The 72,089-nt window shown below is 41.1% G+C and overlaps 1 protein-coding gene across 2 annotated transcripts; it reads left to right on the forward strand.

Moving 5' to 3' along the window:
* Positions 1 to 5,757: 5,757 nt before the first annotated feature.
* Positions 5,758 to 59,682, forward strand: BASP1 (brain abundant membrane attached signal protein 1). Of its 2 annotated transcripts, none has more exons than XM_079918895.1 (2): positions 5,758 to 5,955; positions 58,078 to 59,682. In XM_079918895.1, exon 2 carries the CDS (start codon positions 58,087 to 58,089, stop codon positions 58,771 to 58,773), a length of 687 nt encoding a protein of 228 aa, XP_079775021.1. In that variant the 5' UTR covers positions 5,758 to 5,955; positions 58,078 to 58,086; the 3' UTR covers positions 58,774 to 59,682. The 2 variants fall into 2 exon arrangements, with proteins under 2 accessions (XP_079775021.1, XP_079775022.1); XM_079918896.1 differs by lacking the exon at positions 5,758 to 5,955 and adding an exon at positions 57,429 to 57,535.
* Positions 59,683 to 72,089: the final 12,407 nt, after the last annotated feature.

The raw sequence follows: 72,089 nt of genomic DNA on the forward strand, positions 1-72,089 counted from the left end.
TTCTCACTATTTCATTTTTTTTTTTTTTGTTTGGGGAGAAATCATTCTTTCTGACATTGAGTTGAACTTAGCTGAGTAGGAGATTCCTGGGCTTGAGAAGCAAGAGGGTTAGGGCATCTGTTCAGGAGTCTTAGGGAGTGTATCCAAAGAGCAGAGTTAGGGAGATGTTGGAATTTGACAATATTTGCACTTGGAGAAGTAGGCAAAGCAGCATCGTTTTATTAATTTACAGCAAAAAGTGCATCCTCTGCATTCTGTTTGGCAATGTGCTTTTGCAATTACCAATTGATTTTGGGTACCATTTCTTGCATTGGAGTTAAAGTAAAAATATTTTCATTACCAGTAGGGGCTGATCTGAGAGAGAAGCAGGTGGTAACAAGAAATGGGGCTAGACCTAAGGTTCACATATTTAACGTTGGAACCCCTGCAGTCTCATTTACTCAAAAAGGAAGCCATGTGAAAAAGTGTTCTACAACATTCTACATGCCATTGGAAAGTCACTTGTTACTTGAAGGGTTTAACTGGTGATTATGGGGGAAGGGAAGCCAAAGAATTAAGGACTATTCTCCCAAGACGAAGGTCTCCCTGTTCTAACCCTCTGCCCTGTGTCTGTAGAAACAGGTAAGCACTGCCTGAAAAAAAAGCCCTCCCTGGTTAGTGAGGCAAACACCCTTTGATCCCTGGTTTTTTGTATTTTCTTTTATTTATTTATTTATTTATACTGAAGTATAGTTGATATACAATACTGTGTTAGTTTCAAGTATACAGCACAGTGATTCAGTCACACACACACACACATGCACACACATACGTATATATACATATATATATATATTCTTTTTCAGTCTTTTCCTGTATAGGTTATTACAAAATATTGAGTATAATTCCCTGTGCTCTACAGTAGGTCCTTGTTGTTTATCTGTTTTATATATAGTAGTGTGTATCTGTTAACCCCAACCTCCTAATTTATCCCTTCCCCCTTTTCCCCTTTGGTAACCATACGTTTGTTTTCCATGTCTAGTTGTATGTATTTCCTTAACAGAAAATGCTGGTGAGTAGAAACAGTGCTTTGGAATTGAAAGGATAGGTGGGGAAATTCTGGTCTATGAAAGGGAGGAGTTGGGAATGAGAACTATTCAGGTGGAGGATAAGATTATTTTTTATCCACCTTTTATCTTGGGCAAAAATGTTCCCAATGTGGTACCAAGGCCAGGTTGCTCCTTGCATTTCAAGTCCAATGCTTCGTGGTAAGCACACGTTGGCTCCGGTTTCCAACTATCCTCTTACAGGACATAAAGAGGAGTGTGAAAAAGGGGACCAGGTAAGCTGTTTTCTTCCAGTTACTCAGCGTATAGTAACAGAGTGGAATTCATAATCCCGGATGGTAACCTTTGTCATTGCTCTGGAAGCCACCGCCTAGATCTACGTTCTAGCCAAAGAAGGTGGCAATGAAGGGCTCGGGGCACAATGCAGCCCCTGCTAGAAGGAAAATCTGTTACATCTTTGCATCTCCAGACCTGCTGCCTGCTACTGATACCCTGAAACCACAGCAAGAGGTGGTTCCCCAGGCAGCATGTGCTCTTCAGAAAAATCAAGTTTTAAACCAAGGTTTCTCAACTCACCGTTATTGACATTTTGGGATGGATAATTGCCTGTTATGGGGCTGCTCTGTGTACATTGTAGGATGTTTAGAAGCAACACTGATCTTTATTCATTAGATGCCAGTAGCATGTCTCCCCTTACAGTCTTTTCCCCCAAAGCCTGGAGATATTGTCACATGTCCTCTGGGACGCAGAAGAGCCCCTGCTTGAGAACCACTGATGGAAACAAAGTCCTTTCACTTGGCTATGGGAAGGGTGAGGTTGTAACACCAGGGGGAGGGTAGAAAAGGAGAAAGATGAGGTAAATATACAGATTTAATCATTTTCCTTTGATTAAAAATTATTAACATATTTAAGAAAGAAAACCTATCTGCTTCCATATGTCATATTGGCTGTCTGGCCTTTAGCTTGCAATCTGTAGAAGAGATCTTGTGAACGAATGATAGCAGTTCAGTCCTTCACCCAATACTTAGCTGTCGAGGTGAATTGATCAAATTCTCTACATGGGTCTCTGCAGGTCTGAGTTAATGCAGTGGCCTTGAAAGGTGCTAGTCAAAAAGATGTCAAGCAAAGGTAGCTAGGGCAATACTGGGGTGACACTACTGTCACCATGCCTTTGCTTCACCCATGTTGGTCTACATGTTTTATTTGGGATCGTAATTCTCTTTTTACTGTTTAGGAGGAAAGGATGGGGAACTGGGAAGATGCTTAGCCTTGGTGGGTGATATGAGAGGTACCGAGAGTGGAGATGTGGGTGAGGTTTGGAGGTGAGATGAGGTCTATATAATAATCTATTATATATGTCTCAACTGACAATAGATACAATTTGAAAAGCTGAACACATATTGATGTTTTTGTAAACCTACTAATTTAGGTGGCAATGAGTCCATTACATTGCAAGCAATTCTACAGCAAATCATTTAGCAAAAATCAGTAGTCACTGAATCATTTATCTTTTTTTTTATTTATCTTTTTGATTAATATTTCCATAATGCAGGTTATGCCTCACTGAAGCAAAATATGTAGGCAATTGAAAATGACAGTGGAATTCATTTTACAACCCAGGAGGTCTAGCTTTATTTATTAAAAAATTATTCATTCCTTTAGGAGTATAAAGCAATCTTTATTTTCAGGAGTATAATGTTGAAAGGTAATTACATTTGTCATAAATTGCACCTTTAACATCTACCCCCAAGTTCATTCGTCTATAATCTAAACAGCTAGTGACATCCACAGTAGTTAATGTTAAAAATTTTCTCAACTCCAGAGCTTTAAATGCTTATTCATTAATTTCCTAAGTGTGTGTTAAAAAAAAAAAATTTTTCAAAAGAATGCATCTTAAAAATGTAAGACGTTAGATGAACAACTAAAAAGGAGACTAAAAACATAATCAAATTGGATTTTATGTAGTAATGTATTTGGATATAACATTTTGGGTACCATTTGATGTATGTCTATAAATTCTGGAAAAGCTTCCATTCTTAAGGTTAATAGCACTATCAGCCAGTTACATTATTTTATTAAAGAAGAATTCCTTTAAAAATCTTTTAAGTAAACAAATAAATCTGATGGAAGACAAAATTGATGGGACCCACAGTCTCACTGGTGTAAGCTTTTGCCTCCTGTTTCTATGATAACCTATGATCTATATTCTAATCACACCTTTGAAAGGCTTGTTTTCTCCATCATGAAAATTTAGCCAGTAGCACCGAAGACATTAAATTTTATGTCTCTTTTTGAAAAACTGAAAAAAGAGAAGATAGAAAGAAGATAACATCCAGAGGTTTATCATGCAAACACAATAGGAACATATATTTACTAATTTTGAGGTGAGTTTACATGCCTGGAAGATCACAGGGATAAAAACTGAATGCTAAACGAAATAACTACACAGATACACTAACAAGTACACTCAGTACAGGTTTTGAGCATAAAATTGTAAGTGCTCATTTAATTTAATAGGGAAAAACTTAGAGACTTACTCACGACAGTTAAAAAAAATTATAGCCCAGTAGTTTTCAACCTGGAGTGATTTTTACCTCCCAGGGGACATTTGACAATGTCTGGAGACATTTTTGTCATCACAACTGGTGTTATTGTTGGTGGTGGTGATATGTGTGTGTGTTACTGGTAACTAGTGGATGGATAGAGGCCAACAGTGATGCTGAACAGCCTATAGTACACTGGACAGGTTCACCCCCATCCCCATTGGAAAATTATCTGCCCAAAACAGGAGGTTGAGAAACCCTACATCTAGCTTCATAGATAATGTGCTGGAAAGAGGGACGTATATGTAACATATTAAATTATTGAACATTTACGTTCAAATAAATAAAATGCTTTGGAGGAAACCCTAGTTGTAATTTGCTTCCCTGTTTTTGTACCATATTTACTTCTTTGTTATTTCATTTAAATGGCAAACAGAAAAAAGAAAAAATGAAAAAGACAGCAAAATTCCCCTGCCACTTTGGCTTTAATGTGTGAACTTCCAGCTTGCATGTCTTTGTCTAATTTGGTGTGGCCTGTATAAACTGTAAATACCTGCACAGCCGGGGAGCCTTGTTCCACTGCAAAACTTCCAGCCTAGTATGAGATTGACACTGCCACCCTGCTGAATTTAAATATAGTAATTAGATTCCAGTAAGTTTTCTCCCTGTTCATCGAAAATGGACTTACCCCAGTTGAAAGCGGATGCACTTGCCTTTGGCGTCTGCCTCCCTAAATACGGTTACATTTTGTCACCCCGATTTTGGAAAACATTTCTATCCTCGAATCCAGGCCCAGGTCTAGAGGGCAGAACCATCCTGGAGAGGAAACAGCAGCTCAATCATTTTTTTCTTTTCTTAGATGCGACGTAGGCGAGCATGAAAGCAATTCAGACACGGCCAGAGGGCGCCCAAATGCCGCAAATGAAAGTTCCAACGTTCAGATGGGTTTTGCAGGAAGGAAAAATTCGCTTTTGTCTAGTGAAAGAGCTACCATTCTAAACGATGTCGTATTTGCTTCTTGCCAACAGATAAGCAAGGTGAGCATATCTCCCCACCCTGGTGGTTACTCTGTATTCCTGTGTTAAACAAAGTGGCAGCCCCCCGGGCCACGCCGACACACGGCAGTTGGCTACGGTTTTGACCTGTGCGTTTCTGAGCGGCACTGTGCAGGTTGCCTCGGCTATATCTCACTCTTCCTGAGAACCGGTGCCTCCATTAAAGCACAGGCATCAAAAAAAAAACCCGACGGCTCCTTGCCTAGGGCTCTTGTCTTCCCTCCTTCCTCTCCCAAGTCCTGAGAGCATCCTCGCAGGGGCTACGCCGCCCGCCCGGCCAGCTGAACCTTAGCGCCGCGCTTGCCCAAAGCCGCAGCCTTCCCGGCTCAGCCCAGCGTGTACGCCCGCCGCCCGCCGAGCGCAGTCAGTCGGCCGGGGCGCCGCCCAGACGCGCCTGCAGTTGGAGGTCACTGTCAACCGCGCGGGCATCTGTCCTGATGGGCTGGGGGCAGCCACCAGGTCACCCCCGACCTCACTGCCTGCCCGGGGATCAGAATCTCAGCCGGACGTCGCGAGCGGCCGGGTTGGGATGCTGAGAAGGGTAGCAGGTGGCAGGGGGCGTCATTCACCACCTCGAGGCAGCCCCTGGAGTCTGAACGAGAGCCCGAGCACTTCTTATCCAACCGTTCCAAATAGAGGGAGAGAAAGAAAGTGAGAGAGAGAGAGAGAGATTGAGAAAAACAGAGAGTAGTGCCCACGGACATCTCCGGCGCCGCGGGGAAGGGGAGGCGACAGAGGTGGGGAGCAGGGGACGGGAGAAGAGGGGAGGGGAGGTGAGGAGGGAGTGGGAAACCGGCGTTCAGATATGATGTAGAGAGGCAGGAGGGGCACAGGGATGGAGGGAAGGGGAGGAAAGGAGGGGATCAGCCGTTTAGAGGAGAAGGGAGGTGGGGGTAACCGGGATGGAGGGGATTTGAAGGGAGACGGGCGGGGCCCCAGCGCGGCGGGGAACTCAGGGGAGGCGGGAGGGGCACCGGGATGGAGGCGAAGGGAGGGGAGCGAGGTGGGCGGGGTGAGCGGGAGGAGGGAGGCTGGGCGGGCGGACGCGCCGGGGGAGGGCGCTGGGCAGGAAGGGGAGGGGGAGCGCGAGCGCGAGAAATGCAGAGGCTGCAGCGGCGGCGGCGGCAGCAGTAGCGGCAGCGGCGACGGCGGCGGCGGCAGCGCTCCAACTCGCTCCTCGCTCCGGGCTCCGCCGTCGAGCCGGGGAGAGAGCCACCGCCAGCGGCCAGGCACCCGGCCGGACGACGCCAGCGACCCGGGCCCCTCCGCGGCACCGCGCTCACCCAGGGGCGGCACAGGCACCCAGATCCGGTAAGGAGGCGCGCCCCGGTGGCCCAGCTGCCGCCGCGGACCCGGGTTGCAGGCCACCGGGGGCCTCCGTTCCCGACTCTGCCCCCGCCCCACCCCCGAGGCCCTTTGTTCTCTCTCGGCGCCGCAGCCCGGGGCGGGGAGGGAGTGGTGCGGTCCCCACTAGACGGCGCGGGTCGTGCGGTCCCCCTCCGTGAGGCCTCCGTCGCGCTTCGGGCATCTGGGGTGATGGGGGGCCCCGAGGTGGGTGGTTTCGACCGCTCGCAGGGCGGGGAGGATGGGGGGTTGGTGAGCCTGATAAACGGAGTTGGGGGTGGGCGGTGGGAGGGAAGCTGCTAGTTAAGGAGGAAATTGCCAAATGTGAAACCCTTTAAATGAATTGCGTCCCGAAGAGACGGTTTTGGGAGGCCGAGGGGAGAGTATCTGCCACTGGCCCTGTCCAGAGCCGGGAAGAAAGCGCTTGGTGCGAGGGGCGCAGCAGCAGAAGATGGAGGGTGGGGTGCGGTGGGGCGGGGGGGAGGGAGGGGAGAAGGAATACGGGGAATCTGGTGTGATCCGAAGGGAGGAGGCGGCTTTTTGGTTCAGCAGATGGGTTTCCTTGACCTGTGGGACTCCTGAATCTTGGCTTCGGGTGGCCAAGGAAACGCGAGGTTCACACGACAACGTGCCTCCAGAAGCACAGCTGAGCAGATCAGAGCCCCAGCCTCGGTCGTGGCTGAACTGCCTTCCCATGAACCCGTGGGCTACATCTGAGTATTTTATGTTTTCGAGTATTCGGTTCGGAGAATGCGCTGAGTGCCTCCTGTCGCGGGCCCGGCCGGGAGGGTGTGAGCTTGAACCTGACAGCGCGCGGCCCCTGACCGCCCAGCCCGGCTGTGAGCGAAGGTTTGGGGTTTAGCAGGTTTTGCTTAAAGCGCTAACACTGAAAGCCGACTCTCGGCCCTTGTTCGCCCTCCTCGCCCAGTCGCCCCCGCCTACCCGCCCCCCACCCCAAGAATAAAAATTGCAGAATCCCTGGGTCCGCGCGCACACACACAAAGCGTGGCTACAAACCGCATTCTTTCATGAATATTCATCGAACGCTTGGCTGGCCTCCTGATCTGCTTCCTCGGAGACATGTCCGCCTTGAAACGGACTCAGTGAACAGTCTTTGCCTGTGTTAATTTTCACTCTGCTTAAATTAGCACAGCGCACACGGGTGCATTTTTAGTACCTTGACCAGGATTGACACCACACCTCGGTCTGCCGCGAGGCCACTAGCACATCTGTGGCGGGTTAAAAATCAAACACTAGTCTAGAGGTGGTCTTCCTGCAATAGGGGTGTGGATCAGCCTCCCAGGGATTACAGCCGGGGCCAGCAGATCCTCAGTACTGCGGGCAAAATGAATGAATCGGGACTGTAATTACCTATTCCTTTGTCTTGGCCTGGCGCATGCGCCGGAGAACAGGGAGTGGAGGGCCCAGGCAGCCCTATCTGATCTTTCCATCACCCACCCCCCCACTCCCTTCCCAAGCCCAGGAACAAAGGCGTTTGCCCTAAACGTTGCGTGAAACCGCTGGATACAGATGACAGTTTTTTCTTTCCCCCCTTGTGTGTGTATTTCTTCTTTTCCAGGCTATCTCATCTCTTGCTTTCTTAGCGATTTCAATTGATGAAAAATAAGATTAGCCTTGACGATGAGGGCAAACTGGGGATTAAATATTTTTGTAACCGAACACTGCTGTTTTCCTTTCTCGTGCTGTTCATTATTCTCTTTCCTGTAACGTATTGCGCTGCAGTGATGGTGGCTGTCTTCATGTGCATCAATTAACCGTTTGTCTGACAGATTTTTGCTGCTGGCCATTTGATTAAGGGACCTTGGTCTCAGAAATGACAGTGGGCATTGCCCCTAGTGTCACTCCTTGGGAAAAATTAAGACATTTTGGCGTTTATACGAACAAGATGGCCTACAAAACCCAGAGCTGAGAAAAAGGGTTACCTTGTCAGGATCCTAACGCTGTCTGTTTTCTCTTGATTCCTAGTACCTCATTGTTTCATTAGGAATCCCAAAGAGGAACCCCATGGAGATGGAAATCCACTGATAGGAGAGGAAGAAGCAGCTGGGGCTGCTGGGGTGAAGATGGTTGATTAAATAATTCATTTTTCTGTGTCTAACAGAAGCCATGAGCCATTCTTTCTCTCTCTCTCTCTCTCTCTCTCTCTCTCACACACACACACACACACACACACACACACACACACACACACACACACACACACACACACTTGATGGTTGATGACTGATTTTTTTTCCAGTGATGCAGTAACCAGATTATGGCCTCTTTTTGGGCTAGTTTGTTCTACCAACTAAAAGGAGACTTACTGTGTGTATAAAAAGGAGCTAAATATTAATATTTTCACAATGGTACGTCATGCTTGAGAGAATTTTATGCCTAAGTATTCTCGGTACACCCTGGCAAGACAACACGTGGCAGGAAAATGGAAATCGTCTCTTTTGTTCCTTTTTAATAAAACTTGATATTGATCAAGTTTACTGTATCAGGACCTTTATTTGGTAGGGTGACTGCCTGCTACCCTCTCTACTCCTTAGTATTGAGTGTTTTTTTTTTTTTTTTTTATGGTTTAGAGGGCTAGATGTAGGGTTTTTTTGTTTGTTGTTTTTTTTCTTTTCCTTTAGGTTATGTTTTTGAGATGAGTCAATATAGACCACATGCAATAGCAAATATATGCCAATATGTCCTCAATTCAATGAATCTTAGGTTTTTGAGGAAGATAATTCTTAAATTGAATTATAAATGATCAGTTATCTTTTTCTTTTATCCAACTAGCTTTCTGGCAAGCTTTAACAGGTAGAGAAAGGGAGTTGGGCCTTTTGACAAAATGCGCCAACCATGACTACACAGTATTATCAGTGGCGCCAGTGGCGCATCTCTCCTTAACTGGTGCTCACGCTGTGATTATGTGGGCACAGGAGGACCTTTCCTCCCCACAGACCACCCTAATTTGAACATCTAACTTGAACCGAAGAGCCCTATGGGCTTTGGCTCCCTCTCTTTGGAGGCATCGTTACATCTTCCTGGATTTACTAGACCAAACCATATTATAATCTAAGATGTGACATATTCTGTCTCTTTAATTTTTGTCTTTTTTTAAAAAAAATTCACATTAACAACGATTTTAAACCATTTTCATTCCGTGGTCAAGATAAGTGGAGTATGAAAAACTTAGGTTTGGAGGAGATTCGGTCACTGTACAGTGGATGTCTGCAATAGTCACTGTAGTTTTGTAAAAAAATGGCAAAATCCAAAACCATTTTTAAAGCAAGTAAGGTGCCGTGTGTATACTCATGTTACGAAATAAAATTTTATTAATGATATGAAACTAAACTAGTCGGTGTAGGATATCATTTTACAGTGCTTCATAATGGTCTTCGGAAAGTAATCAATTTTCTGTTTTTCTCAGTATGTGTATAGACGGGAGAACATAACTAGTCTACTGAGATGCTCATTTCCAATTTTTCCCCATGTACCCCTGAAACAAATGGGTTGCATTGAGCATCTGAAATTAACATGTTCATTTATAGGCTTAAACATTCACATAAAGCCCTTTAAAAGCTGTAATAAACAATGCTTCCTAAATAAAAGATTTATAATAAAGTTGCTTTGCCTTATTTTTGTTATCATTTGTAAAATTTTGTTCTGAAAAATATTCAGAAAAGGCCTGCTAACTATTTGTCCAAAGCAATTGCCTTTGGTGTCTGCTTCTGTTGCGAGCGATGCTCTGGTTTGCTTAGGTCTTTATCTTTCTAATAGGTAGTTTTTACCTACTCATTTTACACCCTGTTTATCAAAAGATTAACATCTTCTTAATGATTGTTTTAGCTGGTAAACTGGAAACCAGGTAACTGCTAAGGGAAAACCAAGCATGTGTATGGGTTGAAGTTCTGGGGGTGGGGGGAATGGGTGCAGAATCTGTCGTTTTATCAAGTTTTCTCAACTCACTGAATCCTTTGCATTTATTCTGCCTCTTAAGACTTTGGATAATACAATGCAGTGTGAACTTTACAGCTTAATTCTGGTGGATTAGTATCAGGAAATAACTGAGCTTGTGCACAGCCAGAATGTTTATTAAAGAGCAAATACTGTTGATGGAGAGGTTTCCTAGGATGTAGTTAGTGGAAAAGAGTCAGTTTGAAAAATCTCTAGGCACTGGCTCGGCCACTTTGGCCAAATTACTTCAAACCTCTTTGAATTTCACTTTATTCAATTGTATAATTGGAGTAATAATTCCTAATTTTAGGCTATAATGAGGACCACACATAATGTCTGAAAAGTGCATAAGTACAGTGGCTGGCTCTTAGGGGCCAGCCTAACCTCTCAGTCTGCATTTTCAGCGCAGTCATCAGTGTGATTGACATCGGTAACTAATTTCTGTATATTGAGCTGTATTTTTGTTTCCACGCTGATTAAGACCTGAGGGTTTCGGTGTATTCAGTCAGAAATAGGATATTTCAAACCTCATGTAGATATTTGAAATTCTGTGAGATGCTGCATGGGAATTTGCCTCAAAGTGGATTGAATGAAGCTAGGATGGCCACCCTCACTGAATTTACCATGGCTGCTTATGTAACTCAAGAGATGGCATTTAAGTTCTTTTGAGAAAATACAGAGGTAGTCTTAAAACCACAGAAGTTCCCAGCCTGCCAAAGGAAGGTTTTTGTTAAATGCCATTCCCTCCGCTGCTATTAAGACAGACATCTAGGTAAGTGCCGTGTGAGGAAAAATGTCCAGGAAACCTTATCAAAAGTAAAAGGTAATCATTTAGGGAATCAAATTCTTACCAGGATATAGTGAAATTGTAATTTTGAAAAGACACAAGCCTAAGAAGCAATGAGGTTAGACCACAGCCTTTTTTTCTCTCTGGAACTCAGAAATGGGATGAGATGGATGCAGAGTCTCAGAGTGTGTTTTCCCTCTTCTGCACCCTGAGGGTTTAAGTAACTTTAAAAATCAGGCTTTCCAAAGGCAGTAGAAGTTTTGAACAAAAACAGGGAAAGCAGAGATTTTTTTGACTAGCGAAGGCAGTCAGTGAGGGAAGGTTGTGCTCGAGCATGCTTCGAAGTCTAGGAATAAATTCCTGAAAGCTTTAGAGACTTAGAAATGGAAGTCATCTGCAAGCACAACAGGGAACCAGGTCATAAGGAAACGTTTCAAGATAATATAAGAAAATGGTGTTCAGTGAGGAAGGCAAAATATTTACACAACATTTCCTTCTTATCTCTTAAACACTTTCTGAACCGGTTTTTGACTTGATTTTTAATTTTCTTGTTCATTTTGGATGAGGGAGGAAGGACTGGACTTCGTGGGTTTGTTCCTTGAACTTCACCTTGAAATATAGGGCTCAGCCACTGTACATTGTGTAGGAAGTATGATATTTAGAAAGCGTGACTTGGCGGGCTGGGTGTGGAGCCAGATTCACTGGGTTAAGAATCTCGTCTCAACCATTTACTAGCTGTGTGACCTTTGGCAAATTGCTTAGCTTCTCTGTGCTTCAATTCTCATCTATAAAATGGGGGTTATAATATAGAGTTATTGTAAGGATTAAGTGAAATAGTCAGAGACCTAGGACAATGCCTCACACTTTTTAATGCACATACACTGTAAAGTTGTGAGAGGACCAGCTTTCTGTACTTCATCCTCTACATTTATAGCTGTTTATATGCTTATTTCAAAGATTATTATTGCAAGACAAGCTGGTGGTGGTACCCTGGACAGTTGGTAGAACATAGAAGTCTGTGGTTTGGAAAAATCCTCCAAGTATAGCTATGATACCTTGAATATGTTGCCAGGACACTTGTACTAGTTTTGAAAGTCCAAAATGGGTAGTCATAGAACCCCAGCCTCTGTATTGATTGGTATTACAGTATAACACAATAATATGAAAGTCCTTGGAAATTGAGAGACCTTCCGAGAAAGGCTCACTGGTTTGTTCTGTTGAGATGGATAACCTTGGGTGTAGACATAATTCATTCATATTCCTGAAGAGACTTGGCTTTGTTGTGCCCTGAATCTAGTGCATCATCAGCATATGAAAGGAGTGTTTTAGTCATTAGTGCAAAGATTGATATAAACCAGTTTAGATAAGTTTTCACTTTGCCACATCCCTACCACCCACACCAGGAGTAAAAACTAAAGCTTGTCTTACTCAGGAATGTTGAAGGTGTTGTCACCTGTTGACAAAATCTTTAGAAATAATTCTCTCTCTGGCAGCCTTAGTCATCGTGGCCTCTTTGAAAAGAAAAAAAAAAAAAAGGGAAGTTCTTGGGAATTTCAGATATTTGAGGTGGTTCATCCTGGAATCTGTTTGACCTTTCAGGCATTTAATTCAGGGACCTGCCTGAGTGATTTGTGTTTGTCCTTCAGGACACTGGGCTTGGCTGCTGAGTGAAGGTAAAATCATTCTCATTTTGGCTAAATTTTTTTTTTAATAGTTTCTTTAAACAGGAGTTTGAATCTTAAGGACTCAGGAAGGAAATTATATTTTACTTTATCTGTCAGGTATTCAGTATAGGAAGGAGGTTTTGGATATAGTGATTTTATCATTTAAGACATTTCCTCCATCAAAGGTTTTTTTTTTTTTCTTTTAAATCTGGAGAAGTTAAGGGACGAAATTGGACGCTTGTTGACTATTGATTGTATGTCATATGCTCTAATTGCAATTTATGCCCTCGAACAAATTGTAAGATGCATTTTACCTGTGAATAAAGGAAAAAATAGAGGGTTAAATAATGTACATAAGATCCTAGAGCTAATAGAAATTGATAGAATTTGAATCCATGTCTGATAGCCCTATTCCGCTGGCCAATGCTGCTGTCTTTCCCATAAGCCATGGCCATTTTATTTCACGTAATTACGGACACTTGATAAAATGGATAACATATTGTAACACATTAACTTCTTCAATATTCATTTAGAGGGAGTTGTACTAAGTTCTTCAATGAAAAATTATTTGTCTTAGAAGAGATACAGTGTCTAATAAATATTTAATCTGTAAATACATTAAGTGATCTCTAGATTAGAAATGCTTCCCGTCATAGTGAACATGGGCTGGCATCCTTAAATTATTTCTGGGATGATGACGGTGAGAATGAGGGCTGCTTTTCAGGACTGTAGAGAAATGTGGGTTTGGTTGCCGCCTTCACTTTCCTCGTGACACTTCCCAAGTGGAAGGAATCCTTCAAATGCCTTACCTGTCATTCTACCTTTGAAATACTAATCAGGGATACTGGTCAGCCCTCTTCCAGCTATGTAGTTAGGGTTGCCTGATTAGAAATAAACCAAGTCCTAAATTTGTGACCCCATTTTCCTTCTGCCCCCACACAAGATTCATTTACAGAAGGTTGGTGGCTGCTGGTAATACCATCCTAACTCAACCGCAGTCCTTTGTAAGTACTTGCCTCATTATAACAGAAGGTTTGAAAGCTCATGACTCAGACACTTCTTTTGGAACTCAAAAGGACCTTAGAAAAGTTAGCGGCTTATTCAAGGTCCCCTGAGCTGGTTAGTGGCTGAGTGGAAACCCAGGTTATTTCTCAATAAAGCCTCACTCCTATGGGCCCTCCCTTCTGTCTGATTGAGTCAAGCTCTTACTCACTGTCTATAACTTTAAAAAAAAAAAAAAAAAACTTACCATTTTTTGACTCTGATACCAGTTTTTGAAAACCCAGTGCTGACCCTGTTTCTCTCCCTGATGCCCTGTCTCCCCCCTCCAGCAGAGAGAAGCCATTCTGCCTTTTGATAACACCCATTCGTGCTTACTGCCCGCTACTGCTTTATCTATGCGCCATCTTTCCCCCTCAACTTCTCTTTTTTTTTTCTTACATTATAGGCATGTGGTTTCCTTTAGATGCCGAAGAATTTATGGCATGCATTAAAACAACTTCGCCCAGAAAACTCAATTTTCATGTCATATCTTTGTTTTCCTCCTAGAATAAACAGCGTGGCAGGGTTTGGAGCCTGCACGTGGAGGGTAGGAGTTTGAAAAGAAAGCCAGTTGGTTTTAGACTAATTTGGGGCTGTAGAGTGAGCGGAGCAGTCGAGCATGGTACTCTCGAAATGCTCCGGAATCTCCTGGAAAAGCCAGCCTGCACAGTGCTGTGGAGAGGTGATGGACACAAGCTTTTACGCCGATTACTGGTGTCATCTGGCTTATTGGTTTGAGAGCTGCGTGAAACATGAGGTTTAATCTTTTTTCTTTAAAATTACCATTTATAGTATTTGGGCTGATTTAGAGGATTTGAAAGGGCTGTACGTTTCTGAAGTAGTCATTAAGATACGGAACTTAAGTACTTAAGGTGTTAAAACACTTCATAAAGCTTCATATTCAGACGTTTGAAACGGATTTTAGCAGTGTAAACTGTTTATGTGCATCTGTATTTGGAGAAGCTGTGATAAGTTTAGTTTTGGATAAGAGAGTTCTAATTTCATATTTAAAATAATATCTTTAGTCATTTCAGTAAGTGGAGAATAAGTTTTGGATAAATTTATATTGTTTCCCAGGGAAACCTGCAATAAGCAAGGGGGTCACAGTTTCTGTAATGCTTTTAATTATTATAGTTTTTCAGGTTCAGAGATGGATATATTCCTAAAATAAACCCAAATTAAAAGTTTTTTGTAAATTTATGAAGAAAAAGATGTCAGAGAACAGCTTTTCCTGGTTAAGCTTTCTAAATTACAAGTTTCCTGGATTGCTTGGCCAAGTGATTTTGAAAAGACCCACATCATTTACCCACTGCCAGGCATTCAAAACGCAATTGCCACACAGACTAATACGATAGCCAAGTTAAATAGTAACAAGATCTAATTGGGAAAATAGTATATCAAAAGAGAACATAATAGGAACCATCTAATAACTGAGGACATCCCAGTTTCTTAAGGTTATAGAGAAGAGTGTCTCCTTGGAATCGTTGCGTAGTCACAGAGTACTGTTTTAAGCTTCTCTGAGCTTGTCTTGGAAACTGTAGGAGCTATAGGAATATTTGCTGTCTCTGACCTTTACAAATGTTCTCAGCTGTTTCAATACAAGATAACATCATCTGTATTTGCTTTCGGCATATTTAAGACTATTGGGTAAAAGGAAAATTGAGAGAAATCAGTGACTTACAGGTGGAGAGATTTTGAGATGACTTTCTCTCCTCCTTTATCCTGCATTCCATCAAGAAGGTAGGGTGAGGTTATATGACCACTTGGGTATTCACTAAAGACTTAAATGATTAAATGAGGTGTTCTGGAATCTTTTCTGAATGACTCATTTTCCTAAGGAAGAAAGGAAGAGTCTCAGTTAACAGTTGGTGACAATAGCTCTTGGGGGGTCTCGTGATCACCCAGCCTCAGTGAATACTACCCTTATTGACCAGAGGTTATTGTGGCACTAGGGTTTCCTCAGTAGCCCTGGTGATCTTTTGTTGAGACCTCAAGCTTTGAATTCCTAGGGCTTACCCAACTGGACTTTTCCAGCACTTTCAGTGTGTGGTTTTCAGACAAATAGTAACAAGTGTTTGTAGCAATGTTCTCAAGAAGGTTGTTAATACAAGATTGAGTTTCCCAGGTATGTGTTTCTTCATGTGACTCACATGATTATCAGTCTTCTTCCTCACCTAATCTGGTGGTTGACTAAGGAAAAGTCTCACTGAAAGTTTCTCTGGTGTAAGAGACAGAGCTAGTAGCTCACTCCATTTACCTCCACCCTTTCTATTCTTACTGGTTTTGTTTCCACTATCCAGAGAGCTTAGCTTCGATTTCATCCATAATAAAGTCTCCTGGGTGGGTGGCTGGGTGGGTAGTTGGGTATGAGGGTTGTCCTAGGAGAACTCAGCTGGCTACAATGCAGAGAGAAGCAACCACATGATGGGATTATAACGCGTGATTTCACAAAGGTAAGAGTTGTAGTTTTAAATGGGAAAGGAGTTCCATTAATATTTCTAAGCTATGATGTTTGATTTACTCCTAACTCTGAGTGCTGAGAATATAACCAAAAAATGAACTCCTGAAAAACTGAATTTGAATGTCAACAGGCTTCACATCCCTCTGCCTCATCAGCCATGTTAATTAGTCCTTCCTGCTTAAAAAAATATCACATTGTTGTACTTTAAGCTTTAATGTTGTCGATAGTAACACATTCTTTGACTGTATCCTTATTTCCCTGCAACAAATATTACCATGTTAAATGGAGAAGTGGTGGTTAAAGGAAGCAGGTGGCAAATTAGGATTTGTCCCCAGTTAAATTAGGATTTGTACCCATGCTACCCCCTTTAACTTGCCTTCTGTAAGAGCAAGAGCTACTGCTTGCATATCTCTTTCCTGTTATTGATCCACTTTGCTAGGCATACTACCTAAGGAGTATCCTTTGTCATACCTGTCGTGAGATAGCCAAGAATCCCAGATAAAGAAGTCCAGAATGATGTAATACTGCAAAAAATGTTACTGCTGTTTCTAAGGGGAGTGAAAAAAACCCTCAAGCCAGTTTTGAGTTGAGCATGATTTCTGTTGGAAGAGGGTGTGACCTGAGGGAGATATATCTAAAAATCGACCCCCAAACCTCCCAAACCCTTAGGGTATTTAGACAGCATAATATAATACAATTAATGTTAGCAGCACACAGCATGGCAAACCAGCAGGCCCTGACATGCTAGCAATTGTTTGCATAGTTTACCTAGTAGAGAAAATATCTAACTACTAGAATAGATGTTTTAGATCACTAACGTGCACCACGGTTAGTGTGAGATGTGAGTTGGCTGGGGATGAATTTCCATTGAAATCTGATTCTGATAACACATTTAACTACCACCCTAGCTAATTAAACCATCTCATCTTGAGAGAGGGAGAGACATTTGGATACAGTAGCATTTTTGTGAAATAGTGAGCTTTGTAAAATCCTTCTGAGAGGGAGCAGATGGCTACACTTGAGGGAAGTTTCAACGAGGTACTTTTGCAGCCATATTTCTGGATGGAGAGAGGGGAATGCCATTCCTTTCTGTTCTTAAGAGTGTCTGGATTCCCCTTGCGTGGGCAGGATTTCTGGTAAGTACGCTACAGGAAGCAAAACGGCATCGTTCTAGATCAGCGGTCAATGACCTCGTTTCCAAGCCCCGCACTGCCCCCTCCTTCTAGAGTTTTCTGGGGAGAAAAGGAGACTAGAGCACGTGAGGAGGAAGGCAAGGAACAGGAGGGTGGAGATGCTCTTGCAGGGATAGGAATGGCAGAGGCAGGGACGCTTTGTTCCTGTATTCATCTGCTAGGGCTGCCATAACACAATACCCCAGACTGGAGGCTAGAATTTCAAAGTCAAGGTGTGGATAGTCAGGGCGTTCGTTTTCCTCTGAGGTCTCCCTCCCTGGCTTACAGATGGCCTCCTTGCTGTGTCCTTACGGGGTCTTGCATCTGCGTGCGTGCACCCCTGGTGTCTCTTTCTGTATGTCCCAATCTCTTTTTATAAGGACACATCAGCCCTATTGGACTTCAAGGCCCTCTCTCCAAATACAGTCACATGTTGAGGCCCTGGAAGTTAGAGCTTCAACATATGAATCTGTGGGAGGAGGGGACACAGCTCATAACAATTCATGTTTCATATTAGGAAAGGTGGTTTACAGTGAGGAACATTCGAAGCCCCTGTGCAAAATGCCATTTTCCCTGCCCTCAAGATGAGCTACCCTGGAGCCTGTGGTTTAATCCTCACAAATCCATGTGAGGCAAACCTAAGTAGTGTTCTCTTTGGACAACATGAGATGCAGAGAAGTTAATTTCCCTGAGATTCACGTTGCTGGAAAAGGTAGATCCTGTGTGTGATTCAAAGCCTGTTTTTGTGGCTCCCTTGGACTGGGGTTGGCAAAGTATGTATGCAGGAACCGTTCCCTCTGTTTTACTCAGGATGGACTTGGGTCTATGGATGAGGCCTCAGAATCCTTCTCAACACAGTGCTCTAGGCAGTCGCCACCAATCAATAGGCATTAATACGTGGTGAAGCCTAGTTTTCATTCTAGCACTGTATGATCATGTTTTTCCTCTGCTTGAAGCATTTCCCATTGGTTATCCATATACCTAAAAATGACAAGAGTGAATAAAGGAAGAGAGAAGGATTTACCTAGTCCATGTCGTGTAAAGAACTAGCCAGTCTTGGGTAAATTAAAATAGAGGTATTCTGGGGGAAAAAACCAACAACAAAAAACAAACAGACAAAAAACTCTTACCAATAGTGGCATTGGTAAAGAGCCTTTCCTACTCTAGATGGAAGAATTGACCAGATGTGTAAGCCAGTTTAAAATCCCATTCTAGCATCCATGCTTGTTGGTAGGGATTCACCATACAGAGTATTACTACAGGGCAAGTTTTATTACATAGAGACTTGAAGACATTAGAAGATACAAGCTTTAACAGAAAGCAAATGTGGGAAGAATGGTTGGAGTTTTGATAGGTTTCTGCACAGAGGGACAGTAAACAGTGGGAAGTTAGTGTCAGGAGTCATGTGAAGTCTTTGATGATAACAGAAATCAAGGCTCATGAATGTTGGGGCCTTTCCAAGTACTAAAACAAGTAGTGATACTGAAGGGATTTTTTTTTTTTTTTTTTTTTTGTCCTGTACGCGGGCCTCTCACTGCTGTGGCCTCTCCCGTTGCGGAACACAAGCTCCGGACGCGCAGGCCCAGCGGCCATGACTCACGGGCCCAGCCGCTCTGCAGCATGTGGGATCCTCCCGGACCGGGGCACTAACCTGTGTCCCCTGCATCGGCAGGCGGACTCTCAACCACTGCGCTACCAGGGAAGCCCCTGAAGGGATTTTTTGAGGGGCATTCTCAACAAATGTGGATGTGGGTATGTCTTCACTGAACAGTTTGGAGATGCTCTTTTTCAAAAAGCAATTTACAGCTTTTGAAAGTGCCCTCTCAAGTGATTCAGCCGTTGCCTTTCTGTTTCAAGCTGCAGGTCACGTCATGTTGTGTTAACTACGGCAGTAAAAATATTACCTCACTAAGCCACAGTCTAATTGAATACAGTAATTCACTGTGATGATTCTAGATGAACCAGCAGCCCTAAACTAATTGAAAGTTGGTACTGTTTAATATCTTTTATAAAAAATTTCACTGGTAAATTATTTTCTGCATAAAACCTGCAATGTGAGTTACTGTTGAATTTTTTTTTTTAAAGGCTCTTTTTTTTTTAAGATGTTGGGGGTAGGAGTTTATTAATTTATTTATTTTTGCTGTGTTGGGTCTTCGTTTCTGTGCGAGGGCTTTCTCTAGTTGTGGCAAGCGGGAGCCACTCTTCATCGCGGTGCGTGGGCCTCTCACTATCACGGCCTCTTTTGTCGCGGAGCACAGGCTCCAGACGCACAGGCTCAGTAGTTGTGGCTCACGGGCCTAGTTGCTCTGCGGCATGTGGAATCTTCCCAGACCAGGGCTTGAACCCGTGTCCCCTGCATTAGCAGGCAGATTCTCAACCACTGCGCCACCAGGGAAGCCCTGAATTTTTTATTTTAACTGGTTTATGCCACATCTGTTTTCGAGCCAATGTCTGTGGTCTTCTTTCAGTGCTCGACTTCTGGTTAATAGCACCTTCTTCCATTCACTCCAGAAAACTGGGCTCTTCCTGTTAACAAAGCTCTATGGCGTCTACCTTATATTAGCCCTCACATCCGTCCATTCCTCTCTACACTAAGCTAGGGACCTAGTCGAAGTTGGATCCCTCTCCTCGATTACTGCTGTCTTCCTCTGCTAAGTCTAATCATGGCATTCCTGTGCTGAAGACTTTTCTATCATGACTTTCTGTTACACTTAGAATAAAATGTAAAAATCCTTTGCTGATCCGTCAGTTCCCACGTGTTCACCTTCTGTTTTCCTCTTCAGCCTCCTCTGGTCCTCGCCGTCACCCACCCTCTGTTCACGGCCTGCCTCTCAGTTCTCCCAAGGCTCCAAGCTCTTTCCCACCGTTCTTCTGCCGGCAGTGTTCTTTTTTCCCATTGTCCGAGTACTCCTCGGCTTAAAAATGCCACCTTCTCAGAGACGGCTTTCTTGATTATCCCCACACCTCTCAGAACACTTGGCAGTTTTATCCCCACAGTCATCAAAACTGATGGGATTATTTAACGTCTCCATTCCTCTAGGTGGAAAGACCTGGGAGGCAGGGGTGTGTCAGTTTGGTTGATCCGTTACAGTGCTGTGCAACAGTTCTGGGACTTAGCAAGCACTCCGTATTTGTTCAGTGTCAGAGGTTGCCTACAGGACATTATATTCATGGAGCGCACATGTCCTCTGAAAGGCTGAGGTCCTTTTGCAGCTGAGGTAACTTCCATTTATGGACGGGAAATTTCAGCTCCTCAGTTGTGCTTACTATGAAGATGAATATCTGATGAACTCCAATTAGTGTAAGGATTCTGTTTCCAAGCGGTAACCTTAGTGGTAATTGTACTAAAGCCCTGGGACATTATGGAGTGATTAGTACTAACGGCTCCTGCCTCCGAGCTTCCTCCTAAGGTAGAGTGTCAAAGGAGGAATGAAATCGTATTGTTATTTGGGAAACAAATAGTATTACACTGTGAGGTCTTCTCGGGCATAAACCGCAGTGAGTGAAAGCTGGCGCTGGCTGTGGTTATATTTCTCATCCATCCTTGCAAGTCACTGAATGTCGGATCAATAGTATTGAGCACCTTAACCAATGAATGTTTGTAACAGTCTTTGTGAGGTCAGGAGTGAGGCCTCCAGATGAGCGAATGATTTTAAATCTTAACACATTAATGGATTATAAACCTAATGAAGTAGATACGAATTTGGCCCTGGTTCTGTGCTGTGACCACTTACTCTAAATGGTGAGTTCATCCGTGCCAGGACTTTGCTTCCTTCAACTTTGGATGTCAGTTTCTAGCGTAAAACCTGTGGTCCAGTAAGGGCTAAAGGCACAGAAGGGCGTCTTTTGTGGCCATGTGACATCCTGCTATACAGATAAGGCATATTTCAGAGTGTTGGCCTTAGCTGTACTTTCACATCCGAGAACCAGCTTGTAATGAATCTTTAGCAAATATCACAGTGTTTTCTTTGGGGGTAGGGGGTTGAATACAGTTAAGACAACATTTGTGATTTAATCCTCACTCCCTCATTTACATGTCATCCTTGGCGGTCAGTATTCAACTTTTATTGTCTCATTCCTGAGTGTCTCTGGCCTTAGTGGGAAGTAAGATTCTTAGAGATAAACGTTTTCATGTCAACCCTGGGGTCTCTCACAGGACAGTGCCTAGTGCTCTAAAGCTGATTCTTAATGATCAAATTCTTATTAAATAAAATAAGTTTGTAGGTTTTTACAGTGATAGGGAAATGATTTCTGAAATAACCTGTAGTTAAATAATAATGCAGGGTTCCAGTAGGCAGGTCTAATCTGGCAATACAACTTACTCATTCTAAAACATTTCTAGATATTGATACTTTATTTGCAAAATGTTTATTGTAATAAGCTTCCTTTTTAAGTATTCAAAGTGTAGTTGTAGTTGAGGTGATGGCTGGGTATTTATTGTCTATATCTGTGAGCTGCTTTGGGCTCTAGGACATTCTCATACCCTCTCCAAGATTTATACCATAAACATGTGCTACTTTTACTATTAAATCAATACTTTGTCTTAAAATGGTCTCATTTTAGACAAGACGGGACACATTCCGGTTGTATGTGGCTGATTACTCAGATGGGCTCATTTTATATGAATTCAGTTTATGAGTTAGCCAATGGCGTTCTCTGCAGCTGCGGCTCCTTTATCTCCCCCTCTTCCCCTGGCGCCCTTCCCCACTAACATATTAGGATGGCACTTCCATATGGATCTAAAGGAGCCCTCAGGAGGGAGAGCATAGCTAGGGATCATCTACTCTGTAGGGTCAAGTCAGTTGGGTTTAAATTGGGTAGTAGAATAAAAAGGGCAGTGATAGCTCTTTTTATTTTTTTTTTCTTTTAACATCTTTATTGGAATATAATTGCTTTACAATGGTGTGTTAGTTTCTGCTGTATAACAAAGTGAATCAGCTATATGTATACATGTAACCCCGTATCTCTTCCTTCTTGCATCTCCCTCCCTTTCTCCCCTCTAGTTGGACACAAAGCACCGAGCTGATCTCCCTGTGCTATGCGGCTGCTTCCCACTAGCTATCTATTTTACATTTGGTAGTGTATGTATGTCCATGCCACTCTCTCACTTCGTCCCAGCTTACCCTTCCCCCTCCCCATATCCTCAAGTCCATTCTCTACGTCTGCGTCTTTATTCCTGTCCTGCCCCTAGGTTCTTCAGAACCATTTTTTTTTTAAATTCCATGTATATGTGTTAGCATACGGAATTCGTTTTTCTCTTTCTGACTTCACTCTGTATGACAGTCTCTACCTCCATCCACCTCACTACAAATAACTCAGTTTCGTTTTTTTTATGGCTGAGTGATATTCTATTGTACGTATGTGCCACATCTTCTTTATCCATTCGTGATAGCTCTTTGCAGCTAACTTTTTATGTTATGCACCGTCGAGTATCCCTAACTCACCATATGGCTGGCTGATTACCAAACTTCATGTTTTGTTTTGAAGCCCTGAGGTTGTAGATTATGTACTTGGAATATGTAATCAGCTGGCATGACATGGTATTGATGGTTGAGCAGCAATTTATGACAAATGAGTAACTGGACGACTGGTATACCTTTGGATGTATATTTCCAAGCAGTTCACTAGATAATATTTTCCTTACTTTATTTTTTTAAAGAGTCCTCTCATGTGACTTGCTAGGGTAAAGGTGTCGTCTTGGTTTTGCGATTGAGGAATATAAACAGGAAAGTTGCTGTGGCTGCAGTAAGGAAGCCCAGGGCATGATTGGCTTAGATGTTTAAATTCCACCATCCCCCAACTCCAGGAAACATTGTCTGTGGGCCTCCATCTTCTGCTATTGTGAGTACCTACATAGCTCCCCTTCAGTTGTGTGAAGACAATTCTACTTCTGCTCTATAAATGCATTATTGGGTTGGATGCACAAGATGTAAGTTTAAAAATTTCTTTTATATAGTTAAAAGGTGCAAGTATTGCTTTGGTGATGACTTCATTCTTTATTTAGAGATCAATGGTTTTCTAAAAAAATTTAAAAAAAGATCAGTTGTTTTGGTAAGCATGTTTTTAAGACTAAGCTTTTTAAAAGCAGTTCAAATGAGCAATGGATGTAGGAGTTTTCTCCTCTGCTAAATGCAATGTAGGAAAATACAAACCACATTAAAATCTTGTAGAATTAATGTTTGTTTACTGAATGAGCTGAGAGATGCAAAGACCTGTTACCTTGTTTTTAAGAAGCTCACAGTTGGTGAAGACAAACAAGTACACCAGTAATTACAGTGAGACAAGCGTTGGTCTGTATAAACAGGGTCGAGATATTAGCAGATAATCATTGCATTAACAGCATGGATCAATGATTACCTCTGTCCTTTCTCTAGTCTGCTGTCAGTAGATCCATCTCTTCCACTTGACTAAGCCATGTGGGATATTCCAAGTTCAATTGGCTATTACTTAAAAAGAGTTTTATGTAACCCTCTCTTTTGAGAATATGGAATTCAGGATTGATTTCACTTAATTCAAAGGTTGTAACCACTCGGTAGAAAAGTCATTTACATATCTTACATTTTCATCAGAAACAAAGTACTTTAGGATTATGAATTGAAGGAAAAGCCTTCAAGAATAGTTCTTAAAACACAGTAAGAATATGCTTCAGATCTCGAGCGAGCAGCATCCTTACAGTACCTGAGGACCTTTTGGGGAAACGTCCCCAGCTGCTGTTCCCTCCTGCTGGCCTGACTGCCTTAAGACAGGCTACTCAGCTGGAGAAACAGTGAAGAATTTCTGTTGTTCTTTTTTCAAGAGTCTCAGAAAAGCACACAATAGTTTGCAGGATCCTTCAAGTCTTTATTCTCTGGAAGTTACTCCCTGAATCCAGGAATGAATGCTGCTGGTCCTTTGTTCCAGAGAGAGATGGAATCTCTAGGAACACAATGGGAGGTGCGTGGAAATGACTGACATGCGACTAAGGTGTGTCTCTATACAAAGAAAACATTTTATTTTGATAAAATGTGCTTTGAAAAATGTAAATTCAAGTTTCTTCTAGGATTGGGTAAGTTTGCAGTGCTAAGGTTGATAGCAGATCATCTTTCCATTAATGTTTTGTCACAGGAATTATATTTCCTTATGCGTCTAGTCCTTTTTGCTCTAAAGTGCTGGTTTCTCTTGACTCCTGAAATTTGCAATTCAGGAGCTTACAGAGACTCTTGAACATGACTTTAAAAAAAAAATCTCTCAATGAATTTATGGCAAGGTTGGTAACCAATTTCTTATTGTTCCTCTGGCCTTCACCTTCTAGTCTGATTTGTACTACCTGCCATCTATATCAGCTGACTGACAAACGACTATTTCTCAACCTCATGGGGAAACTCCTTGGACATAGGAGCCCTGTCTGCTTGACTGTTGTTCTCCTAGAATTAAAGGCAATAGTTGGCCCAGAATAATTGCTCAGCATAAATCAATGTATTAATTTTGGAGATTATTCTACCTTGAGGGAGAAAAGCAAAAATGATTACTTTTTACATTTTAAAAATGTATTACTACATGAGTTTAAACCAGTGATACATTTGTGGGTCTCGGGCAAATCACTCAGAGAGCTAGTTTCCTGGCTGATAAATGGGAATTAAAGTATTCATGCTCTGTTGATGTTCTCTCCTAAATAGTTAAATGGCTACTGAATATATCCTGAGACCATATCCTAAGAGTTTAGTTTTCATGTCATTGTTTAAAAAAACCCAAATATTTTAATAATACGAATGAAAGATTTATATCATCTTTGTGGCTCCTAATATCAAAAAGTTGAGTAGGTCAAATGTGGCAAGTAACGCACACTTCTAATTAGATCCATCTTAAGAAGAAATTCTTAAGAGGCGGTCTTGGTGTAAATAAATGATGTCTTCATATCAACAAGCTACTGTGTAATTCCTCTGAAATTTTCAAGAGCTGGAATTTTTGTGTATACCTTTGAAAGCTTGTTAATGGAATGTTCCAGCCCACCCTGCAGTAAACAGCCAAGAATTCTTCCTGGAGGTGTTGTAAGGAAGACCGATAAGGCTCTCTGGTAGGGAAGCAAAGAACCCTCCTTGAGCTCTTCTGGAATTCTCTTCTGAATTAAAACACAGACTATAGGTCTGTTTTTAACGTTAGTGACTTGGATAATTTTCATTTTGAAGAAGGAAAACTGCCTAAACCTGGGGTTGAACTTGCAGGCATTACCGTGTAGACCTTGGATAATGAGGTGTTTAAATGAGGCTTGTGTAACCTGGCCTTTCCTGGGTGTTCCCTGATGTGACTTTCTGAAGTCAGAGTGCTTGTGGTGTCACCAAGCCAGCACAAAGTGGAATGTGTGTGAAGAGGCCATTTAATTATATAAATGCTTGTCTGGGGGAGTCTTGTGTTTGCCAGTTCTCAGTCATATTCTCTTGGATGGATCTGAGCAGTTTGACACTTCGACTAACACTTTATTTGGTTTGCAACTTGGAATATGTTTGTGAATTGTACCTATTCTATCGTCTAGGTGCCTTTCTGTTTTTTTCTCTATATCAAGCGCTTTCTCTTTTCAGAACAGCATTGCACTTCCCTTCTCCTTAAACCCAGTCCAGATTCCTTTGGTTCTCCTCAACATCTTACTCTTTTTTTTTTTTTTTGCGGTATGCGGGCCTCTCACTGTTGTGGCCTCTCCCGCTGCGGAGCACAGGCTCCGGACGCGCAGGCTCAGCGGCCATGGCTCACGGGCCCAGCCGCTCCGTGACATGTGGGATCTTCCCGGACCGGGGCACGAACCCACGTCCCCTGCATCGGCAGGCGGACTCTCAACCACTGCGCCACCAGGGAAGCCCTATCTGAATTTTTATTGAAAGCAAAATAAAACTTCAAAGAAACTGAAGGAGCTTGAGCGTCCCCCTCTCTCCCTTTCAACTAACACCTACTGAGGTTCATCTTCGGAGTAATTCGACGTTTATTTGATGAAACATGTAGTTAAGCGTTAAAGGAGACTAATGTCAAGCTTCAGAACGGTGTGCAGAAACCTTGGATATTTTCTGTCGAGCGTTGGATGTCTTTGGCCATCGGTTTCTATGGACTCCATGAAAGCTAGGAGTGTAGATGCTTGCCTGACTCCCCAATAACCTCAACCAAAAGTGCTGAAGTGTAGCCACAGCCATTTCACATCTGAACTTGATCCACCTTTTCTTCATCTCCTGCTGTCTCTTGCTGCCTTGGGCCGTCTCCAGTTTGCCATACCATTATCCAGCAGCACGAGCTGCTCCTAATTTCTGATAAATATCCGAAGTGTGGCATAAAGGCTATGACTCTTTAAATGTGACTCATTATGAATTGTATTTAAATATTGATATGGCGATGATTTCCCAAAGAACACGTGGAGACTTCTTTTTGAGTGTAAACCATTAATCACCTACTTTCCTGTTGAACTTTGGTTATCTTTGGTAAATTTTAAGGACCTTTCCACTCAGATGAAGACTGCCCAGCTCTCTGATAAACGCCTGGAAAACGAGGATTGGTTTAGTGCTTCCTCATTTCAGTCGGGTAAGAAGCCAATTTAGCTGGCTTGAGCCGAAGGAATGTGTAAAGAAGTGGGGGGAATAAAGCCACACAACTCCTTATTCTTACCTGAATAGTCAGTCAGCACTTGACTGAATATTACACACTACTCTAGCTCCTTCTGAAGGAGGTATGGTTGGTGTAGATGAAAAGTCCCCTCACTCTGTTTTTTCTTCGTAAATCATTTTCTTTCTTTCTTTCTTCCTTCCTCCCTCCCTCTCTGCTTCCTTCCTTTCTTTCCTTCTTTCTCTCTTTTCCTTCCCTCCTCCCTCCCTCCCTCCCTTCCTTCCTTCCTTATTGAAGTATAGTTGATTTACAGGTAAAGCATTTTTGAAGTTGCCAAACCCAGGGTCCAAATAAGGTCAATGTCGGTCCATATACAGAGGGCCGTATATTTGGCGATAACTGTTGGCCCCGTCCTCACTCTGGGACCTAGGCCTCACCTGAAGGATGTGTTTAGACAGCCTAGACCATCACCTTAATTACAGCTTTGGTTACCTTCCTTCCAGGACCTTGCAATGTAAGGCTGATCCTAGTCTGAACTCAGTTAGGGATTTAGATGTGTGTGGCATATTTGCATCTGCTAAATGTCCTCTAAGGGTTGAAGACAGGAGCTTCACTTAGTGAAGCAAAACCTCCCCAGTTTAGATTTCCCCTCCTCCACCACCCCCAATCTGTACAGTACTTATTCCAAGTCCTCTTTACTGGTAACCACCACGGTGGTGGTGGAGTCTTTGGAAAAGTAGTATGGTGGTATTTGCGTTTCCTTTTCCAACCTGTAGTCCTGTATTTGGCACTGTTCATAGAGATGCAGTTTCAAAGATTCTAATAAATAAAAGGCCCGGATTGTTATGATTTTGATTCTAAGTTGATAACATGAAACCATCATTACAGGAAAGGCAAAGCTATACAAATATCTAGTTTTTAAATGGCATTTCACAGCATTTTGTAATCTTTTAAAGTTATATTATTATAAAATAAAACCTTTTAGTCTACTGAATACAAGATTATCATGGGCCAGGCAGGCAGTGCACCAAGCTTTACAGAGACTGACAAGATACAGCAACCTGACGGGACTGTTGTCATCCCACTGTACAAATGAGGAGACTGAGACACAGAGAAATAAGTAACAGGTCACACAGCCTGTGTGACCAGCCGTTCTCGGGCCACAGTCCATGCTCTTAACTTGCCAAAAGCATTGCGGTCAATAGAAAAACTTAATTTGTTGCTTCCAATCTGGGTCACTTCTCTTTGACCTCTTTAAATAACTGCCACGCATTAGCTGTATTTGTTGGAAATGAACAAGATTCTGAAGCTTTCCTATGTCTGTTCTGGGACTGGAGCGGAACCACTGTGCACAGCGGTCACTGTGCCTGCCTGTGAATCCCTGAGGGCCACCAGTGTCACAGACGCCCCTCCTCCAGTCTCTTTGGCTGCAGTGGGTGGGAATCGGTCCTGTGGGTCAATGTACCAAAACAAAACAGAGGTTTCAACCCCCCCCCCCACGCCCCCCGCCACGACTGAACAGAAGCTGGGGATTCGGGGACCTGGCTGCAAAACTAGTACATGGAGTCAGGATGCAAACTTGGGATTTTCTGAGACTCAAATTTAAGCTTACAACATTAAATCAGAGGACTCTTAACTGAAGTATTGAACCATACTGTGGTCTCCCCACAAAATAGGAGATGCGCTGAGTTTTAAGGGAGAGTGGTTCTCTCTGAGAAGACACCTCATTCCCTCGCATTCTGTGCGCTTTCTTGAGTGGCAGAGAAAGGAGTACAATGACAGTAAGGCACTATTTTCTCATGCTGCTCTGTAGCGTGGAAGGCATTCTTGATGCACCCTTCATACTTCTGGCAATCACTATCAACCACACTGAATCACTGAATTTGTAGTTCTTTTTTTTTTTTTTTTAATTTTATCGATGACAGTTAATAAAAAAACAAGGAGAGGGAGAAGTTTAGGATACGTTGATACGTTCATATCAGCAGTGCATGGGGTTGAGAATGATCCTGTGGCTCTGTCTTTCTCTGTCTCTCTTTTAATACTTTTTAGAGCAGTTTTAGGTGCACAGCAAAATGCAGCAGAAGGCACAGAGATTTCCCTTGTGCCCCCTGTCCCCAGACATGCATAGCCTCCCTCATTATCAACACCTCGCCACGAGAGTGGCATGTTTGTTACAATCCATGAACCTACGTTGACCCATCATAATCACCCAAAGTCTGTAGTTTGGTGTCATACATTCTGTGGGTTTGGACTAATTTATGACATGTATCTACCACTACTGTGTCATAACTTTGTCTCTTAATAAATGTTCAAGTCAGGCCTCCTCATTTAAGTTAAGGGGGATTAAGTGATTGCCAGTGCATTTATTATGTCATTATGACTATTGATATGTTTTAAAATCTTTAAACAACAAAAAAATTAATGTTATTTATAATATTACATATTTGCTCAACTTATTAATATTCCAATGGAGTGGAAGTTTAGGGAAAAACATTAACTTGGTTTAAAAAAAATGGTAAGCATCTTTTCCCTCCTAAAAGGAATTTTTTTGGGGGGAGGAGGGCATATCTTTAAGTGAACATGTGCTAGTAAAATTACTTTTTTAAAAAAAATAAATTTATTTTATTTAATTTATTTTTGGCTGCGTTGGGTCTTTGTTGCTGTGTGCGGGCTTTCTCTAGTTGCGGTGAGCAGGGGCTACTCTTCCTTGCAGTGTGTGGGTTTCTCATTGCGGTGGCTTCTCGTTGCAGAGCATGGGCTCTAGGCACGCGGGCTTCAGTAGTTGTGGCACACGGGCTCAGTAGTTGTGGCTCGTGGGCTCTAGAGCGCAGGCTCAGTAGTTGTGGTGCACGGGCTTAGTTGCTCTGTGGCATGCGGGATCTTCCTGGACCAGGGCTCGAACCTGTGTCCCCTGCATTGGCAGGCGGATTCTTAACCACTGTGCCACCAAGGAAGCCCTAAAATGACATTTTTATAAGCCCTTCCATCCCCAGAAATTTGCACTTTTCCTTAAAATCTGAGTATAAGAGTGTATCATGTGTGTAAAGGGGAAAGGAACATTCTGGAACACCTGTACCCTACTGTCTCCACCAGGCTCATGCGATAGATGGTGAAAGGGAATCATGATAGACCCATCCGGACTTAAAATCTTTGTTCTATGCCTTATTTATATCCAACTCCTCCATCCTTCTTAGCTTCAGATACTTTGTGTCTAATTTGACATGAATGGTATCTACCTCATGTTATTATAAGGATTTGCCAGGCACCGGAGTAATCGCTCAAGAAGGAGTGGTAGTTACTGTTATTCACCTCCCTGCTCTAATCCAGATCTTTGTTTCCTTATAGCACTTATAACACATAGTAATTATTTTGTTTGGGAATTTGTCTTGTTTGTGGACTATGTCTGATCATATGATCTTATTGTTGGTGGTCTTGTCGTGTATGTGCATGATGCTGTCTCCCTGCTAGCCGGTAATGTAAGCTCTCTGCTATCAGCCCAGGTCTATCTCCAGCGCTCTTCACTTTGCATTTCTCAGTGCGTAATTATTCACTGCCAGCAGAAAACAAAGCACTGGAGTTCTTGCCAAAGTGTTTATCAGGCACAGTTTCTCCAGTGCAATACATGCTGGGTACTACGTGAAATCAGGTAAAGTCAGTTCCTTGCAAATATATCCTTACACAGAACTGTAACACAGAGTTGAAGATTTCTGTTTTGATATTTTAGATTCTCAAATATTGGTAGATAACTTTCTAGTCGGTGAGAATCTCTATATTAAATATTTCCAACACATGCCTTCTTGATAAGAATATACACATTATACATTTGCAAGATTAGGTGAAAGATTGGTCCAACATCATGCTTTTTTTCCAAACAAGTAATTTAACTCATGCCAGTATAATTGGATTTATGTTTATAAGTGATCTGCTTTAACTTCAGGCTGAGTATTATATAGTGTCAGTTTTTGTTCGATTTGCTCTGTGTGTACAGGCAAAAATTATGTTGAATCACAAACATGAATAAAACGTGTGTTGCCTGTTATCAGGAAAATACATAATGGCTTAGAAATTTGTTATCCATGGATATCTGGGGACCTACATTCTAGCCAGTGACTCCTGCTGAGTTGGGGTCTGACATTGAATCCTAGAAGCTATCTCTTCCAACTCTCCCTTTTGGGGGTGAGGAAACCGATGACGAAAGGGCCTATGAGTTACCCACAAGCACGCTGCTATTGTATACACTGTCAGATCCTAAAGTTATGTTTTAATGTAAAGGGGGCTTGATTGGTGTATAGGCATTGAATATATATTTACGTTTATGTGCAAAATACTCTAATTACAGTTTCTAAAAAGGTAGTTAAGACATGTTTTTCTAATAGTGGATGTCAAATAAACTATATAAAATTATCTTAAATTTTAATATTAAATTATTTAAAATTTAATTTTAAAAAAATTATTTTTTACTCTCATTTTGAAGATGGAGTTTATCATTATTTATACTATTTTGTCTCAGGTATTTGATTAACACTGTTTTGTTTCAGTATTTCAGTTGTTAACTAGACATTTATAAACACTAAATCTAAATGCCAGATATATTTATATATAAATCTATAAATACCACTTTGCCTCCTTTATTAATTTCATTTCTTTTATAAGCATTCTCACCTCAGCAACTTAATATATGAGATTCTGAGATGAAGGATAAATAAATTTATGATTTTATAGGCCTTTAAAATTTACTAGGTTTCTCATAGAAAGTTACATAATTTTTTTTTTTTTCCTCTAATCAGAGAATCTCTTCGGTCTTTACTGTTTGTCTCACTTAAAAAAATACAGAGAAAGCTTGCTGGGTGGGAAAAGGTGAAAATAGAAAAAGGGAAAAGGGAGGAAGACAAGAAAAGGAGAGACTGAGATCAGAGTGAATAAATACATTGCTTAGGATAACTCAGGTGTTAAATAGAGGTACCAGGATTCAGAAGTGTGTGTGTGTGTGTGTGTGTGTGTGTGTGTGTGTGTGTGTGTTGCTTAAGCTTGTGTGTTTGCTTTCATGGAGTCTAAACAAAACTGGGGGGCTGTAGTGGGTAACTGATAACGTTGAATAATATCAGTGGACTGTATGGATAGAGAAAAAAATGTGAAGAGGACGCTAGAAAAGGAAAGGAAATAGATGTTTTTCTAGAATTTTTCTGGAATTTTCTAGAATTATTGGAGAAGCTTTCATGGTAGAGCCACATCACATTCCAAGGTATTTGAAGAAGGTTTTTCAACAAGACTTGTCTCAGCTTTGAGGACGGGCTTCGCCTCTTCAGAGGACAGTCTCAACTGTACTGACAAGAACAAAAGACTCCCTGTAAAAGACCTTTGGAGGGGAGAGATTCTAGACCAGAGGGACCAGAAGACAACCCTGAAAACTAGGTTGGAACTTGGGCTCACAAGATGGCAGTGGGGAGTTAGACTGGTCACTAATGGAGCAGCAGCAAGGTTCCGAATCCACAGCTCTCCAGTGCACAACGTTGTCACATGGGAGGGTGAGAAAGAAACTCGTGTGCCAGGAGCTAACCTACAGGCAAACTAGTAAACTTGAGAGAGGATTTTTGGGTTTAGAATCGAGCCCTGGTTATTATTTCAGTTATTGCTGTTCAGTTCAAACTTTGTTAAATACAACTCATTATGAGAGAAACGGTGCTGTGCTTTGGGTCGACTCACATCTCTGTGTCTAGGTATAAGCTTGTACAGATATTTGTAACTTGGCAAAATCTAAAGGAGGGGTCTTCTTCAAAATTGCATGTTTCTACCTCTGAGCCTCTGGGGATTTGAACTCTGGCTGTCACCACAGAGGTGAATTGCCCTGCCTTCTATCCGTCCTTTTATATCACCTTGTAAACGTCATCTGGATTTCTGAATGTTGGATTCTTACTTGGATTAGAGTCCTGAGCATAGAAAGTACTGGTCGCTGGATCTGAGAGGCCCTTGATCCAGGGGCCCTCGGCATGGAAAAGGGCTCCATGGGCTCTAAAGGATGTGGATCCTGACTTCATACCTACAACTATGTTATTGCGATGTTTCCATGTGGTTCAGAGGATGGGAAAACATAAATGTTACCATGTCTTCATTCAACTATGGAAGAAATCATTTGAATACCAGACTGCCCAGTGGGTGTGTGTTCCCATTTATTGTCCAGCTTTTGAGACTGATCCAAAGCTATAACTGTATCATGGATACTGCTTCTTCAAAAGGTACCCATGGTTGGGAATCAGCTTTGATGTGGTTTATAAAGTTCATGGACCGGCACTTAAGCCTGCCTTTGATGGAATCACGCCTCAGTCACATTTAAGCAATATGACTGAAATTGTATCTCTTTCAGCATATAAGACAGTGGCAGGAATGAAGTACACGAGTGTGTCTGAATAAATCTTCTAGCCCTTCACATGTCCCAGATTTAGCTTAAAAGAATCAGTAGGGTTTGTGTTATGAGAATCAGGGGATAAATGTATTGCAGAGGATTTGGAAAATAGTTAGCATTTTTGTGGTCTCTTCAGCAGTGCCCCACTGTTTCCTGGAAAAGCAACATTAGTGATCAGAGAAATCGTGAATTTCTTTGCATCTGGGCCACCACGAAGCTGTCTTAGGCATAGGCTGGCCAGTAGCCCCACAGTCATGAGGTTTTCTCTGTCTTGGTCTCAGTTGCTTATGATTATTTCAGTTCAAACATTTAAATATTCCAGATCTGGGATAGTGAACAGATGGTTTCATGCTGGTCAGTATTCTAGTAAATACATTTGAGATGGTTGCCTATCAGAAATTCTCACTTCAGCTATAAATGCAACAGTTTCTCTGGCACACACTTAAATGTAGCCATTGTTTATAAACTATTGCAATGAAAGGACCAAGTTCACATCAAGCATCTATTACCTGGAGAAAGTGACCAACAAGTGTGCATTTCAGAGCAGCCTCTGTTGTGACCTTAACCTATTGATTTGGTGTGAAAACAGTTGCATCATACTTTAAAATAAGAGGTGTTTTCATCGTATGCTGTTGCTGTGTGTGCCGGGTAAGGATTTTGTAACTAAAATTTACTTCTGAACGGCAGTGCATATTGATGCTGTAGTTGACTAGGTGAATTTAAATGGGAGGTCACTTCAGCAGGCTGTTGAAAAGATCTGCCTCAGCTTGAGTTGGACATTACTCTGTCCAATGTCTATTCTATGATGGAACATTCTCATTGCATAAACTAGAGGATTAATAAAACCAAGTTCAGTCACGGAAGTGTTCTTTTGAACTCAGAAGAAGGGAGCGATGTGTTGCCCTATAGGATGTGAGTAGCTTGCGGCCTGTGGTAGGGCATGATGTCCTAAAACAAGCATGTCTGGGGCCCCCCATCAAACAGGAGGGCACTGGATGACTCTGACACCATAATGTCTTGCTATAAATACACTTCAAACATTACATTTGTGCTTTTTCGTAGCCTTTAAGCACTTTTACCTGTTGTTGCACTTTTTAGGCTCCTTGATTACCTTTCTCTACTCGCATACCATCATTCCACAAGTTCTAGCATCTCTTAATTATGGAAGACTTACTCCACATCATATTAAACATGAGAACGCTCTCATCCCAAATTAAACGTAATTTGCATAACTATAAATCTCTCTGTGTTGAGTTGTAGGAGCTCACTGGCATAAGTGTTACTGTAGACGCATTTGTCTGGGTCTATTTGGGCTGCTCGAACAAATAATGTAGAATGGCTTAAACAATAAATGTTAATTTCACTTAGCTTTGGAGGCTGGGAAGTCCAGGATCAAGACCCTAGCAGATGCAGTGTCTGGAAGGGGCAAGGGACTCTCTGGGACCTGTTTTATAAGAGCACTAATGCCATTCATAGGGCTCTGCCTACATGACTTTGCACCTCGAAAAGACCCGACCTCCAGACACCATCACGTCGGGGATTAGGTTTCAACATGTGGATTTTGGTGGGAGCGGGGAGGAAACAAACATTCAGTCTATAGCAACACTTAAACACTTACTAGTGAAAATCTGGAGGTCTTCTTTTTGCACTTTGGAGGCACTATTTTATTTCTTCGAGATCTCAAACTTTTAGACTTTCCAGAGATCTTGTCAGCCCAGCCAGCCTTGCCCTGCACCTTCAGGGCCTGACGCACGAACCGTTCCTGCTGCTGGCCTGCACTACTTCACCTCTTGATGGGTGGGTCAGACCTGTATGGGGTCCAGTTTTTGCCAGTGTCCCTGAAGCCTTTTGTTTCTCACTCTGAAGAAAATTTGGTCATAGGTGAGAAGCTGTCTGCACCTGTCTTATGCAAGCCTGTAGCAACAAGTCAGAGCTGTCATCCTGAGTTGCAGCATTCAGGCCCTTCTTTATGGTAGCTCCCTCCTGAGCTGAGGGGCTGGCAGAAGTCTAAATGGGTGTGATTAACTGATGCAAAATTTGCAAAGCCAAATTCAGTGACTAGTTCCATAATACCTTCTTGGTCCTATTCAATCAATGCCAAGGGAGTTTCCCATCATATATTTTTTTAAACCCTACTTAAAACCACTTGCTAAACATAGCCTCTTTACCTTTTTAAAACTTCAATTTAGATCCTATCCTGTTTTCTATAAATCACTTTTTTCATACTAACACGTCTCTATCTTTCCTTGCTTTGCTCCTTCCTACTTAATGTTTTTCAACCCACAACTTTTTTTCTTGACCATCCTTAAGCCTTTTCATGCGAGTGTGTTTTTAGAGCTCCTTTTTGCTTTGACTTATTGCTAAGACTCACTGTTGCTCGTGCTGTTTGGTCCATCTTTACTGAAGGTACCCCTTCTGTTTCAATTTGATATATGGTCTGCTTGACTATAAGAAGTCACTTTGTTCTTTTTTATAAAATCTTTGCACTTTACAGAAAGTGTGTTCTTTGATTAGCTTGTCTATTCTTTTGTGAGATGAGCTGCACTGACTTTGTAGTAAGTATGACAAATCAACCTAATTTTCTGTTACTGTTTTATTTTTTTACAGCATCAGTAATATTTTCTGTGGCGAACTCATTGAGCAGACTTGGTATTTTCAGGTGATACCTAACTCTGAACACTGACTATGTAGAAATGTATGTATGCATTATTTGAGAGATGGTCCTGGGGAGGAGGGAGTCATCGGAATGATTTATTGCCAAATATGTTGAGATACTTCAACCTGAACTTTTGGTGCTTGAGGAGTGATTCTGAGAAATCTACTCTCTGTTAGGATTCGATTTTGCTGCACAGACAGAACAGAAAATCCAGAATTATAATGGCTTGAGTGAAAGAGAAATTGAATCCTCTCTTACGTAAAATTCCAGAGATGGGCCCCAGGGCTGATGTGGCAGTTCAGCAGTGCCCTCAAGATGCCAGGCGGTCTTTCTGTCCTCATGGCTCAAAATGGCTGCTGGAGCTCCAAGCTATCTTTCTTCAGAAGTACGTACAACACTTTAGATCATATTTTGTTTTCCAGCACTTAGCTGTGGAATGATGGACTGTTTTAAGCAATTGGATACAAAAGTGCTGGTCGTGGTGGTTCAAGTTGGTCCACAAAGACCCCTGTATTTCTGCCCAGGCGGTGGGATGGATGGTGGTTGTAGTTTCTTGGATGGGAACACAGGAAAAGGAGTAGGTTCGGGAAGGTGGGCAAGGTAGCAGTGAGCTCACCTGGGGAGATGTTGAGTTTGAAATACCCAAGGGACGTCCATGTTGGGTCAGTGGTATATACTGTGTGTGAGTCTGAAGCTCAGGAAATAACAGCGCTCTGTAGACACTCGGCAGAGGGAGCCTTAGCATCCCAGAAGGCTCTTGAAAGTGTGCAAGTGGTTGGATCTCCCGGGAAAAGCAAGACAGGTCCAGGGAGAATGAAAGGAGAGCAGCAGCTGTGCTTCCTTCAGCTTCACTTTCACCATTGTTTGATATTATGGAAGTATCACAAAGCTGAGCGTTTTCACTTCAGAGAAGTCCAGGCGGGATAGAATCCGGAGTGTCACAGACCACGCCCTCTGCTCAAGAGGAGCCTTGAAGTCTTTGTTGTCCGATGTGTTATAAATCCTCTCACGTGTAAAGGTATTATCCCCATTTTATGCTTTTGAAAAAACAGGCTCACAGAGGATAGGGAACTCAGTCTATGCCATGCCTCGGGAAGGAATGGAGCCCTAGCTTGGAAACTAAGCAAGTGTTTTGGTTCTCGTCTGGATTTTGTGCTGGGGCACCGTGCCTCCAGAGAGGTTCAGTGGCTTGTCCAGTTTTTGACCTGGAAGTGCTGTGTTGATACCAAACCTAAGTCTCCCTGCTCTCTGGCAGTCAGAATGCAGAGAGTAAGTGATAAGAGGTTAAAAAAACCCAAAAAAACACTATCTTGTTTCCCAATCTTAAAACATTCCCATGTGACATTCTTCTTTACTGATAATATTGTTGCAAACCCCAAAGAGCCTGATTAATCTTTGCAGCATCTTTTAGGCTTGAATCACACTTTCATCTGATAGTAGGAACTGAGTCACTGGTGAAGTATGTTCATCCAAGACTAGACAGGGGTCAGCAAACTTTTTCTTAAAGGACCAGATAGTAAATATTTGAGGCTTTGCCAGCCCCACAATTTCTATCGCAACTACTCAACTCTGCTTTTTCGGCATGAAAGCAGCTGCAATATGTAAATGAATGGGCATGGCTGTGTTCAAATTAAGCTTTATTTTCGAAAATGAGCAGGTGGCCCAGTTTACTGACCCCTGCCCTAGAAGAAAGCTAAGTTCTAGAATTTCCACGTTTAATCCTGAATGTAAAGTCATCCGACAAAATTGTGAAAAAAGGCAATTGTTCTCTTTCATTTCCAAAACTCAAAATATTTGACTAATTTTGTTTTTTAAAATTAACTTATCTCCGTAATGATCCTTTATAAGTGTAAGGACAGTTCTGGGAGAGCAGCTGCAAAGTATGAAACTGGATTTCCTTATTTTGTTCTCTATTTTGTTTTCTCCTGGGTAGTCTTGATGGAATTCTGAGTTGTCAGGGTGCCTCCACATCTCTCAAAATAATCCATATTTTTCAAGTCAACCCCTAAATCATGGAGATCCTTGATTACCAAGCTGAGACATTGAGCTGCTTTGATCCTCATCCATGTGTGTGTGGACCCCAGCATCTGTGGATTCGCAGACTGGAATCTTGTGAATGTGAGAAAGTTCCTATACGTGCATTATTAGCAAAGTTTCATGCATTTTACTCACCAATGATAAGACCACTAGCACATTCTGGGGGCTTTATAGAATAGAAAAGTCCTTCAACATCAGTTACTTTATCTCCTGTGTTTTATTTGTATTATGCAGATGTACATAGCTATCTTAGAAAAGCATTCTAAGTGGAATTCGCATGTTCATAGTTTTCTGATAGGTTCAAATTGCAAAGCTGCATTTGTTTTGTAGTTGAATGTTTTGGAAACATGAAGTAGATGGAATTTTTAAGGGAAATAATTTCTTTTCGCATGAAAGAACCAACTAGGAGGACTTTAACATCTTGGGTGCAAATAAGGGCTGATTATGACAGATGAGCATAATTAATTTGTAAAAGAATCATAAGCAGATTCTTGATTCTCTTTGCACTTCTCATTTATTTGTAATTGAAAAGGCAAATTTTTGCTAACATAATTGTCAGTCATCCTTTCTGTTCATTTCAAAGTGCCCTTCCCCTCCCAGGCAAGGCCGGCCGCATGCATTGTAGTAGTAATACAGGATGCACCTTTGGTGAATGTCCCCCTCACTGCTGCTGAGTTCTGCTTCTGTGTTTGGCCTTTGCCTCTCTTCGTGACTTACAGGAAATAAAATATTTCTCTTCCTCGTGCAGAAAGTCTTTGAAATTCGAGTGCCTGGGGGAACTGAGACATTGTGACTGTGTTTGGGGAATCCCATGAGTCTGTTATAATCACCTGTGACAGTCAAGTTTCACTAATTCCAAGTAAAGAGAGACCTAAGAGGATGGTTTCGATTTTAGCGTCGTCTGCTTTCAAAGCTGCGTCATAAACAGAATAAATCTGTGTGAATAAATAAAGTGAGGTAGGTTGATAGAAATGTTTAATTTGCAATGGATCTACTGTATTTAATGAGGAATTCAATAAATTTTGAATAACTATATTCATTTCTCAGATGAGCATTCGGTAAGAATCGCAAAGCCCATGTTTGAGTCATCACAAAGTGTGAATCGTGATTTAGAGCAAGGACTTTTTACTGTACAGCATGCTTGGTAATGATCCCTAAGATATTTCAGGCTTAAATTTGTAAGAGGTCCAATACTAAAATGGAGGAAATAAATCTTAAAGCACTGTCTATGTTGAATGTCCTTAGTTCAGGAGATGGCACCTTGGACAGCCTATTTCAGTTGACACCAAAAGAAATAACAACGTTCTGACACTGACCTTTACCTTATTAGATGCTCCCTCTTTTATGGGTGGTCTTAGGTAATTTTAATTCACCTTCTGCTTCTTTTTAGCCTTCCAGCTGACTAAAGGTATAGCTTTGATTTTTCTTCATGTTACGTGATAATTTATTCTAACCAGCAACGTTTATTTATGTACTTATTTGCACCCATTTTTGCAAACAAGTAAACAGATTGGGACATGCAAGTTTTTCTATATTGGTATTTATTGTAATAGTGTTTTACACACATGACATTTTAGAGATGAAATAGCTCAAGCCCTTTATTTTTTTAATTAATTAATTAATTTTTTTTTTGCGGTACGTGGGCCTGTCACTGTTGTGGCCTCTCCCGTTGCGGAGCACAGGCTCCGGATGCACAGGCTCAGCGGCCATGGCTCACGGGCCCAGCCGCTCCGCGGCATGTGGGATCTTCCCGGACCGGGGCACGAACCCGTGTCCCCTGCATCGGCAGGCGGACTCTCAACCACTGCGCCACCAGGGAAGCCCCAAGCCCTTTCTTTCAAGGAAAACCTTGTAGGCCCAGAAATGGCAGGGACATTGGACAGTCTCAAGGGCTAGAGGATGCCGTTCTGACAAAGATTTTCCTTCCCTTTTGTTCAAGTTAATCTATTTTAGGTCTCCTGGTAATGATATAGTAGAATAATTTACCCACTTAATACTATAATAGGTTCACTAGGATTTTCCCATTAAAAGACTCATGAGTCATAGCCTAGTGTTACCTTCCAAGCTTTGATTCTGTACTCTCTGTACACCTGAAGAGTTGTAGGGCATCTGTGGTACCTGTGCCAGTCTAAGGCTGGTGTGTGTTTTGAAATCTCTTGCCCCACACTGATGCCTAGCGTCAATCAGGAAATGCTGTAATTTGTTACCCACTACCCTGAAGGTATTACAGGGTAGGAAGTTGTGGGAGCGCAAGGTTGGTGGTGGGAATGAGTACTAGAACCCTCGGGATCTTTCCTGAGGCTTAGATTTTCCTGCCTGTATAAGTCAGATAAACTTTGTCACGTTAAATACATCTTCTCTATCACCTCCACCTTCTGTTTTCAGTGGACGCTATGTTTGCCTCTGACTTTTTTATTAAGACAGTACACCCCTCATCAAATATATGTGTCACAACTCCAGGATTGCTTAAGACTCACGCTGTCACTGGCACATTCCATTTAGCAATGTCCTCAGATCAGAGTACATTTACAGACAGTGAACTGCAGACACTCACACACAGGAGACATGGGTTGAGTGCACAGGTAGGACCCTTGGTCTACTGGTCAGAAGAAATTTATGACTGACTGAGTCACTCCTGAGGTGTTCCTTGCCTCTCGTTTGTCTGGTAGCAGCATGCCTTTCCACCCCTTTCAGCACTCCTCTTTCAGCAGCTCCAACCTTGGTCCGCATCTCGGTGCAGAACAAAATTTGAAGGACATCCCAAAGAAAGCCTAATGAGATATGGGCCCCTGCCTGTGTATTTTCTGCTCTAACTTTTGCAAAATAAATTGACTTTCTGTTGTAGTGTACTTGTTAAAATAGTTTAAGCCATACCGTCAGAATCCAGCCCACGAGCTAGCATTTGCTGTTACCTTAGATCTTTTGAAGAGGCATAATTTTCCTATGACCTAGACTTGAAAGATCTATGGGCTGTCTGAGTTGACCTTGTTTTCCCCTTGGGCATCCAGCACAGAGCTTGGACGTTAGTGACATTTCTGAAATAAATGCATTAGTGGATTTGAGTGCTCGGCATAATCTAATTAAATATGTGCATTATTACAGCACATTTATGTAAAGATAAAAAATTATAGACTTAAGGTATATAGTTCTAGTCATTTATATGACAACTGAAATAACCAAGCCCTGGGGAATTAAAAGTGGCTTGTTTAACATAAGCAGCCAGTAGTGGCTGTGGTGAGACTCAAAAGCTCAAGTTTAACAGATATTTGTAAAGATTCAGGTTCACAAAACATGTGCAAGGAATGGCGTTAGCTCCTTTTCAAAGGAGAGTGCCTGAGATGAGTTACTGTGTGGCTTGAGCAGCTCGAGGGACTCCACTGAGGCATGAAATGGGTGCCCTGTTTTAAGTTCCACATGTTGGGATGGTATTTAGCACTTGGTCAGCAGGCTGAGTACCAGCGTGATGTTGGTGTGGCTCAGAATGCAATGCCACCTTCCCTAGTGCCCCCTGAATTCCAAGAAAAATGCTCGTGGATTCGGGCAATTGGCTTTTCTTAACTTGCTTTTCTAAGCCTATAGGAAAAAATAGAGAAGTGGTTGGCTTCTTGCCTGAATTCTTTTTTTTTGCTAAAATTGAGGAAGGATATCTGGTCATTCTTTTCTTACTTTAAAATGTTTAAGTGTAATATTTTATAGCTGTAGATGAAGAATAAAATATTCCTAGGGAGAAGGTTTATTGATATTTCCATCTTAAAACTATTATGAACTCCAAACAGGTGAAATTGGTGAAACAGAATATTGAGCATGGCTCTTCCCCACAGCCTCTCAATCGAAAGCAAATAGGATGGAAATAGATTTGGAAAAAAACCCTCCCTTTCAGAAGGTTGCTTTAAAGCACATTTTAAGGCCCATTGTCCCTTTTTGATTTTCCCTGGGGCATTTTCTTGTGTATGCTGGGCTCACTCAGTCCTTTTGGCGTTCCTGGTTGGCATTCATCTTTTCCCAGTGTTACCAAACTCAGGTTCAGCTGCCCACTGCTTGAAAGCCCACAGTGGAGAGTGTTGGTTTGAAAGGAAAGATTGCTTTATTTAGGAGGCCGGCAACCTGGGGAGAAGAGGGACTCGTGTCCCAAACCAACCTCTGTTCTCATCGTTGTAAGATTTTGCCCCTTAGGTAACACTGCTTTTAAAATCTACAGATTATATAATGGATATTGCAGACTTTAATCTAGAATTTAAATGTTAATGAAAGTGATTATTATTATTATTATTATTATTATTTTGCGGTACGCGGGCCTCACTGCTGTGGCCTCTCCCGTTGCGGAGCACAGGCTCCGGACACTCAGGCTCAGCAGCCATGGCTCACGGGCGCAGCCGCTCCGCGGCATGTGGGATCTTCCCGGACCGGGGCACGAACCCGTGTCCCCTGCATCGGCAGGCGGACTCAACCACTGCGCCACCAGGGAAGCCCGTGATTATTATTTTGATTATAATTGTATCAATTTCCATTTGTTTGCCTGTTTTGAACACAGTAATTTTTTCCACCTCTGTTTTACTTAATCTTGAAATTCAAGATTACTCCCTATTACATATTAACAGAACTGAGAAATGGTATTAGGTAAAGGAGTAAACAAAAATTTACTGAATACCTACTGTGTGTCTTTAGCTGAACTATGTTCTTTCCTGCAAATACTCCATTTAAATGCTATTGATAACCTCCTCTCCCTCTTTTTTCTTTTTTTTTTAAGGGTGAGGTTGAGTGTGCTGAGGTTCACATTCCTGCCTAAGTTCACATAGCTGAACTTGGCCTGCTGACCCCATTGCCCATAGGCTTTCTCCTATACTGGATCAGGGCTCAAAACTCATGGCAAGCCATCAAAGTTCCATTTGAAATGAAAGGAGGAAAACCCGTTTTCTGAAACGTAAACTCTAATTACATTAAATGTATGCTTCTGAAAACAGTATTGTCTCAACAGGGTGGACTGTAAACGTTGAACAACAATTGAGGCCTCACATTATGTAAGAAAGGAGTTTACAGAGCTGAACATCCACCGTGCTGTGTTTCCCCCACCGGCGACAGAAGTTGCTGGGGTAACAAAGGACTGCACACAGCCTGGTGTAGGCACAGGGGCTTCTCTGCAGCTGATAAAACTGCTCTTCGGTCAGGAACCTTGCTCTTCTAGGTGGGCTGCTTGTGCGGTGCCCCTTCTGCAGCTGAACAATGGCATTAAGGAGGGGCTTAGGTGGGAGAGTGCTGGAGAGGAGGGTAGACGGGTGGTGGGGCAATTGGATGCTGGGGAGCTTGGGGGAAGGAGAATAAGCCCTGGTAATTCTAACTTATTTGTGATTCTGGTAGCAAAGAGCACCCAGAGACAAAATGGCTCAGTAGTTGATGAGATTTCATTGGGGCTGACACCACCTCATTCTGTCCACCCCTGTCTGCAGGTTAGACCCAGCTAGGTCTTCTGCCATGCTTGTTTTTAGCTTTGTAACCACCAGTAATCACACTGGTTTGGGAGATTTTCATGTTTCAGTTTTTACAGATGATGAAAAATCATTAACGGACTCAATGTCACTTCAAATTCCATGTATCTGTATTTCTCAACCAGTGGCTCTGAGCCACCAGCTCTGGCTATACCTGGTCAGCTTGCTGAAAAATAGATTCTTAGGATGCACTCTGGACCCTCTAATTAACCTCTGTAATGAGACCTCAGATCTAGATTTTTAACAGGCTCCTCGGGTGATTCCTATATACATACATCTCACTACTTCTGTTTGACACATTACATTGAAACATCAACAAAAGAGAAAATTTGAGTGACTTTGCTCCAAATGACATAATGAATAAGGAACAAATTGGTATTGAATTCCGGTAGCTTCAGTTAGAATTCATTCCCATTCAGTCATTATTTGAAAAGCTATGTATTGTGTTTTTGCCACATGCCAGGTCTGGGGATGAAAGGCAGTCTTTTTTCTTCAGGAGTTCCACGGCTGGGAAGAAATACCCCTCAGTTATGTTTTTAAATCCCACAGCTCTCTGGGACTCAAACCTTCAATGTCTCTTCATTGCTCAATGCTTCATTAAGTAGCTAAGATGCTCAAATTTGAAGAAGGCAAAAGTGTGGCAGGGAGTGTGAACATGGACAGCTCGGGACAGAGTGTTTGGTTGAGAAGTTTTGAGAGATAAACTTGATTTGTAAGGAGAGGCTGGATGACAAAGGACATTAAATGTTACACTGTGTTGCTTAAACTCAACATTGTAGGAGCCTCTTGAAGATAGGCATAGCACCTACTTTCTGCCTGTGGATTTAACGCATTGTTTCTTAATTCAGCTACATTTACTGAATCCTTATTTGTGCTAAGCACAGCACCAAGAAAAAAAGCAAATTCTTTGTTTAAAAATCAAGGACACGTATGAAGAATTTTGGAAAGGTTGTCATCAAAAATGATTAAAATATGCAATAGTTTTAGGACTGGAAATGCTATATTTGCTTTTGGTGCCAGGGAGGGGTGGGGGGCAGGAAAGACACATTAAAATGTCAATATATCACGATTTTAGACAGTCACAGAAAGTGTGAACCTCCCTTGATGATTGGATATAGAAATTACTAGAAGTAAAATTGCAACTCCTCTTGGTGTAGGTGGGCCGCCTCCCCATCTCCTTGGCCACCAGCCTGTCTGTGTCGAGGGAGCTACACTGAGCAAGCCTGTTGTGGCTCCAAAGCCCATGATGGTCTGTCTAGTCCATTAATAAGCAGCAAAAATATCTCAGCTCCTGTAAGTTTTTTTCCCCTGTGGTTTATTTTAACTCTGTTTCGAGAATTCAAAATTAGTTGTGGTGATAAGACATGATAGTTTCCTGACTCTGTGGAAGAGAGAAAAGGTTCAGAAGTGATATCAGGGGCTTGAATTTCCTGGGCTGGTTGTGGTTCACTTAGTAGCTTTATTGAATAAAAGACCAGGTGATTCATATAAAGTCATATGTTAGGATGCTGTAACCAGGGCTTTGGAAAGGGCCACCTTACCCGTTAAGTGCAAATAAATAACGATGTGAATGTACAGCAGACTCTAAAAGCATAGTAGACTATTGATGAGAGTGAATAATACATGTTTTCTGATAGTGATTGCTGCATGTGGCAGGATATTTTAAAAACCCTCTGTGTGAGGTCTGCATTTAGTTAACCTTTATATTCTAAGACAGGCTTAACTGTCATCTGTCATATTTATAACAGCAGCGTCAATTCAGAGTTTTATGCTCAAAACTTGTGGACTCAATTAGGAGATGCACTTTGAAGAATTGGTCCCTACGATATGCACATAGTAACCTAAAAGAAAAATGTCTTGTCAATATTATTGTAGTGATTTCTGTGTATTCTTGTGTTAATTATGTGATGGGTTCTAGTGCTTTAGACTTTGCCATCATGGATGATCCCTGGAACTTGGCCATGTCTCATTGACTGGAATGGACATTTCAGTTCTAATTTAGCATACTTATTTCTACTGCTAAGTGAAAGCAGAGTTTACATAACTCAATGTATATGGTTGTATAGACTTTCATCTTCTGAGTTTTATAACTCTTTCAAGTTATAAAGCTTGAAAATTGCATGTTTCAGTGGATAGTGAGTCCGTAGTACTTACCAGGTACCCATTGTGCTTTACCAATATTAAAAACAAAATCTTTGTTCTGAGGTCATTATATTTACGTTGAATAAATCTGAAGTTAGACTTCAGGTCGATGTTGAAGTGGGGTCAGATCTATTTTACTGCTAAAACTTCCAGCACAATCACAGTATAAAAGGGTTAAGCAAGGATGATACGGGTAAATAACCAAAGATGGAGGCTTATCTAAAACCAAGACTAGATTGCATAATACGGAAAGGATAGGGTAGTAATGAAGTTCTTAAGAATTAATGTCCCTTGTATACACTGTTCTATTTAAAATAGATAACCAACAAGGTCTTACTGTATAGCACAGGGAATTCTGCTTAATACTCTGTAATAACCTAAATGGGAAAAGAATTTGAAAAATTCATACATGAATACTGTATGAATACAGGTCTAGATATCAGCTATGCATTTCTTATCTAAGAAACTCTTAAACCCCTTCATAATTCACTAAGCCTATTTGCTTTACTTTGCACATTAAATTCTTTCACAATAAGACCTCTCCTGGTTTAGTGGTCACTATGTTAATTCTGTAGCATTTTAAAGCATTTTGGTTGATGAAATGTCTGTCCTTTTCCTCCCAGTACTTGAGAAATCCTCACTGTTATATGAAAGAACTGAGAAGATAAAGTACCAAAAGGTAAATGACTGTTTCAAAGACACATGATCAAACATTTACTCTAGAGAGACCTTATTCAGTCTTTGGTCTGGAATCATTCAGATTTGACTGCATGCACTTGAAAGACAGAGATGCCAGTGGCCAGGCTGGGAAAACCACTGGATTTGGAATTCATTTCACTCTTCTCTTGCCCCCTGTATAGTTAAGGGTCCTTCCTTACCAAGCTTAATCTTGACTGACCTTTCTGAGTCTTCCGGAACCTTGCCTTATCAATTATTTCTCCTTTGTCTTTCCACTTTCGTTTCTCTCTTTATTCTTAGTCTCATCCCATCTTCCCGTATGTATTTTCAGTCTTCCAACTGCTTATAAACAAATAGACAAAACTCAGTCTTGACAAAGTTGCAAATTCTTGCCTTGACATTGCTTTTACTTCACTCACGCTCTTCAGTGTGGGCCTTTGTGGCTACCTTTTCTGGCTCCTCATGCGTTCTTTGAGCCTTTCCAAGGAGGCATGTGTCTTCACTCCTCAACCTGAGTCACTCCAGGGTCAGTAGTTAACAACTCATCACAAGATCAAGTCGCACAATTCCTGTTCTTGTTTCTTTTTTCATCTTTTTGTAGCAGAATATAACTCCTCCAAGCTGCTTCCTAAAATTCTCTGTTGATTTCTGAAACATTTATTTTTTTCCCCTTTCTGGAAGAAAGCTGGTTTTCTGCTTTCTGCCACCTACATTCAAACATTCGATTAGGCAACCTTGATAGATTATATTCCATCATACCTCCCTCCAGGTAGATGAGTTCTTCCTCACTGAGCTCCTAAATATAAATAAGGTTTTTCTCATACTCTTCCTGTTGGTTTGCTCTAACATAAATACTTCCTACTTCCCTATCTTGATCTAAAGGTAGCTTAGTCATCTTTCAAGACAGTTTATCACGATGGTTAAGAGACCTCACTCCAGAGCCAGAGTGAGTGGGTTCACACCACATCTCCAGACTACTAGTATATGATCTTGGGTAAGTTATTTGGCTCCAACATGCCTTAGTTTCCTCACGGTAAAGTGGAAGTAGTAATAATTTCTTCTTTCCTAGGATTGATGAGACAGTTAATGGATTAATATATGTAAAGATTAAATAGTAAGACAGTTCTCGACAGAGTAAGTTCTATGTGTATAAGTACTTTTGATATTTCTACTCTCTCAAACCCCACCTTGTCTATAAAACTTTTCTCATCTCCTGAGTCCAACTAAAGGTCATCTCTTCTGGGAAAACTGTTATTTTTTGCTCTCTTATGAGGCTTAACTTACTCTAATTTTAATTGTCTCTGTCTTAACCTAGATTAGAGTAGGCTTTTTGCTCTCATATGTTCTCATATCTTACTTTACTTCAAAAAAATTTTCTTTTCCTACTAAAGATCAAGTCGATTTTTTTCCTAAAATAATTTCTGAAGGTTTGAAGGTCTTGAGACTATTCTGTGTTTTGAACTTTTGATGAGAGATCCCCAAAGATACTTTGAGGTTGCTCTGTAGGGCTGGGCTGAACTTCATGAAGGAGAATAATGGAAGTGTCACTTGTGATTAATTTCCTTTTCTATAGGAGGGCTTTCTGACTGTGTACCTCTAACTCATCCTAACCACCTCTTTGGGAAAATTGGGTTGTAGCAGTGGATGTGTATCTGTGTGTTTTTCTAATATTTCTTGCACATTTTACAGTACATTTTTACAAAGTTGAACATATTTATTGTGACAAGGAAATAAATTCTCTTGAAAATGTTTTCTTTAAAATTTTACTCTTGTATTTAATAGGTTGGCGTTAGAAATTTCAACATGGGTTAACAGCTCTTACTATAGTACCCTCTCCCCAGAGGACATTCCGATACCCTAAATGTTGGTGATGTTACAATTGCTGAATGGAAGCTTTCGCTGAATCAGATACTGACAACAGTAATTCCAACAATAGAAATTATCACCAGGCATTGATAAAAGCTGAGAGCAAATCATTATGACAAAGTACATCCTGATGGGAATACCAAAAATACACATAGGCTACATTATCTTTATTTCATTTTCCTCTTTTAGAATAAAAGTTTTGGTATTTGAAAGAAAAGGGACAGTTGTTTGTTGAAAATGAAATTGTTGGGCATAACCAACCATATGTTTTAGATTTTTTCCCCCTGTATTCTTACTGAAAATGTATTTTGAATTTGTTGTGTTTCTCCATACTTTGTAAATTCTTTCCTTAAGGTAAAAAAAAATTTTTTTTCCTTTCTCTTTTCCCAACATTTGCTTCAGCTAGGTTTGACCAACAAGTTGGATTCTTTCAGCCTGTGTCATTGTAAAGCCAACATGTCTGGTGATGTTTGTCTGCAGATGCAACTTATGAGTCAGTTCTTACTTTGTATGTTACTTTAAAAAAATCAGTAATGGATTATCTTGTATTTAAACGTGTTGAACCTTTGCAGCCTTGAATTTGCAGAGTGACACAGTTAATGTGCTATGGTCACATGTTTAACTTTGTCAGGAAACATTGATTCGTTTTCATATGTTATCAAGACAAGAAACAGTCTCTTTTAGATTCTGCATCCATCTTATAATCAGAAGAAGATATATCTGCCTCACAGATGGAAACAGAATCAGAAGGAGACTGTTTCTTGTCTTGATCACACCGTGAAGCAGCAATCAAACCAGAAATAACACTTCAGTCTCTGACACATACTGTTGCATATTCATGTTGGGTTTTGCAATAGACTTGGAGTCTATAGACTTGTAATCTGTTTGACATCATCCCTAAGAACTTTAGTCTCCTGGTTCTAGATGACATGGTTAATTAATCCAAATTTGTATTTTCAAAATAGAAACTTGGCAATGGATGGGACCTTTGTATGATTCAAACTGTCCTATATAGAAAATGCCTAGATATTAGTGTAGCGAGAGAAGATATAAATAGGAATAGCATTGGAAGTCATAATATAGTAACTTTCAGACCATATGGAGAAATACTATTATCAGTCATTTTCTTGTTTTGTTTTATACACCAGTTAACGTATGCCAATGATTTTCATTGTCACAGAATTGCATTATTGTTCATTGACAGAGTAGCAAAAATGTAGAAGTATGCAAATGAGAAATGGAATTGGGAGATGTCATGGAATACGTACTAATTGTAGGAAGAATACGGCACATGTAATCCCCGTGGTTTTGGGGTAGTTAATGCCTGGAAACTGTGTCATTATGCAAGGTTGCATTTTCTGAAGAGGGTCAGTGCTATAATTGGGGCTTGCATTTTTTTATCTGAAGATGTGGGAAGCTTTAACTGATGGATATAACCAACAAAGTGCTACCTAAATGAAAATTCAGCAGTCACAAACGGTGGTCATCTGCACATCAAAACATCTAAAATTCAGTACATGGGCTGAGATAAACACTAACATTTAATTACCAGTAATTTTGCTTGCTAGCAGAATGCAGAACGGTTCTTGAAAGCTCTTTGGATGATGCAGCTCTCTAGAGGGACTCTTCTAGGATGCCTGGTGGTGTGCTATTACTTAGACCTCCCTCAAAGGACTGAAATTTTAAAGTTGGTGATGACAGTTCTCTTATTGTTTCTCCTACTCAAAACTCCTTTTGATCCAACACTTCCCCCTTCTCCCTCACTTGCACTCAACCAGACTACTTAGCACGTATTTTATTTCAAAGACTAAAGAAAGGAAACAGTAAATGATAGCTCCCAGAAACCTCACATTTTATTGGAAAGCCATAAGAACAACTTCCAGAACAGCTAAAATTTTGATTAGATTCTATCCTGGTAGGTAGGGTTGTGCCTATGTCTTAAAACACTGGCAGCTGTCTTAACCGAAACCAAAGGAATATATGGGGAGAGGGACTGAGCTGTCTGTTTTCACTTGGTAGCCGGAGAGCCTCAGTCACTGAAAGGGACAGAACTGTCTTCTATAGAGACTACTGAGGACCAGATCAGCTCCATGGGTCCACTCACCACAGTCTGCTAATTGGCTCCTTTCTTAACACTGGGGAACAGGAAAGCTGTTCCAATAGGCTTCTATTCCTAATACCATTGCTTTACCTTTAGTGCAGAATGGAGTCAAGGTTTAAATCCTTTACTGCTGGATACTTTTGTCTTGCCTCTGAAGGTGTCCTGCTAGAGAAGCTTATGGGATCGAATATTTGGCTTCAGTTTCTATAAGTTAAAATGCAGAAAAAGATAGGTTCCAGTGGAGGAGTAGATATTCAGAAGCAGAATAGGGAAGGTGAAGAGAGACTATTCAAAAAGAGAAACTTTCTCTTTCTCCAGACTCTCTCCCTCTCTCTTGTATGTGTGGGTAATGCATCTTTGCCCTTACTGTGTTAAAAGTCACCGTGACCTCATGCTGATATTCCCGGAGCAAAGCTGTTGGTATTAAAAACCTATAGCTGGCCTGGAACTCTTTCCCAGCGTGTGATAAACTCCAAACAAAATCTTCTATGTTGCATTCTAACAGCTCTGTAAAAATGGTTCTATGTCCTAGTTTTGTTTGGTGTAGCTTTCCAATACAATCGATGTAGAAATGAATTACCCCTTGACTTTGGAAATAAGCAATTCATGAGCGATTTCTTAGATAAAACTATTTAATCAGGTTCTGAACATACAAGAGAATCCATGAAAAGATACAAGCCTTTATGAACAAGTGAACATTTTTTTTCTCAAGAAATATTCCATTTTCTGGGCTCAATTCAAAACAAAACAAAAATGGTTCCTTCCAAAGTAAATGGTATAAATGATTGGTGATAATAGTGTTTGCTTATGTGTTCACCTCTTCAGATTTGTTGAAGGAAGGAAAAGGGAATGGCTCCACAGCTAAAACCTTCAACTTTGGCAAAATTGAGACCATTTTTGTGGTATCGGACAATCTTAACACTTATTCTTGCTCAGGAATTTAATCCACTTTCTTCGTAAAATTCAAGATACTTTATCATATTTTTTTTCCACGAGAAGATTAACCTAGGTGTAAATAAAATTACCCTTCATACTTTAAAGATCCTTTGTGAACTTTGGAGGACAAAGGAGTCTCTAGTTAGGAACTTGAGAATTTTAGCATTGATTGAGGAGCAAGTGAATCCAGCCTCTACTTAGATAATTTTTCTCACCAGTAGCAAGGGGCTGAAAGCTGGTTTCTGGCAGACAGAATACACCCTGTTGGGAGGTCACACATGACTAAGTGCTCCGTGTTAGTGTCCTATGAAACAGCAAATCTTGCTTTAGAAAAAAGTCAAGCCTTGCATTTGCATTGAACGTGTGTTCCCGAAAGATTTGCAAACACTGTTCACAATATCAACTAATTCTGGATGAGGTAGTGGAGATGGTGAGGGCAAGAAAATAATATCTACATTGCACCAGTTTATGTTTCATAACTGGTTTTTATATATAGGAAACAGAAAATTTGGGCATAGAGCAAATCTTGCCAAGCAGAACCACCAGTGGTTGGTAGGTTACCCATCAAAAGGAAGTAAAGTGGAAACAACTGAGCATCTTCTATAAACACAATTACTTAGTCTTAGATTACTGAATTTATATATTTAAATGGTTCTCACATGATACAGGGTGGGAAAAGGAAATTGTTTTAATTTGGCTTTCCAGGCTTGGTAATCATCTTATGTTACTGTTTTCTATTTAAGTTAGAAGTCCCTGACTTTTTTTTTTTTTTTTAAGAGGGTTAGGTGGATATATTGTAGAAATTTAGACCTAAAAACTCTTCCTACTTGATTTTTCTCAACATTTCCATACACTAAACGCCATGTTAGTTTGTGAAAATTGTGATGGGCCCTCCATAGATTGACTTCAACTGCATTTGAAATAATAGTTGAAAAATACTTTAAGCATTGCATAAAAAGGAAAATGGTTAGCATTTGATTGTTTTGAGGAAGCACTCAAAAAATTTGGGCATAGAGCAAATCTTGCCAAGCAGAACCACCAGTGGTTGGTAGGTTACCCATCAAAAGGAAGTGAAGTGGAAACAACTGAGCATCTTCTATAAACACAATGCTATGAAGTAGTTCTGCATAAGCAAAGCTAATGAAACAGAATTTTTCTAGCACTGATATCTTCATCTAAGACGTCTTCAGTGTTCAGTTCCATTCCCATTCATTACTTACCGAACTGACACATTATCCTGAAAACATTTCCTAAACGTAATTGAAAACATTAAAAAGTCTGGTATTTGATAAACATTTGGATGTTGTTTTACAAATTTTTATTTCTGATTTTTAACAAGCTTCACACATGTTAAAATTATGTATAAAGAAATCCAATCATACCAATAAACCAACTGGTTGTCAATTTGATTTTCAGGGTGAAAGATGGTGTAAGTGTTTATGGTAATAATTAACAGGAGTATAGAACTTTATTGATTGTCTTCATCCATTTGGGCTGCTCTAAAAAAGTATTATACCCTGGTGGCTTATAAACAATAGAAATTTATTTCTCATAATTCTGGAGGCTGTAGAATTTCAAGATCAGGGTGCCAGTGTGGTTGGGTTCTGGTGAAGGCCCTTTTCTGTGTTGTAGACTGCCATCTTCTTGCTGTATCCTCATATACTGTAAGGGACCAGAAAGCTCTATGGGGGTCCCTTTTATAAGGGCACTAATCCCATTCATGAGGCGTCCACCTCATGACCTAATCACCTTCCAAAGGTCCCAGTTCCTAATACCATAACCTTGGAGGTTAGGTTTCAGGATATGAATTCTGGGGAGACACAAACATTCAGACCATAGCATTGATCACAGCACAGAAAATTTTTTTTAATTTTAGTTTTGCTAGGGTGGCAATATGTAGGATCATATATATTTTTTCTTATAGATCTATAATTGTATTCAACTTGGTAGTTGAACATTAGCTTGTAAACAGGATTTCCTTTTACAAGAAAAGAAATACTTGTTAGCTCTAAGACCCAACAAAATCCTCCAAGTATTTGCTTTGGAGAAAAAATTAAAATCTAATATTTAGGGCACTTATTATTTACTTCATTTACTTAGCCTGTCTAACTAGGAATTTATCACGCGGATGCCATCTCTTTCTGGGACCCTGACGAGAGGTGTAGGCAAAGGAGAACTGGGCTTGGGGGCCCCGTAACTGCCACTGATCTTCTCTCTAACTTTCACACTTTCACTTTCACTTTCTCCTGTTTTCCCGCCTACCATTCCAGGTTGCTTTGATCACATAACAGTGCTAGAATGTCACTTTCTCTCTTCACCAAAAAGCAGAATTTTAATTCTTCTGGACTATTTGTTTATAGCCAAGTGGGATTAATTAACTAGATAGAGGCTCACTTTTATAAGATGGGGGGAATAAGTCACAAGACAGCTGTGGGAGATTTAGAACACTGTTAGTGCCTAAAAAATATTAAATGATTTGGGACTTTATACAAGAAAAATGTCATCTGTGGAAAATTAAAAAAAAAAAAAGGTGGTGACATTTGACTGTTACTTTCCCTCATAGACATTCTATGTTTAGCTTATTAGCCAAGATAAAATGTAGATCAATTTTTTTTTGTCTTTCACGTATGTATATAATATGAGTCAGTAAATGAGTCTTAATTGAAGAATTTGGGCTCTCTTTTCATCCTGATGACTGAAAGGGAATTTTTCTCTTATTTCCTTGGACCAGGTGATGGAGAGGTAGTGGGAAGATGAAATGATATTTCTTCTATGATCACTCCAGTATCAGATCAAATTGGGAGGAGTTAGATTTGATGACTGATCTATAATTTTTACTTCTGTCTGGAAAATGATTTCTTGGTATAAGAGACTTTTTATATTTTTTAAAGACTTGTGTAACCTCGAGAATCTTAAGTACATAAAAGATTCAAATCTAAGAAGTAGACTGATTTTAATATTAGCAGTATGGTGGTAGTATGGTGACAACAGATAACTGTACAAACTTCTTTTCCACATATATCCAGTCAGCAGGAGCATGCTTGGAACACAATTACCAAAAATCTTCTTGATGCCATTTAAAAATATTTTTTAAATGTTTTAATTACCGTGCTTCTAATTCCTGATTCCAGAACTTGTGTGTGTTTGTGGGTGTGGAACCTGTGTTCTACTTTTCTCTTGGGGTTTAGAAGCACAGAATTATCTAAGAATTGCAAAACTCAATAATGGGGAAAGGAACTAACATTTATTGCAAGCCCATGAAATGTCAAACGTTGTACTGATGCCTCACATAAAATTTTCCTAAGATTGACCTTTCTTATCGTACAGGAAATGAAAGGACAATGAGGTTAAGTAACTTGCCCAAGGATTCAGGGCCAGTGTGCTGTGGAGATGGGATTCACAACAACATCTACCATGATGCAATGTGCAAAGTCTCCATGAAATAATTCCTGTCCAACATTTTCCAGATTAAACACAGTGAAGTTCCTCTCTCTTGCTGTTGGTTGTTAGTTGTTTTCTGTGCCGATTTGAAGCCATCAGTCTTCAAATAGTTTTGGCCCTTGTAAATTAGAATTCTTCTGTAATTTCAAAGGACAGCTCCGGGGTTTGCTTTCCTTTGAGATGCTGTAACTAATAAATCAACTTTACTGTTTGGTTATTGTATCAACATGGAGAGCTTGGTTCCAGTGCATCAGCTTGGGTGTGAGTTTTCTTGCTGTGTCACTCTATGGCTAGTGAATGTCCCAAATGTGGAGAAATGCAAAGGTAGTCCCAGCCCTTTCATTGTAGCTTAGATTTGGGTTTAAGTGCCTTCCAGCATGGACTACTAGTTGCCGTGTTGTTTTTGTTTTGTTTGTTTAACTGCCCTTTTTTTAAACTTAGAAGTTCCAGCTTCTGAATTTCTATACCAACTCATTTCTTTCAAAATTAGAAGTAATAGAAATGCGAAATAATGAAAATAATATGCCCACCACTCTCCTTATTTTTTAAGGATTTGATACAAATCTCCATTGGCAAATGGGGTGATAAAAAGTTTAGGGGCAAAGTGTACCTGAAATTCTGAATTTCATCCTTATCTTGTCAACATCTTGAGTTTTGAATCACCGTAGATCTGCACCAACCTTGTGACCCAAGGTGGGTACCATTCCTGAGACAAGAGCTCTGCCCGTTGCCAGCTTCTTGGTGGGGTTCCCTGTAACCTCCTAGACAGTGCCCTCCTGCCTTACCTAATTTTGTTGGCTTGGCCTTTTGCTTATGACACTGCTGCATGAACTCAGCTAGTTAGAATTTCCATATGGGTAAAAGGAGGACACTAATGGTATACTTACGACCTCATGGTCCTGTTGAGAAGATTAAATAAAATAGTTTAGTAGTGTGTTAGGAATTAGGATTGTGCTGGACCCCTGGAAACAGTTAATAGATTTTAAGTTATAATTTTAATCTATCCGTGGCTGTTGGCAAGGTTTTCACCCACATTGTCTAGGGAAATAACCAGACTGCCCTGCTTTTCCAGGGTTCTAGTGGATTCTATAAACCTCCCTCTGATACCTCCCTATAACTAACATGAGAAAATTTGCAAAAGTAGGAGTGTTTATTAACGTTGAAAGACAAACAGGAATGGAGACACACTTTCTTACTTAGAATTTGATTATGTACATTCATTTCCTACCCAGAAATAAAGAATAGAAAGTGGCCCTAACTGTGTTTCAGAACACCAATTTTAGTAAAGTAGATTTTAGGTTTGTAAACCAACATGACTTTAAGCCTCTGGGAATAGCTGTATAGAATTTCATGCCTTGTGGGTGAGAAAGGGGCACTCGTGTTATGTTCATACACACACTGCATTTATCCTTTGTTTTCTATTCTATAATTTCTAAGTTGGTGTATGGGTTTCTATTATAGAATTGGGAGAAGATCCTAAAGGCAGGCCTGTCAGGTTTTCTCTTTCTTAGCTCTAAACTAACGTACCAAAATATCTTGAAATATCAGAGCTGACATTTTGATGTGCACCATTCATGCATACTGGGTAATTAAGAATTCAATGGAAGAGTTAGAAACTATAATTTAAAATACTGCTTCAGTTTATTTCTTCAGATTTTCATCTATTGTTTTGTGATTGCTTACAGGATAAAGGTGCATTTAAAGTATTTTTACCATCTATGTTTGCTCCCACTTCTGGGGGAGAAATGACCAAAAATTAAGTCAAATAGAGCCTGTTGGGTGTCTGAAGTAGGTTATGACCAAAAGCCACTCTCTTTTTAGAAAGAAATGTGTAAGAGGAATTCTTACTTTGATAACATAATAAAGGCCTTCCTTGAGAATTGGAGCAGTATTTTCATCATCCTTCGGTTTGTTCCTTTTTTTTTCTTCCCCAGTTTTGGACCGGAGATTCACGTATAGAGTGGTGAGACAAATGTTGACTGAAGAATAGCACTCTTCTACCTAACACCTGGTTTCTAAATAAGATAAATGTCGGTTATCACTGTCCTGAGTCATGATTCCAAGGAATGGAATGTATAAGCAGCAAATTTTCTGTTCTAAATGGAAAATACTTTAAAAAAAACCCAAAAAGATTGGTCCAAGAGTACAGTATAATTCTGCCAGGAGACAGCCCTGAACTAGAACAGAACCAGAGGTCTCACCTGTACACCGGCACATGGGGCACAGGGCAAGGCGTGTGTCCTCTCTCTTTTTCTCTCTCTTTCTCTCCTGGACTTACTTGTGTGGACTAAAGAGGATATTGCCATAGAATTTCTGCCATGATTCATCAAGGAAAAGCAACAGATTTTCCTCTAAAGAGCAACATTTCGGTGGATTCCCACTGATATATATGATGCCGTTAAAATACACTTGACGAAAAAGCAATGGAGTGCCTGTTTAGCTCCGACAACGGTTCTGGATTGAATTTATTATTTTTAAATTTATAATTGATTACTGATTTGGATTAATGCTTTAGTACCAGAGGAGAAAAATTCAGGATCCAAATATATTCATAGAATAAAAGTGTCAACCTCCAGGAAGTTGGAGACTTAACTTTGAGTGAAATAGGCTGTTAATGACCATTGAAGTTACATATCTAGTTTGACTTCTCATCAAGAAATTGATAATGAAGGACACTTTTATATTATTATGGAACTGTTTTCTTTTAAGCCAAAACTACCTTGAAAAGCAATGAATACAAGTATGACACAACTAACAAACTAAATGTAACTGGCAACACCATGCTTTTCATTTTCTGAGTGATAGTTTTCCTTTAATGGGTCCTTCTTAATAATGAGATAGACTAAATCCTCCTTGCATTTGGCCTTTGAAGATGTGTGTGCATATATGTACGTATCTATGAATAATGGAGTTTGAAAGGAGTTTGTAGTTCGAGATTATTTTCTTGAAATTTGTGATTTTCCAGCTGTGCCATTTCTTTGCAAAGTGTTTTCAAGTTATGACACCTTTTACTAGCTTTACTATAGACCTAAAATGGCTGTCACTGCCATTTTGTTCGAGACTTGGTGTTTAGCCGGACATGGGAAAGCGGATGAAACAAATACTGCACCACTTCTCTTTACAATTGACAAGCTTAGTCTTTTAATCACTGATTCTTTGATCTCAGGTTGGTATGTCCTTGGCTTACTATGATGAGACACTTTACCTTTTTTTTATGACTCTTTTTTTAATTGTGGCAAAATACATGTAGCATAAGATTTACCGTGTTTTCCATTCTAAAGTGTACAGTTCAGTAGTGTTCTGAACTGTTTACTCTGTAAACAGAGCAAGCATCTTCCTCCACTGGGGCTGCTATAAAAAAGTACCATAGAACAACAGAAATTTCTTTCTCACACTTCTGCAGGCTGGGAAGCCCCAGACCAAGGTGCAGGCAGATTTGGTGTCTGGTAGGGCCTGCTTTGTGATTGTAGACGGCTGCTTTCTGGTTGCGTGGGCACGTGGGGAAAGGGGCCAGAGAGCTCTGTGGTGGGGTATCTTCTGTGAGGCCAATGATCCCATCCATGAGGTCTCCACCCACAACTCCCAAAGGCCCCTCCTGCTAATACGGTCACACTGGGGGTTAGGATTTCAGCCTATGAATTTGGGAGGACACAGACATTTGGTCTAGAGCCACGAGTAACTGTTTCTCGTTTTGTGTTATGTTTCGTTACAGAACTCCAAGATGGGAGGCAAGCTGAGCAAGAAGAAGAAGGGGTACAATGTGAATGATGAGAAGGCCAAGGACAAAGACAAGAAGGCAGAAGGAGCCGGGACGGAAGAGGAGGGAACCCCGAAGGAGAATGAGACCCAGGCGGCTGCGGAGACCGCAGAGGTGAAGGACGGCAAGGAGGAGAAGCCAGAGAAGGATGCCCAGGACGCTGCCAACAAGCCCGAAGACAAGGAAGGCGAGAAAGACACAGAGGCGGCCAAGGAAGACGCCCCGAAGGCAGAGCCCGAGCAGATGGAGGGAGCCGAGGGGAAGCCCGAGCCCCCGAAGGATGTTGCGCAGGAGCCGGCGGCCGCCGCGGCCCCCGCTGCAGGCGGCGACGCCCCCAGAGCTTCGGAGCCCGAGGCGGCGGAGCCCGCGGCCCCCAGCAAGGATGACAAGAGCAAGGAGGGTGGGGAACCCACAAAGACTGAGGCTTCCGCAGCGCCTGCCGCGCAGGAGACGAAAAGTGACGGGGCCCCAGCTTCAGACTCAAAACCCAGCAGCACTGAGGCTGCCCCATCCTCCAAGGAAACCCCGGCAGCCACGGAAGCACCCAGTTCCACGCCCAAGGCCCAGGCCCCCGCAGCCCCCGCAGACGAGGTCAAACCCGCCGAGACCCCGGCAGCTAATTCTGATCAAACCGTAGCAGTGAAAGAGTAACAAGGACAGCCTATGGAAAAAAAAGAATACCGCTTAACGACGACCTGTCTCTCTGTCTCTCTCTGTCTCTCTCTCTCTCTCTCTCTGTCTCTCTCTCTCCTATACTAACTTGTTTCAGATTGGAAGTAATGATACGTATTGCCCAAGAATAAGGATGTGTTCCCATCAAGGGAGGGGGGGGGGAGAATCCAAATAGTATTTTTGTGGGGAAATATCTAATATACCTTCGGTCAACTCTACCAATCAGTCCTGGATTTGAAAGATCAATGTCTGAAAGTACAGTACATCTTTTGTACCTGAACTGCTGTTACATGCACTCCGCCACTAAGATCTGAGCATCTTGTCTTCTGCAAGGGGAGTTGGGAGTGATGCGTTCGATTCTGCCCGCAGGGCCTGTGCCGAGGCAATCAGATCTTTATGAAAGCAGTATTTTCTGTGTGTTCTTTTTCACTTACAGCCTTTCTTATTTTGATATTTTTTTAATGTTGTGGATGAATGCCAACTTTCAGACAGCCCACGTAGCCTGTCCACATGTATCTCAATGCCAATTCTCCATTCTTCCTTCCCAGGTCTTTTTGGGAGTAACAAACATTCTCTCATCCTACTTAGCCTCCCTAGATTTCTCATGACGAGTTAATGCATGTCCGTGGTTGGGTGCACCTGTAGTTCTGTTTATTGGTCAGTGGAAATGAAAAAAAAAAAAAAAGTCTGCGTTCATTGCAGTTCCAGTTTTCTCTTCCATTCTGTGTCACAGACACCAACACACCACTCATTGGAAAATGGAAAAAAATAAAAATAAAAAAAAAAAATGTACAATGGATGCATTGAAATTATATGTAATTGTATAAATGGTGCAACAGTAATAAAGTTAAACAATTAAACTGAAGTCACAAGGATTACTGGTTTCTTTTCCCACCAGCACGCTGTCCCCTCCTCTGTAATTGCCTCAGTAGAGAACAGAACAATGTATTGGGCATTTTCATGGGTATATTTGGATAGAAGTATAAAGCAGAATCCTCAGTGTTATCTTTTTAAAAAATTAGCAGGATGGGCTTCCCTGGTGGCGCAGTGGTTGAGAGTCTGCCTGCCGATGCAGGGGATACGGGTTCGTGCCCCGGTCTGGGAGGATCGCACATGCCGCGGAGCGGCTGGACCCGTGAGCCATGGTCGCTGGGCCTGCGCGTCCAGAGCCTGTGCTCCGCGACAGGAGAGGCCAAAAGAGTGAGAGGCCCAAGTACCGCAAAAAACAAACAAACAAACAAAAATTAGCTGGATCTGTGTCAGTAAGTCTTGGAAGAAGGTAAACTGAAGACTTACTATGTCTATGGAGGTACACCCTATTAAAAAATGTGGGTGTTTTAATTTAATTTAAAATTTACTTAAAAGTCACAAATATTTTGAATAAAATACATTAAAGACAATAAATAGATTTGAACTTGAAGGCTGGGTAGAAGAGAATTAATAAGGTCTTATAAAAACATCACATGTATGTAAGTTGTGAAGCCACTGAAGATTGTTTTGTTTTATCTGTTAATGGACCGTAGTCATGATAGAGCCCAGAAAGGGGACCTGAGTGTTGTGAGCAGGCCATGAGATAGCAGTGGAGTGAAAGCAAGCATGGAACTGGCCTTTACAGTGACCGGATTCCTGTTCAGAGTTTGCCTTGACTAATGACTCATGGCTCTTAAGTCACATCCAACCTGCAGGCTCTACCTACAGGAGGGTTAAGGCAAAGCCCCTTTTACTTCTGAAATATTTAATAGTTTGTATATATGTCTGATGACAGTTTTATAGGATGGACAGGTATATACCAACAGATGTGATGTCACCTCTGTCCCTTGGTTTCTCCCCCAGAGCTGGAATAGTGACCCTCAGTTTGCTCATATTCTCTGTAGATGGGGAAGGGGTTGGAGAGCTGGTGTCAGCAGTGGCTTTTACAGAGCAGCCAGGCACGCGTATCAATGCTATAATGTAAGAAAAGAAGGAATTGTCTCTAATCTCTTGGTAGTGATTTTGGTCTTTCCGATTGGATATTAGAAACCAAATCTCAACTATAAAACACTTAAAAATGAATTTAATAGTAGCCACTACAAAGATTTCTTATGATTGAATCAGTTAAATGGCAGGTTTTGGGGAAAGTGGGATTGGGTGGTAATTACCTAGAGTAATAAATACAGTTTCACCCTGTAACCTAGAAAATTTTCTTTAGAATTTGTGAAGGGCCAATATTCTGGAATTAATTCTCAGATGGACACTAGTGATATAGTGGATGCGGATGAACCTTATTCGGTTCTTAACGGGTTACATTACACATGGTTAAATAAAAAAGGAGAAAAAAGTCCCCTCCAATTATCGTCTCAGTAGTCTAGTACGTACCACACCTGAGATGTTGCCAGTGGGTAATACTGGAGAAGAAGAAATGGTAAAACTGGATACTAGGCTAATATACCTGTCGGGTTTAATTCATATCTACGGTCAACTTTTGGCACTTTTGGTTCTTGTTTCTTGAAATAAATTTGAACTCTTAATGCTTGAAAGCACAACAAACAAGAAATATGTAAACACATGAACCACCAAGCAACTGTTTTAGGTAAGAAAATTAGCAGAGGAATGTCCAGATTATTACTGGTGTGTCCTAGCAGGTGTAAAATAGCTCAGGGGTGGGTTGGTCGTGGTGGTGGGGAGATAACAGATTCTATGAACCATGGAAGACATTTAAATAGTTACTCATATTAAATACCACGCATTTTTTGCAGACAGATGTGCTTGATGGAGGTCATATAAATTCACTCTTCATCTTTTAATAAAAAATTCACTAGGATTTTGGGTAATTAGAACAATCAAATCAGCCTCCTGGATTAGCGTTTATCCCTATAAATTGCCGTTTAGGGATAAACGAAACTAAGGAGGCATTTTTCCTAGTTTATTTACACTTAACAGTAGTTTTGTGGGAGAATTAAAATCTGAGCTGTTTTTCTTTTTTCTAACTCTAGTAGGTGTTCCAGCAATGAAAAAGTATCAGAAATGTGATCCCCCAAATATTGAAATCAGAATTTTAACCTAACTGTGGCTCATGACATCTAATTTTACCACAGTTAAGAAAAACTTAAGTTTGACATTGTATATTCAGCAGAACGTGTTTTGCGTGTGGGAGTGATGGGCTCAGTCAGGAAGGAACAATGTTGAGCATCCATTTTAACTTTGGAGGAAACTCGATCGCTCCCTTTTCATGAATGATCTTAAATAAAGTGAAGGTAATGCACAGAATTTGCTTAACTGGCAACTTATTTGGAGACTCCCCACGTCTGGCTTAACTCCCTCATGCGTGTTTAACGTCTGCTTTACGAAGAAGAAAGGGTTCCAGGGTCTAACACTTGTTGAGTGCCTATGGACATACTGCAGGTAGGAAACTTAATAGGAATTGAAATGAATTTGTCCACATTGACCTTGGGTGTCCTGTCCAGCAGCTGACACTACCTCTGCATGATAGGGGTGGACCCAAGTCCTCAAGAGCTGGGGTGTGCCATGGTGATCCTACCTGGACTCAACCCTAAAAGCAGGCCATCTTCAGCCTGTCCCTGGCCACTGAGGCAGAGGCCACACGTGGCCACCATCCAGGAATGCCATTTGCCATTCTTAGAGGGCGTCCTTCCTTTCAGTGGGGTCAGACCCAGGTCCAGTGTATACTGTCAACCGCCAGGTACTGACGGGATCTAGACATTCTTTAGCTGCCTAAGTTGGGAAACATATTAGGTGTCAACAGCTACACACTTTGTTCTCATAAAGCATCCTGAAATCTTAATTTTCATTAAATGACATACCATGGTATATTGAAACACAGCATCTTCATTGAAACATTCAGCATATCAACTGATGTCCAGTGTCAGAGCTGGCTTTGGGACACCCGTCTTATGTTGTTCCTTTACATATAGAAAGCTTTGACATACAGCAATTTCAGTCAAGTTTCATTTATGGGAAAATAATCTACTATTTAGAGAATTTACTATTTTGTTTTTATCCAATTCTTGTCTCAAGATTAATGAGCTTAATCTCCATTCTTTTGATTTCTATTTTCCAGAGTAACAGCAGTTATTTTGATCTTTATTTTTAACTAATTTACACAAGAATGGAAATCAGATGCTTAGAAGATAATTTTAAGAATATACCAAATAACAGTGCCAGTAATATTTGTGGGATTAATCGGACGAGCTTTTCTATGCATCCTTATAAAAGGAGGCAAAATTTGCTTCATTTATAACTGACACTTTTTGGTCAGCCAAGTAGTTCATATTTTAAACGTTTAGCTCAGGGACTACTATTTGGCTAGGCTGTCACATTTTTTTACCCTTTCTGCTCCTGAAAAAGTTAAAAGAGAGTAACGTAGAGAGTTTTTCATAAAGGTATATGTCCTTGATTTTAAAAAAAAAATGCTATTTCCTTTAAGAGCCTATATGCTGCATGCCTTTTTAAGGACAGAAATTTTATGAGCATATGAAATCTCAAAATCCAGGAACCATTGGTTCAGTACATTTCTACAAGTTTTTCTCCGTCTTCATTTTATTAAAAGCAATTTTCCTTCTGAAGCTGTATACTTCCACTCATTTACATATTTGAATTCCTAGAGGGAATATCTATTTAAAGAAGAACGATGCTCTTGAAAATGAATACTTAGTACAACTGTACACATTGAAATAGAAAAATCAAATAGCAATATCATATATCTCTATCTCATGTACACTTACCTTCATATTTTCCTAAGGTCCAAATATCACATTTGTTCCTCATTTTGTTCCCTTTGAAGGTAGTTTTATGTTTCCCCCAAGTTTCCCTCTGAGTCCAGGAAAATTCACATTTAATATCATTCATTTATAAATTAATTAGCCTTCTATAATGTATCCACCTCTTTTGTTTTAACTCCCTCAGGTTCATGTCTTTAATGGTCGAATGAAAAAATGATACAGCAATAAGCACCAATTTAGAATCATCTAGAAAGCTTTCATATTTGCTTTCTTCACATATGTTTTTGCTTATATAGTCCAGGATTTAAAAGAGTAAGAGTAAAAGTGTCTCAAAAATGATGTATTGGGGAATTCTCATCTTGAATGTGGCTTTACATGTATTTCCCTAATTCTGAGGCAGAGTTTCAGATAACGAAAACAAAGCCAGACAAGCTGCGGGCTTCCCTGACGTCATGGGTGTAGGAACATCTACTAAAACTTAAATCTAGTTTTTAAACTTACATAAATATTCTGATACATTAAAAACATATATCTTAAAGACTGAGTTTCAATCATTAGAAAGCCTACTGGCAACCTCACTATCTTTTGGCTTTTTAAGCTATGAATTTATTCAAGTAGAAAATATGTTGGAGTAGGTACCAAAGACTCTAGCTTTATAATTGACTAAATTAATCCTTAATGCCTACTGGACTGTACTTAAGAGCCACATATCCAGAAAGTCAGGCCCATAACATTGTTACTCAAGGAAAAAGGCACTTTTTATAACCTGGAGGAAAACACATTCACTTGTAATACACTTTTGTGAACAAAAAGGACAGCGAAGAAAACAAAAAAAGAAAAAGAATCTCTGAGCCCTCAAAAAGAAAGCAATCCTCTTAATGGAAGAGAAAGACTACATTTTAGTACTTTACTGATAGAAAGGACCCTGTTTGGACATTTGCCATGAGCAGAAGGAAATGACACGTCTGATTACAATTGCCTTTCGCACAGGTTTGGGAAATTTGATCTGACAGGTGAACCCCATTAAAATCTCCGATTAGAAGAAGGTCCTAGAGCAGCAGTGAACAGTTTCCATGCTACCCTCTGCCTCAGCCCAGACGTCTAAGAATAGAGCTGCCTGTCAGCCAGAGCCACCCACCGCAGCCACCAGAGTCTGACTAGTATGCAAATTCCCCAGAGGGTTCTTGGTTCTTTTACTTCTTTTTTTTTGCTGAGAATAATAGAGACTATATTTTGCTACCTATTCAACTGCCTTCTCTTGCAGGAGCTGGAAATGCCTTGACATTCAGAGCAAATTCTACCTTTTCAAAATAAAAATAAAACACACACACACACAATACTAAAAACAAACAAAAAAAAAAACCCAAAAAATAACATAATTAGAAGACAAAGAAGAGTTGCTTACATTTCTGATGCTTGTCAGAACTTCATTATAACTTATTTTGTCTTTTATTTCCTCTCTTCCTTATTGTTTCCTCTGCATTTTATCTATCCCATCAAGTCTCCTACTTCTACATTTTTTGGTCAACTAATTAAATTCTAAAGTGATATGGTCACTGCCTTCCCTCCCTTTCTCCCTTCCTTCCTTCCTACCTTCCTTCCACTGAATTCACACTGAGGCAAATATATACACTGGGCCAGAACTATAAAAATTATATACATCTTAAATGTGTACTTCTTAAATGCACTTTAAGTGTACTTTTTTGTTTTTTACTTTGCACAACACTTATTATTCATTTGTTCTTTGTTCAGGAAGAACAATATACTTTACTTGGAACTTACCTGTACTTTACTTACATCTCCTCTCCCCCCCGCCATCGCCATTTATCTACAAGAATAACAGGGAGATTAAGGGAAGACATATTCAGAATCTAACATAATTTGAAACAGTCTTTGATGTAGAGTGCTTATTAAAAGGGAATCCTAAAGGTTTCACCTCAAGAAACTCTGTTGCAGAATGCAGGGCTGCGGCTCCGAAACGCCATACAACCCGACTACATAAAATTTTCTAAGGTATTGAAATAAAAACATTCCAGCCACCAAGCCATGATGCTGAATCAGTAGTTCTTATGGAAGGTAGAGGGAGGGGAAGAGTTTCATAAAGCCCTTCTTTGGGAATTCACTGAGATAGTGAAACTTTCACAAGATTTGCAAAGGGACTTGGGTTAGAATCTGTTTTTGTGCATCTCTGAGGCTCCCTTACCTCATTAGGGGAAAAAGGAATAATAATAAGTTGCTGTGAATATTTTTAATAAGAGCTGGAAGTAACCAGCTCTTGATAGATACTCAATGAACCACAGCAGAGCCTTCAGTTCCTAAAAAAAGCTGGGATTGTAAGCTCTGGCTTGTCTATCCTACTTAAATTGTAAAGGAAAATGTAATGGGAAGACATTTCTTAATGTTTCCTTGGAAATACAAAAACAATGACTGTGGAATTGAGACCCACATTATCCTAGACAAGACAGTCTAGTTTGTAGGAAAAAAATAAAACACACATGCAAGGCATGGAAACCATTTGGGAGGGAGGGAGGGGAATGTCAAAATCCAAGATGGTTTCCCTGAGAATATTCTAATTACTTTACTGAGATAACTAAGATATGACTCAAGGAGGGAAAATGAATTGCCTTGTGTATAGCAGGTGAAGACCTGGAATCCTACCTCTATTATTTAGTTAACTCTATGAACTGGGACAGCTTTAACTTCTCAAAACCTCAATATATACTAATCTGAAAGTTAGAGAATATGCCTATCTTGGGGGCTTGTGGAGAGAATCAAAGGGAATATTCAGCACAGTACATAGTACATAAGTGTTACCAAGGCTGTTGCCCCAGCATCATACCTCTGCCTCTCCCTCAAATGGAAACCAACTACTCTTATCTAAGTTTCAGGAGGAAGCTGCAAAGGGAACAAAACAAGAACTAGTTAGAACCAGCTAGGCCCAAGATGGTGAAAGATTCGACTTCCAGTAGACCCTGAGCCTCATTATATGCTCATTGTAATACATTAGCATGCTAAAGACACACCCACCAGTGCCATGAGAGTTGACAGTTGCCATGACGACAGCCAGAAAAGGCCGTACAACTACCGAAAAGGAATGTTGCATCAGGTCTGTGTCCAAATTACACCCCTGCTCTCGAAAAAGTCATGACTATTCCTCTGAGGCAAGAGTATTTACTGTGATTGAGGGGGGCCAGCTGGGGTGCTGGGCAGATAGCTTAGTAGGAGATTTGAAGATGCAGAAGAAGGAAGATCTGCAAGATGACCCTCAAAGTTTAGTAAGGTGGTAAGACACACTTGAGGGCCCATTGGAGATGGCTGATCTTGAATGATGGGTAATGATGCTCCGTTGCTAGCTCTTCCCCACAATTCCTTGGCTACTTGGGTGCAGACACATAAAAAGAGCACCGCTGGGGGCCTCCAGGGTTGGATTTTTCTAGGTGCGTGTGACAGAAACCCAGCCCTCAAAACCCAATCAGGGAACTGGCAAGATTGTTGTTGATACGGTGGCCATCCCACAGAAATAAGACCTAGAGAGCGAAGAACCAGGAGATCGGTGGGTAGATGGGGAGAAGGAAACCAGTCCGTGCGATAAACACCGCGGGGAAGTCGAACCACAGTCTTGGTAAGAGTGGCTGGAAAAGCTTGTTTGAGAAATGGAGCAGGACACTTGAATTGGAAATTTTGGAAGTGGAGAAGTTTTGCACAGTGACAGTTTTCCTGGTGACTGAGGAAGAAGGTGACTGAAGGGGTGAGTGGGTTATTGAATGAGAGAAAGTGAAAACACTAAGAGGCCAGGACTTGAGCTAAGTTGTTCACTTGGAAGCCTCAAAGCAGACTTGGTGCTGTGTTGCACAGGACCATTGCAGACCAGGCTTCTGGAAGTTGCTGTAGGAAGCAAGGAGGGAGCTCATCCTCGGTGGCTCCAGTTAAGGCAAGGAGGGAGGAAGGATGTTCCAAAAAGACGATGGAGGGCAAAAGACCTCTGCTTGCTATGACGCTGCGCTCCTGAAGCAGAGTCTGAGAGGTGGGGAGGAGAGCGCAGCTGAGTCCAGGCAGGGAAACAGAGTGCATTATGGGGAGGATGATGTTGCAGCAAATTGGGCCCCCCGGTAGCTTGCACTGTATGTTGACTGATGGTAATCGGAGATGAGAGACGTGGAGATTAAGCTTTAACATCCCCTTTGAGGACAGTGAGCTCTGGCCCTAATGGCCAAAGAGGTATTCTTCACTTTGCCTCAGTAGACCTTGCAGGCTGGACCTCAAACAAAGCACACGTGGGTGAACCTGCTTTCCATGTGGGCTCAGCACACACCTCACATCTCTCCGAAGACCTCCCGTCCCTTTGTGCTCCTTGACCCTTCCTCTTTCACAACCTGCACTGAGAAGCTCTTAGCAGACTCCTGGTTTGAAGCTTGTCTCTGAGACTTTCTGAGCTCAGTGACCTCGGGCAAGTGACTTAACCTCTTGGTGCCTCATCCTCCTTATCTGTAAAATGGGAATAATAATATCACCCGACGCATAGGGTTGTCACCAAGATCAATGATATGATGGATCTGAAGCACAGTACCTGGAACCCAGTGATGGACTAAAGAAAATGTGCAGCCTTGTCTCTATTTCTCCAACTGTTTCCTAAAATCCAGACTCACCGGACCTTTTCAAATCCTCTCTGTCTTATAGCTCCCTCACTAGGCTGTGAGTGACTTGAGGGCAGAAACATAATTTCTCATTCTCTTATCTCCAGTACTTTGAATGTTGCCTCTCACTTAGTATTTTGAAAATATTTGTTGAGATGTAAGTGGCTTATATAATATGGCCTCTTATGTTCTCTCCCAGACCTATTTGCCTTTTGAGATGAGACAAAAAGTTTACGTGAAAATGACTCTCAGGGCTTCCCTGGTGGCGCAGTGGTTGAGAGTCCGCCTGTCGATGCAGGGGTAGCGGGTTCGTGCCACAGTCCGGGAAGATTCCACATGGTGCGGAGCGGCTGGGCCCGTGAGCCACGGCCGCTGAGCCTGCGCGTCCGGAGCCTGTGCTCCACAACGGGAGAGGCCACAACAGTGAGAGGCCCGCGTACCGCGAAAAAAAAAAAAAAAAAAAGACTCAATTGCCCAGTTTCAGGTAAATGGTCAGGCAGAGGAGAGGTAGTTGTTTGGGGAAGAGTGGGGTGACTTTGTGTGGGCAGGACAGCGTTATTGATGAGGAACTTCCTAGAACCACTGAAATTGCATCGTATGTGGCTGGTTCGGACTTTCTCAGCTAATAAGGCCAATTCTGTATTTGGTATTTGTTACAAATACATGATATTATAATAACATAACTTGTTTTCTTATTAATAATTTAATATATAGCAATCTCTAGCATTTGGAAAAGAAGAGAGGGAAGTTCTTGTTCTAAATCAAATATTATAAATGAAAAACATGCATCTGTGAATCATAGATTGAAGCCAAGCATTATTAGTTTATGAAGATGTTGAACCGAACTGCCTCCCTGAGCTTCCTATCGCTGCATAGAGTCCAAAAGATCTCCAACAGCCCTCCTGTGGAATTGGACAGTAATTAGCAGATGGCCTTATAGTGATCTTGCTGAAAATACTATTATTCAATTTAAATTTGGATAAAATAAAAGAAATTAGAAAGCAACTAGAATATCAAGCTGATTTGCTTGATATTCTTTGGAGAAAGTAACATTTATTGTTGAGTTCTTTGTGGATTCCTGGAAATTTGCTGTCTGTTTTGTATTCTGAGTTTCAGACTTTTCCTGAAGGTCCCAGAGGAAGTTCAACTAGAAGACCTGGCATTTCCTTACTTAATTCTCTAAGTCTCTCTAAAGACAACTAATAATTATTGGATAACTTTATCTTTTTTAAGACGAGGAACTAGGAGTTTACACACTAAGTGTATAATCAATCCATCAGGGTTATTAAGTAACTAGAGAGTGAGTTTATTCTGTCAAAGCCCCTACTGTAAACTAACGTACATGTTACCTTCTCTCTATATGTAACGCATGATGATTCGGTAACTTCTAGTGGAAACATACATGATTCACTTATGGATTTTCTTTTTATGAAATGTAGTATTTTTCTTGACAGAAAAAAATATACAGTGTGCATAATTTCCATCAATTATATCACGTATTATGCATATGCCTGTATCTTCATTATATTTCAGTAATTAAAAATAACGTATTCTTCATTGACACAAAGCATACAAAAAGATGCTTCAACTTTTAAAAAGAAAAAATCCTGTTATTATCCTTAAATTTGTTCACTTACCAAGTTTATAATACAATGGAAATAATCTGTATAAGGTTATAAAGCGTGTGGATTATATTAAAAAAAAATTCACATTGCTAGTTTCTTCATTTATCCTGGGCATCTGATTTTAGAGAGAAATTCTGGCTAGTCATGCTACCTAGTTTGATTGATACTTTCTTATAATCTTAGTCCTCGAGGAAACATTGGGATCTATCAACTGAGAAGTTGATAGTTTAAATCTTGATTACTTTTTTTTGAAGGTCACCATTTTGTTGGCTGCCCAACCATCTATACTTCATAGCTCAGAGTCACTCACATGAGGTCCTTTTGATGTGTTAATCAGAATTCTTCCAACTTTCCCCATCTTCCGATTCTCTGAAGCAAACACAAGTTCATACTTATGAGAGATTTCATACCAGCTACAAGCCACCCACTCCCAAAGGCAAGAGGAGGCCAAAGTATTGCTGATGATTCAGATGATTTTGTTGGGTTGAGCCTAAAGATACTTTGTATTTGAAGTCTGGCTCCTTTTTTATATCTTAGACTATGGTTCTGCATTGTTCCTTGAGACAGTTTGGTTTATGGAAGAGTTGGAAGAGAGTCTTGTGTGACTTTTGAGAAAGATCACTTAGGAAGATAAAGGTGCAGGGGTAATAGTTGTAGACAGGATAGATGCCTGAAAACCAACAGGGCCCAGGAATGAGCACACCAGCTGGGGACTAGCAAATCAGATGAAGAAGAAGCTGGTTATCCACTTGAGCACCCAGTCAATTGGCGAAGTCAGAAATCAGAGATCTTTGTGATTTATGAAGCCAAACACCCAACCATATGTGCACTTACCATAGATGCTCCGTGCTTTCAGCTTCTCCCCAGGCTACCTTTCCTGCCTTGTGATTTCTCCCCAGTCCTCCCAGGGCTTTTCCTGAATGTGTGGGCTTCCCCTCTGCTGTTCACACCAGTCCTCATTCCACTGTGTTTCTGATAATGGGTTTGCTAAGTATAAGGGAATTTTCACCTTTTTGAAATGGTCGAGGTGGAGGGGTGGAGATAGGAAGTAGTTCCTTAGTATATTTACCTTCACCAATTAAGAACTATACGTAAGAGGTAACTAATGGCAACCAGGATGGAGAGTTTTCTGGATAAGAAATAAGTGTAATTTTCTAAATTTTCCTTTTTGAGCACACTGAAAAGGGAAAGGTACTAGTATATATGTCAGAGTATTTCTCAAACATAACCTGCATGTGAGTCACCTGGAACCCTCATTCAGTTGCAGATTCTGATTCAGTAAGTCTGGACTGGGGCCAAGGCTCATCATTTCTGAAGAGCTCCCAAGGAAAGCCCGTGCTGCTGGTCCTTGCTCCACACTTCAATAGCTAGGTCTTAAGGGATTTCAAATAATTAATATTATTTATTTTATACAATTGATAATTGTCGATTTCTGGAAACGTATGTCATAGGTGTGTATCTAATTTTTTCCAGTCTGGTACTTAAAAAAATATTTCTAGGCTTTCTGCTTTGCTGTCTGTATCTGAATGATTGCTAGGCTTAAGTCGTGAGATGTTGAACGGTCATTGCTTGGCCTCCAACACGAGACAGCTAAATGACAGCTCCTGTATCTTTTACTACGTAGAGAGTTTTTTGTTTTCTTTTCTCAAAGGATTGCTGACCATTCCCAACATACCCTCCACCCCCCACATACGACTAAAATAGAAATAAGGTTAAATTGGGAAGTCCCTGGTGATCCAGTGGTTAGGACTTAGCGCTTTCACTGCCAAGGGCGTGGGTTCGATCCCTGGTTGGGGAACTAAGATCCTGGCGAGCTGCGCTACGCGGCCAAAGAAAACAACAACAACAAAGTTAAATTAAGGCTGCATAACTTTGGTTTGTACATAGCAGAGATTTATAGAATGCTGGGGGCATGTAAAAATCCTCATCACTGGGTGATCTTCTCAGAGAATAGACTCTCATGTGATCCCTGCCCCTGGACGAGAACCACTGATTCAGAGCATAACCTACCAGATTTAGAAGGCTGGACCACTGACCCTCACAGGTCACGATTGTTCCGTGTAATAATGGAAAGATCACACTGTCACCTTCCATTTTGTGTACAGCCCCTGCCACGTTCTCATCCTCTGAATCCCTCCTCTACCTGCCTCTGGGAAGACCTCATTCCCACATGAAGATTCATCTTTGCCTCCAGGATAGGGGACAATTTCTTTCTTTCTTTTTTTTTTTTTTTGGCAATACGCCGGCCTCTCACTGTTGTGGCCTCTCCCGTTGCGGAGCACAGGCTCCAGACGCGCAGGCTCAGCGGCCATGGCTCA

Source organism: Stenella coeruleoalba, assembly GCF_951394435.1.
Source record: "Stenella coeruleoalba genome assembly, chromosome: 3".
Lineage (NCBI taxonomy): Eukaryota > Metazoa > Chordata > Mammalia > Artiodactyla > Delphinidae > Stenella > Stenella coeruleoalba.

Excerpts from the sequence above, each read along its gene's own strand:
- BASP1 (XM_079918895.1), top strand. The coding sequence starts at position 58,087 with ATGGGAGGCAAGCTGAGCAAGAAGAAGAAGGGGTACAATGTGAATGAT.